This window comes from Diadema antillarum, unplaced genomic scaffold (genome assembly GCF_040938485.1).
Source record: "Diadema antillarum isolate AM-2024a unplaced genomic scaffold, OU_Dant_1.0 seq00000124_RagTag, whole genome shotgun sequence".
Lineage (NCBI taxonomy): Eukaryota > Metazoa > Echinodermata > Echinoidea > Diadematoida > Diadematidae > Diadema > Diadema antillarum.
In genome coordinates, this window is record NW_027271204.1 from 865,955 (window position 1) to 938,043 (window position 72,089).

The 72,089-nt window shown below is 38.5% G+C and overlaps 1 protein-coding gene across 1 annotated transcript; it reads right to left on the minus strand.

Moving 5' to 3' along the window:
* Nucleotides 1-4,376: 4,376 nt before the first annotated feature.
* On the minus strand, nucleotides 4,377-41,126 carry LOC139727282 (oncoprotein-induced transcript 3 protein-like). Its single transcript, XM_071638237.1, has 10 exons — nucleotides 40,996-41,126; nucleotides 12,210-12,419; nucleotides 10,018-10,227; nucleotides 9,544-9,576; nucleotides 8,312-8,490; nucleotides 7,540-7,728; nucleotides 6,833-7,050; nucleotides 6,160-6,262; nucleotides 5,164-5,350; nucleotides 4,377-4,546 (listed from the first exon to the last, which is right to left on the minus strand). The coding sequence occupies exons 5-10, from the start codon at nucleotides 8,459-8,461 to the stop codon at nucleotides 4,377-4,379; spliced, it is 1,017 nt and encodes a 338-aa protein (XP_071494338.1). The 5' UTR covers nucleotides 8,462-8,490; nucleotides 9,544-9,576; nucleotides 10,018-10,227; nucleotides 12,210-12,419; nucleotides 40,996-41,126.
* Nucleotides 41,127-72,089: the final 30,963 nt, after the last annotated feature.

Consider the following 72,089-nt stretch of genomic DNA (forward strand, 5'->3'; position numbering starts at 1 on the left):
GATTAATAAAATATTTACGTTTCTCACACCGTATTACTTGCGTGAGAACATTCTTATATGAAGTATATTTATGATGAGATTGCTGGGTGCGTTTAATTTTATCAACATAATACAAGTTATTCTTACGGTTAATCGATCGCAACAAAGATTTAGATATCCAAGGCAACCTAGGATATCTTTTGTAATTGTTACATTTTTTTCTAATAATGGGAACATGCTTATCCAAAATAGAAATTAACGTTTGCATGAACAAATCATAAGCTACAGTGGGATCCTCATTATCATATACATCGGTCCAGTCCACTCTGTTTAACTCGTCTTGTAACCTAACTATATTGTCAGGTGTCATTTTCCGGAAACTTACCATAGGAGGCTTTAAAGAAATTCTACGGTTAATGGGAATACAAGAAAAGATGGGATAATGGTCAGATAAATCTGATAAAATAATTCCGGAGGCAGGTAAAGGGCTGATGTTACAGAATATATTGTCGATAAGTGTTGCAGAATGATTGGTAACACGAGTTGGTTTTGTTATAAGCGGTAAAAAAGACGAAGAAGTCATTATATCCAAAAAAATTTTGGGCAGTGTTTAAAGTCTGAAACTTTAACAAATCAACATTAAAATCTCCCATAATAAAACAATCTTTATTATTAAAAGTTCGGTTTGATAATAAGGATTGTACATATTCAAAAAAAATCATAAATATTAGAATTAGGAGGTCTATATAATACTGACACAATTATATTCTTTGAATAAGGGACCTTAATTTCAATAACAAGTGATTCAACAATTTCACTCATACAATTCAATTCATCGTGAATAACATAATCCAGATTTTGTTTTACATAAAAAGCAACGCCTCCGCCCATTCTCTGATTTCTGCTATTATGTATGAAATCATAACCTGGGAGTGAGAACATAGAAGTGGAACCCTGAGTGGTCCATGTTTCACTAAGACCTATTACATTGTAAAAGGATCCATGAGTGCCATCCATAAATAAGCGAAAATTATCAAAATTATGATTCAAACTCCTTATATTCAGATGCATTAAAGACAAATTATTGTCACAATCATTACCTTCAACGAAAGATTTGATATTGTTAATAGTGAAATATTCTGAACTTGGATATTGTTCATTGTTATTCTGACAAAAATTAACACTATCCTCATAAAAATTAAAAGGTAACTGATAATCTTTACTAGAGGGGTCATTATTTGCCTGTGTTTCCGTGTTATTACTGAACATTTCAAAGAACTCATCACTGTTTAATGAATGAAAGGCAAAGTCTTCGACTCGCATCATCTAGGAGTCAGAAAGAAATAGGACGTACTCGGTGCCATCGAGCGCCAATGTGCGTTCGAGCAATGCATGGCAGAGACCCCAGGAGGATGAGATAAGAGAGAGCATAAAAGAATGTAAGGGGACGAGAAGGAGGAGGAAGGAACAGAAAAAGTGGTAGAAGTAGAAATAAGAAAGAAAACGTAAATACCGGAGAACACAAGAGAGTAAAGGACAAACAGTAGACAAAAACAAGACAAACACCACAAAAAACACATACCTATCGAATCATGACTAAGGTACATTTCCGAAAGGCTAAACCCTGCCCCCCCCCCCCCTCCCCGAGAAAAGTATGTCAAAACTGGTCAGGCAAGATAGACTCCGAATAATGCATTTACAATTCTTTTTGTGAGTACAGTAAGTAAGAGCACTGGATGAAAGTTGCCAGTGAACCCATGATACACTTGTTCGTATGGGATAGGCTGAGAGCCTCGTCGCTCCTCCGTCACCCAACACACAAACTTGAAACATAAAAGAATGTAAGGGGACGAGAAGGAGGAGGAAGGAACAGAAAAAGTGGTAGAAGTAGAAATAAGAAAGAAAACGTAAATACAGGAGAATTACAAGAGAGCAAAGGACAAACAGTAGACAAAAACAAGACAAACACCACAAAAAACACATACCTATCGAATCATGACTAAGGTACATTTCCGAAAGGCTAAACCCTGCCCCCCCCCCCCCCCCCCTCCCCGAGAAAAGTATGTCAAAACTGGTCAGGCAAGATAGACTCCGAATAATGCATTTACAATTCTTTTTGTGAGTACAGTAAGTAAGAGCACTGGATGAAAGTTGCCAGTGAACCCATGATACACTTCTTTGTATGGGATAGGCTGAGAGCCTCGTCGCTCCTCCGTCACCCAACACATAAACTTGACGAGAATGCGTTCACTGGTGCATGTATTGTAAACCTTCGGTATGTGACAGTTATTGTTCCATCTCAAACTGAACGACATCAGAGCGATTGTTACCATATCGTTATATTACAGTGCATCTGTGCAGGGGTTTACCGAACCACGCCCCTCTGTCATTTAAATGTCAGTTCACACATCAAATTAACAAAGTCTCATTACGAACACACACTATACAGAGACCTGTCCACTTGTTAATTTCTGAGTTCAATGCCTGTACCAGAGTAACAATGATATACATTTGTATTTCACTTAAAGACTTACTTTTAGAAGCTTTCAGATTTACCCCACATGGTTGCAAACTATTTCTATAAAATATTCTTGTTCCATTCCCGCTTTTGAACTACAGTGAAAAAAAAAAAGATAAACCCGAAATGTACAGACAATTACAATATGGTTGTGCCAGTGATTAAAATCGCACTGAAATTGTTCATGCGAGTTGGTTTTTTTTTTTTTTTTTTATTTCAACATTTATTTCAACTGATTGACAAACATTGCACAACATTGACTTAAATAAGCACTGAATTCATCAGTGTGGTAGTGGAGGACATGGCGAAAGAAATCAAAGGGATACACACTCTGGCAGGATTTCAATCTAGTCATGTTTGCAAAAGCATGCCCGATTCTGAAACGAATGAATGAAAGGTAGTAACTGCATGGGTCCCTTTTATTCAGTTTATTCGTCACGTACAGTGTGTTCAATTTTGTGAATGTAATGATTTTATAATGAATAATGTTGTAAATGATGTAAATTATCATTTTTTTTAATAGTGATGGATGATTTGGAAATTGTAAATACTTTCTTTTTTAATCAAAGTTGTATTGTAGTAATATGTCCTTGTCAACAAATGTTGCAATTTAGCATTTTGGCTGCGAGAACATTAACCTCTAATAAACCATATCATACCATACGATTCTTTTATACCCTTTTTCACCTTCTGCTCCCCGGCAACTGATGAAGAGAGCGGTTTTGGGACTAACCTGTTTCAATTTCAGTTTTTTTGGCTAACTCCTGACGGAGTGTTTTGGCCAATGTTTTGGTATTTCACATAATAATACTCACACGTGTATATCATCCTTCAATAGAACAAAAAAAAAAAAAAGGTGTGTGAATGTACCGTAAGTGTGAAACAAAATGCATGTATATCTTTACTATAAAATGTGGGATTGTCTATAATGTGATGGTCCCCGTTCTTGTTTTTGATTTTGCTTTGATGTGGTATTTTTCTGGGCCCTTAAGGGGCAAGTCTCATAATTTATCATAGGAAAGGCAATTCTGCCTTTTTTAGTCTGAACCTTCTATGGTTTGTGTCCCTTTGTTACGTCAAATTACACTTTTACTTTTAGTATCGGATTCATAACATATAGAAATTTATCTCTGTGATCACTCTCGAGCAAGCTTGCCTCCCTCCCGTCTCTCTTCTCTCTCCCTGTCTCTCTCTCTCTCTCTCTCTCCGTCTATATTTGCCTGATTTCGCCAAACTTTCAGAGAAAAGATAATCGTCAGGGTCTGAAGAGTCGTTCATTAGTCATTTCATTTTATTGCATTTCATTTATTTCCACTTTTCACATTAAACATGACACAAACTATACGGCTAAGCAATTAAAAAGTATTACATTAGATACAATTCAAACAAGGGGAACGTCTCGGTGAGAAATCATTGAGTGAGTATTATTTGTGATGTTGCGTTATGAAGGATGAAGGAAAGAGAGAGAGAGAGGAAGATATCAAGACGTATATTGTCTGTTTCATAGCTATCATTAATGTTTATTGGGATAAAACCTTTTAGGAGCCTACGAGTTATTCTGTCCCTCAGGAGAAAAACAGACCTGAAATATCATGCCATTCAAAACAAGATTAGACAATGATTTTAGATCGGCATCAGGGTATCACACGTTTTGGCTTTCATCAAGACCGTTAGTCATGTCGCATTTGAGTTTCTATATAGTTATCACTTATGTTATTAGCTTCGCTGTATCATCGTTTAGGCTTACATTTGCTGCTTTTCATGTTGGTGAATCATCAAACGTAAATCAAAACAAAGAATTTAGATTTAATACGTCCGCGAGCAGGAACGTTTGGTGAATATTCACCAAAGTTCTGAAACGTTGTCAATAATGATCGGACTACTCGAGGCTTGTAGGCTCAAATGCCACCTGCCGATAACCCAGGGATCCTGGACGATTACGGAATCCCCTGTTGACCACCACTACCAGGAGGGCAATAAAGGCGATGACGATACCGACTGATCCAATCGTTGCGACAGTCGCAGTGCTTGGATATCGTCCGACAGCTTCTGCGGATTAAAAGCAGACAATTCCACTTGGGACATTTTTTCCATACACCTATTTAGGCAGCATAAAATTACTTATTTTTCTTGGAGGTGGGTTCAGTGGTCTTGGTGTTGTTGAATAATGACAACATACATTTATCATATTTGCTTAGTTTCGGATATGAAAGGTTAATTAATATACAGATAGAACGACACAAGAATGAAAAAAAAGAAGAGGAGAGTATCAAATTGAAAATAAATGATCACGAATATTTCAGTAAAAGATTAAAATTCAAGCGACTGAGGGCAGCATCAGAGCGACATTGTGTGCTACGTGACGCAATACACGTTCACAGCTTATGTCGTGTCTCCGTTTGTAATCGTTGATTTTTCATTTCTAGACCTTCGTTCGCTCATTGCATTTATTGTTAGTGCTGATTTTATATGAATTTATTTATGGCATTTCCTCTCTTCTCTGTTTATATACTATACATTGTAATACTTATCTTGTTCATGGAAATGCTTGTCGTCGCCATCACATTGTTGGCATTGTTAAGTTTGCCCAATAAAGATTCTTTATTTCACTGTCCTATTTTTTATACGTTATTATCATAACATAAATCTTCAATACACCAGCATACCTGCAGCATTATTGTCGGCATGATTCGGACTGTGATCCTCGTAAAACGGCCCCAGAGAAATGGTATGAGGCGTCGACTGGGAACCTGTCCCGCCAAGTCCACGCCTTCTCCTCGACAGACAGCCCTGCAGACACCTCGAGCCCGAGTCCTCGGCGTCGCACACCAAGACGGAGCAGTGAACGAACACCTGTCCGGAAGAACGAGAAAAAAAAAGAGAAAAAAATGAGGAGAAGAAGAACGACGAGGAGGAGGAGGAGGAGGAGGAAGAGAAGGAGATAACACAATAGACACAGACTAACATTGAGACACCTATATAATGATAATGATAATAAATACATCATTTGTAATGCGCCATCGATCTAATGGTCTATTCTGAGGCACAGAAGGACATAATCATATGAGGGACAAGCAGGCGAGCAATCTACAGTTAAAGACATAAAGCCTTAGTAACAGTTCTGCCAGTTTCATTTACATTTGATTTGTTTTTGTCTGTATGGAATGTCGTCTGTTCTTCATGTTGTAATGCAGAAGTGCACAATAGACCATCAAATCAATCAATTTCGCAAGACTAATCAATGGCTCTCTGTCACTCAACAGAGAGAGAGAGAGAGAGAGAGAGAGAGAGAACCAAGAATGGTATTCTTTGCTATCCCATGATTCAATAAACAGCTTTAAAAAAAAGAATACCCGGTAGCTGTCATCATGTCATGATAACAACAGATCTGCCCTGACACACGTTTGTCAAAATATCATTGATACTTTAAAACGTGACATCAATAAATTGGTCTACTGGACTTGCCGCGTTCTGCAGATAGAGGGCAGTGTCAGGGATTGTATCATCTGCTCATTATTCATTGCTTTTTTTAAGATTTCGCTTTCTGTGTCTTGTCTTTCGATGGCTGCGGATACATTTGATGGCTACATCCCATTAAATAGATCTATGGTCCTTGGTGGTGATCGCCTGTTCTGGCACATTGCGTCGCACATTGCGCTTACCTGAGAGTAATCACCCAAGAAGGCGAAAGCATCAACTTGAAATCCTTTCAAAGTGAGGGAGCCAAGATTGTTGTAGAAACGAACTGTCTGATCCTTTGCACATCTAAGGAGGAGGAACATAAGAACGAGTATCCAAATCACCATTCAATGCGTATTAACAAGTCATGCAAAAATATGACAATTTTTGCTTCATCTACCAAAGCAATGATAATCAAGACAACCTGTTTTCATGATCGACTTCTCTTATCTTTTAAATATTATTTTGGATGTTTCGGAATATTGTCACAGTTTCGAAGATTCTTTTAACCTATTTGTATGATAATTGGTGAATTGGTTAACAAGTACAAAGGAAACACAAATTAGATACGAACTTGTGAACTCTACTCCGTCAATTCATATCCTGCATTGATTTTACACTTTTTACATTTTTTTTTTCTGGAAGTTGCATTATAGATTACACATAAATCCTCATGAAGGTCGCAAATGAAAAACGCACACAAAACAGAAGTGATCTTTATTAATGATAGTTTCTTTGTGAAAATGCGTGCAAATCCCCATGGCGTGTGCCTAGTAAGATGGCGGCGCGGCGGCTTAAATCAAAATCTCTGTTCGTACAACGTAAATGGACCGGTCCCCCCCCCCCCCCCTCCCCAAGAGAGAACAGTGATCTTACCCTTCTTCAAAGAGAACATATTTCAGGGTGTCTAGCGGGTCTGTTGAGGGCGTGGCCCAGCAGGAATCAATAAAGAGCGTCAGGCCAGAGACAGATGTGAGCTCCACACCGAAGAAGATTTCGGTACCCAGAGGTATCAGGGCCGAGTCGTTGGCCACGATGTCGAACTTTTCATCCTCATAGCGCTGCAGAGTCAACGTGAACTCTCCGAAGCCAACCTATCAATATAAATTATTAAGTATGCTAACATGACTATTTCAACGACACTGTTACATCTAATAAACAGTTAAGAAAATTCTTATTTCGCGCAAGTCGGTTTTTGGTAACAAGAGGTAACATGGCTTCAGACACATTCTGATTTACACAACGTTTCGATGGTATTACTTTTAGTGTAAGATAGATATTATATGGATATATTTTATGCAGATGCGTTCAATATTTTCTTATAACTGAGTACATAGTTATATAATTTTCCTCGATAGAAAATGAAGCAATTGTTGGCAAAGGTAGATTGTAGAGACACATTGTGGCCTTTCATGTAGGAAAAGGGGGCAACAACAATATTTTCTGTACACGAGCACTAGCCTTTTTCAAGGCCCTCTGGCTGTATGGTGAAGAGAACCCAGCCGAGTGGGGTTGCGCTCGGCTGGGCTCGCTTCGCTCGCCTGTACAACAAAATATATAAAATCTGAACTATAGAAATGCACCTCTTCAAAAGTGACCTCTCCAAGCTGCGGCGTGAACATCTCACTCAGAAGTTGTTTGCGTTCCAGAATGCACTTGACTGGAATACGTAGAAAGTGTTCCCGGGTGATCACCTGTTTAGCGTCATCGGCCTCTGGGCGTGGCCGGTAGTAAGTCACAACGTTGGAATATACCATGTCTTCGTCAAGTTGCTACAAAGTTCACAGAGGGAGAGAAAGTACGCAGGTGTCAATGATGATTATCCTCATCATTACCAGTGTAAAACGAAATTAATCCTAATGATAGTGATGTGAATGTAACTATCATAACTGAAGAAAGGAACTATCACACGGTCTCCGCACCTGTACCCGTTATGGTGATAGGGCTTTTTCAGTTGTTTCTCCATCTCTTAGAAACAAACTCCCTCTTTATATCCGAAATGCTGACAGTTTTGATAAATTTGAATCATTGCTGAAAACTTGTCCATTTTCTCAGTCCTAATTTTTTGTTAGCATAAATATATGCTGCATTTGAATTCAATATTTTTTTTGTATTGATGCGTTCAGCGCTATATAAGTGTTATCTATCATTATTATTATCATAATTAGACTCATAAAAAAAGAATGGTAAGCGACAAAAGAGTTCACAGTTCTAGTTTAAATTATTACCTGCGAATTCCTCATAGGAAAAAATCATAGTTATACCATAGTTCGAGTTCAATTTCACACTTTATTTCTTTAAATGATTGCAAAAGTCATTTAAAATGACGGTGTAAAACTTAGAATGAATACTAACCTCTTGCTTGGTACTACAAAGATCGTAGCGGGTCGTGATTGCCACATGCTCGGAATCGTGATTGTATCCCACGCACGAGTCGTCAATGAAGTGGACGTCCGTGCCGTCTTCGTCGGGGGCGAGAAGATGTCGCGACAAAATCAGCGTCATTGTTGTGCTGTCACACAGAACCTCGGCGTCTTTGAAACAAGAATGAGATGGAATTATTGACAAAGTTTGATTGTAAGTCACTTGGAAACGACAGTGTTTTACAGGCTTCTTCATTTCGATACTTTTACAGACTAATATTCACTACATAATACGCTTGTTTGACTGTGGGTTTTTCTTCTTGAATAAGCAGCAGTTGTGGATGTTATTGTGCTTAAAACAACTAAACGGAAAGTAATATGCATTGTATCATACTACCAGTTTGAGTCAAACAAATAACACAAAATTAAAACTTTTCATATCGCCCTTTTTGATATTTTCTTTTGTCTGTGAACTTTCTCAGTCGTCCAGGTAGAGTAAGGAAAAAAGAAAAAGAAAATAGATCATGGACTACATCGGTAAAGCTAGTCGACTTGACTTAATTGTGTTTTTGATGTTACGACGTTTCACGTCCTCTCCGGGACTCTTCATCAGGCCAACTAGACTGGTGGCAATTGGTTGTTGACCTGTGACAGGATCAGTTCATTTCGCAAAGCGTCGGGGATGATTTACCACGATAGTTCATAATCTTTGCCTCCTCTTTTTATTTCTTCTCTCCAAGATGTTACAGTATTTTTTATATTTTCCCTACATCTTAAATGGATCAAGCTTAACTTGAAAAAAAAGAGATGGGCCCAAGTCGCATTCCATATCTCCTCCTCTCTGCATAATACTTTATTTCCGGTCAACTCCATCGTCATAACGAGATCACTCTGGAATAAGCCTAGGCTAGAATTTAATAATAGTTGTGCGGTTGAGGAGAAATGGGAAGCAAGTGGGGGGGGGGGGGGGGGGGGGGGGGGGCTTGTTCCTTTGCGCCAGTGGGCTTCATTGTCGTGTACCGCCAACCCCTTACACCCAATTTTCTCCAAGAGTGCTTGGTCTTTGTGAAGGGCAACACTAATCCAATCTAGAGACAAGTAGTCTAAATCTATATCAATTTTAAGGAATTGACAACACAAGGATAATCGAATATTACACCATTTTATCTCATTATCCTTTTCTGAATCGTTGCAATTACTACAACGTGAATAAATGATGCTAACCTGAACTGGGGATTTCCGTGGTTGTTGAAGGCACTTCCGTTGGATTGCGTTGGGGAATCAGATAAAAAGAGAACACAACCCATGTGTTATCAAGATGATTGCGAGTAATAAATACTATAAGTCATAATGAGTAACAAATGCATATACAAATCAACGGATGATCACTGCATTGGCTAAATAAGGTGGTAGTCCAGACTTATTAAATTACATTTGATTATGGGACATTACTTCTGACTTGAACAGAGCGTGTCAAAACCTTTCTGTTTGCGGATATATGGATAGCCAATCGCAAGAAGGAAAAGTCAAGACGGACATGCATGTTCATTCATTAATTTTGCACAAAAGTTTTCCTGGACTTTAAAACTGTTATGATTCTGCAAGATTCCATTGAATAAACGTAAATCCGATACAACGTTTTGTCTTGGTGAATGCAAATGGTGCCAGTAAGGAACTTTGAAGTCATTAATCCCTCACCTCCGCATGATGGAGTAGGGTGCGGAGTCCACACGCCGTCCTGACACTCCGTGTCGCAGTTTTCCGCGCCACAGTACACGTCATCGTCTGCATTCTCACACGAAAACTGAATGACGGTTCCGTCCAGATAATATGGGATGCCGCTGTAATCGGCGTTCGGCCCGGGCTGAAATTGCACGCCGTTGTCTATGAACGGAGGCGGGCAGTAAACTGATACACGAAGAAGGGAAGAAATGTATAGAATATAAATAAAAAGCAAACGGCAGGCAAAAAGTATTAGGTGTATTCGTCAAGTTCAACACACCTAATAAACCTATTATGTTTGGAAAACTACGATTGCCTGCAGAAGAGACAAACAAGGGCTGTAACGAAAATAATTATACGATCGCTTTTGTTAACTTTATTAATGCTACATTTCAAACCAACATACAGTAAACCTCGGATAAGTCGACGTCGAGTGAGTCGAAAATCACTTAACTCGAAGCAAAATAAAAAGTCCCGATTTTCCCCTATGTATTTTCCCTAAGAAACATTTGGATAAGCCGAAGTACGAGAGTCGAATTTCGGCTGTGTCGAAGTAAAACATTCAGTCCCTTTTGTACAAAATACACGTAGTATACATCACTTGAGCCGAAGAAGATTTGTCTGGCATTCTCATGACATCTAGAGGAGAACAAAAAAATCGGCATGTTGCAGAACCCCGTCCCTGACCTGCTGCAGGTAAGCATGCACACTCACCGTACCGCTCCGCCGCACGCATGTCGAATACATACACATGTATAGTATACACACAGCACATCGATCCATTTATCCATAAACACAGCACATCCATACTTTATCCATGTCAAGCCAGAACTCCTTGGTCAACCAATCGCTGCTTTAATATTTTAGTGACAGGCCAAGTGGGCGGAGCTTGTTTGTGCGTGCCCGGCTGGCTGTATAGTTTTGTTCAATGGAGGTGGGATGGGCCTGGGAGAGTGTTTGTCTCAAGGGTAGGTTGACAGAGATGGCTACCTATATTGCACCATAGACATAACACATGCACATTGCCACATTAGCGCAGACATTCTCAAAACTACGTTTAACTACTAGTATTGATACAAATTCCATGTTCAATTAAGAACAAAATAAGAACATTATCTTCAAGAACAGACAAATTTGAATGCAAACACACACACGCACGCACGCACGCACACACACACATGCATGCAAATGTACTATAATACATGTACATAACTGTGAGTCGAAAAAAAATCGACTCTCGCGAGAGTCGAAGTTCACTTAAGTCGACGCATTTTTGTCAGTCCCGAGAGCTTCGACTCATGCGAGGTTTACTGTACTAATCTTCCCACCATCGTAATCAATATTCTTATGAATCACCTCACAATGAAATATTTATAACCTTCATGCTGTTTTTATTTTGCCTACAGTTATTTCATCTAAAGAAATGAACGAAATATGAATCAACAGATTTACAATCAAATGTTATTGTGAAAGAAAACACGAAATGAACAAACAACGCTACTGTGAATCAGCATTTTTCTTACCCTCAGTCAAACCATCTACAATCACATGTATCAATAATGTACATGTAAAATAATTGAAGCGATAACGGCAGTGCCCATCAGTCGATGAGATTTTCTGCTACAGCTATTCTCCATTATGTTCGTCTTACCAACATAACTTTACTGCTATACAGTCATTGGACCAGATCATAGCACCAACTTCACAACCGTTGAAAGGACATTGTCTTCATTCAGTCGCTTTACCTTATTGGTTATTATTTGAAGAGTTTGTTTGCAAAAAACCGATAAGTCCATTTTTGAAGATTTTGAAGTACGGTCTCTGTCATAAAGTACAAAATAATTCCTTTTAAATGATATATTGGTCACTACATATAACGGTACATTTTTCAAGTTATGGTCAAAAGAAGCAAAAATTTTCTTATTATTCTCTTTATTTTTCTTGACCTTTAATCACAAATATCTCCATTTGGCAAATATAGACTTATCGGTTTTTGCAAACAAACTCTTCATTTGAATATTATCATTATCAACCCTATTGTGTGCAACGTTTAAATCCTGTCCATAGACATTTGTGTAAAATGTGTGCACATTTGACTCAAAGAAAGGCTTACAGGACACGGTGTATGTGAATGTGTCGCATTTGTATTCTTTGAATCGCCCATTTACCTGCGCAGGACTGCGAAGTGTCGTCAAACGTCCCGTTTGAACAAGACGAATACGGATTTCCGAGAAATTCTCCAGGAATGCCGCAGGCCAGAGGGACTGTCTCACCATGGTTGAAATTCCCAGCATCATTAAAGCTCTGTTGTCGCCTTCCCGTGTCGTTGACAAGAAAGACAATGATGTCGTCGTCAAAGTCGGACCCACTGCATTGTGCTGTTGGAGAGATCGTACAGAACCAACGTTGAAAGTGGGGTTTAACTACGGAAGCCCATTCGTGCCACGCAGGATAAAACTTTCAAAGCTAACTGGCGGCCGCCAGATAATTATCGATATCAATATCGCTAAACGATAATTATCTGGCGGCCGCCACTTTATCTGGCGGCCGCCAGATAATTATCGTTTAGCGATATAGATATCGATAATTATCGTTTCGCGATATCCATATCGATAATTATCTGGCGGCCGCCAGCAAATTTTCTAGCGGCCGCCACTTAATTACGGTATCTGGCGGCCGCCAGTTAGTTCCACTGAAAATTTTATCCTGCGTGGCACGGACGGGCTTCTGTATTTAACAGTCCCATTCATAACCAATTATGTGGTGTTTCACTGATTGCGATCATAAAGCCTTCGTATTGTGTCTTGTCGCTTTATTGTATTACATGTATGTGGTACTGGATTTTTGGACTACACAGAAAATAATGTGTTTTCCTTTACCTTTTTTCGAAGTTAAGAGGTTGGAAACTGTCACTGAAGGGTTGACGCATTTATAATAATCAAAAGAAGGGTGCTGCTATGAACGTAGGGATATCACAGTATGATAAGTATGAACGATAAACCGTTATTGAAAATTGCAATACATCTCAAAAACGAGAAACGTTATGCTTTGGTTTAATTATTCTGCGATGGTTATCTTTAAATCTTAACTCCCAATAGATCTGATATGTATTTGAATGAACATGCATTATCTAGAAACAGGTACAGTGTACCTAGCTATGAAAAAAAAAAATGCAGCGGCCGCAACCAATGATCCATGGTATATTCTCTTGATCATAGTATTATAGCCTGGTCACGATAGCTGTTCCTTTCAACGTAGAAAAGTGGTACTTTTTAGTTACGTGTAAATTTCCGAAGTGTGTACGTTCAGCAAAAAGGCAGGGCGTCTTTAACGCCTTGAATTTGCACCATGTGTCCTTTTTCGTGCCAGAGCCGAACTTTCCCTTTCTTCATTCGGTTGAGTGTCTATAGAATCTCAGAATAATTGTTATAGTAAGAGAGACAGGGGCACGTAATTTTTGAAGAATTCAGAATTTAGGCACGAAATTATTTTGTCTTTAAGTATAAGACGACTACTAATGTTGGTCAGGTTGACTAGACCAGGCCCTATTTCCAAGTAGGTCCTATTATACATGTTTGAATTTATAAGGCACTCCAGAATCGTGGCTTGTACTGACAGAGAAAGAAAATGTGTTTCTTTCATCTCCTTGTATTTCAAAACGCTTTCTTTCGCCATAAATAGCTAATTTTAATTGTCACCCCGAGCAAAAAAAAAAAAAAAGGAAAAACAGATGGATAGCTCTTTGGGATCTTCAGCAAAAGCGTTTGGGGACTGGCTGTTAGTGCTTTTAGAGCGGGGACGAGATGTCCTTAAGAAATGAGCATGTATAGTAGTGCCATGTGGATTTCTATGTCATAATGTCATAATATCCACTCACAGTGCCTATATGTTATAGGTTTCTGCCCAGACCTACGCAGATTAGGGACCGCTTACCTAATGATGAAAAGACACATTGTGCAGCTATGCGGCTGCAAGTTCCAGGCATTGTACTGGGATTACGTCCGGTCAGCCGACTGGGCGGATGCAATACCTATTGTTTGTTTTAACTATGCCGAAATCAATCACTCTTTTAAATTATAACACTATTCACAGTGCAGTGATTACGATCGATCGTGGTTTTAACTCGAATTTGGGCAATGAACAAATTAAGAGGAACATAATTATCACCGCCGACCAATCAGCTTTCAGCAGTTGCCGGTGGTGGAGCTTGTGAAGTTGCAGTGCGCAACCCCAGAGCGGCTCGTGGGCCCTTTGACTTGGCGGGTCCCGGTTCTTTTAAACTTGAGGTTTGAAGATTCCAAAATCATCGGTAGGCTTTTTGCCCGTGCGGGATGAATATAGACTATACAGCTTTATCGTTAGTGTGCCTATAAAGAACTCATGCACAAGTTAATAGGCATCACAAAAGACAATTTGCTGTAATAAGAGCTTAATTTTCAAGTTCGATTGAAAAAGAGTTGTCTCCACGACTGTAACACCAATTGGTAGGGCGTGTCTTTTGTTGAGAAATAGCGCCTCTCTTGAGCACAAACTCTCACTTTTTGGAGTGTAACTAGCAAGAGCTATTGCTTGCGACAGTATGCGTTTCTGAATTAACAGCAACATTAAAGCCTATATGGTATTCTCGTTTATCCCCTCTCCCCAAGAAAAAAAAAACACATTAAAAAATACAATCCCATGGCAAAGTGAGAGAAGCAAGAAACCTTTTGCAAAGTGCGATTTTTATGGAGAGTGAAATTAATGTTTTAAGTCTCTATATCAGTGCTGAAAAAGAAAACACCAAAACGCATGTACATTATACACGGACAATATTTCTCTCTGAAATGGACTAAAGCTTACATGTTGATAGTTATTCAGAACTGCATTATGTGGGTTCTTTTAATGCAATTGTGGGTGTGGTGGGAGGTATGAGATTAATTTTGTTCTGTTTGATTTCTTTTCGGTATCATGTTGCACATATATAGAATATATATATATATATTCTTTGTTTTCTCGATTCGATCTTGATATGGATAAAGAAGACGATGGAGTTTGTAAAAGTTGTGTGGATGAGCTTTGACCAGGAATGAAAACGATCCGAAACCTGCGTTTTCTTCCCCATTAAAAATTTTTTGAGAGAGGGGGAATTTTCGTGCCTCGTATTAGATCATTGTATCATAACATTATGACATCAATTTATGTTTCAATGAATTGGTTCATCTAGCGATCTACAGCATTGAAGGGCAAAGTGAAAATGATTAGGGGGATGGTAGAAACATAGGAAGTACGACATTAAAACATTAGAGTGGGATATAACTAAAATATTATATTGATAAAGAAGTCATCAAAGAGTTTCTTTTTTACTGCATTTCTACAATAAAACGTTTAATCGATTTTGATATCAAATGTAATTGTAGTTTTTGTGTTCGTAAAAGACACTCACGCATAGCTTAGGTGGGATCACGTGGCGCTCTGGTATTGCAAGACGCCAATTTCGAGCAAGGCACTGTATCAATACAAAACTAGCGATTGTCGTTTTCTGGTTGTGGCAAACGTTTGGAATTGGATACAAAATTTGACAGAGGATGAAGAAATTAGATGAAAATGAAGAGCATGAAAATATAGCTCTGTGGTAATTTACTCCTTCCATGACTTACGGGATTTTCATAAATTTAAAATATGCGATTGTTCCATTGCGTTTCAAAGACGATAGAAGTCAGAATATTAATAGATCAAAATGATATTGAAAGAAGGAAGAAAAAAATAGCCACAAGTTACACTACCATCAGTATGACCCCATTGAGAACCCAGTGAGGAAAAGCTCTACTGTGGAGTTGAATGGCAATGAATCTTGTAAGAATTTCAGATCATAGCTGTTTCATAAGCAGCACGGTCATCGTAACCATCATTATCACAAATTATTCTTTCCCAGACCCAAAGGATTTGTTCGAAATGCATCGTATAGTTTGTTTGTCTGTTTACCTTTCATTTCATACTCACTTGGATAGAAAGGAATAGATAGAGCAACATAAAAATGGAATAAAAGCGTGAAAGAATTAGAAAGAATGGTTGATTTTCGAATACCTGGTAGACATCGGAGACAAAATGACAGATAATGAGAAAGATAATGCTCATCGAGCATTCAAGGAAAATCGTAGAAACATTTTGATACTGACGTGCCTTTAAAGAGACGATAGATATCAAAATAGGTAATTAAGAAAATATTTTATATTTACAGAGATGTTTACACATCAAGACGTATGTTAAAGACGGCTTGGAAGACTTGAGGACATTAAAAGAAGATTGAAGAGAGAAAACGATTCAGTCTCGTTTTGCACAGAAAATGGGATATTCATAAACAAAATATAAGAAGTGATTGGCAGGAAAGAAACATTCCCATGTTTCACATGATTATTTAAGAGCAATGCTACAAATTTGCAATATCAAAGCCTTTGAATATGACGTGTCTGATGTAAAGAGTTTAACTTAAGATGCGTTTCAGTTTTCCCGCCGTATGAACACTGATGAATAACGACATGTGTGGGTATAACTTCATGGCTTAATGATGAATAACAGACCTGAGCTATTGTTTGTACCTGCTGAAACGCTGCCCGGGCAGCCGGGACACTTCGCACGGGTATTGAAATCGGGACATCACTAATTTTGACAATACACGCAGGGCCGCTTTGTGTTTCGTCTCTTTAGAAATCCGTGGATCCGCCGCTCATAATGGGTCAATTGTGATGAAAGAAGCTATCTATCCACCAAACTGTCACTCAACGCAATCATCGTCCAGCCGGAACTTGACTTCCTTGGCTACGTCCATTCGGAGAAGTCTCAGATTGATCCTTTAATTGGTCTTGATGCTAAGTGTCGCAGAGCTTGATCTTTTGTCTGAAGAAATAGGCTATGAATTCTGCCAATCCAAGAGCTCTTTTAACAGACACAACAAAGCCAAGAAAAATACTTTGATTTCATTCTTATGAAAACGAGCAAATGCACCCATAAGGGAAACAACTGAGATAACAATAATCACAATGCAAGAAAAAAAAAGAATGCCTGCTCATCCCTTGCATTGTCCACAATGTCACTGGCATCTTAAAAAAATCCGTTTCTGCTAACAATCATTTAAGCCTATAAAACAGAATCTGACTATATAAAAAAAAGGTTTAAAAAAATGCTGACACATTCCTTCTTTATACACCAGCGATTGCTGAAGGAGATTTCTGTTTTGAAAAGTATACAATTATGTTGAGAAAAAAGGGATTGTCTTGATAAATTATTATAAAGCATGTTGCAACTACCACTCAGCGAAAATATGCGCCAATCCCGGGACTCTTGCAAATCTATATTTAACCATAAGATAACGGGGGAGTATGAACGAATACACGGGGGAAAGTGCTAATAATTATTACCATCTCGGATTAATGAAACAGATTTTGTTTGAAATTCTGTTGTATTCATAGAATTATTTTCTTTCTTTCATTCTGTCATTCTCTCTTTCTTTCGTTCTTTTTATTTTTTTTTTCGTTTTTAATCTTATTTCTTCTGTTATTACTATTTTATCAATGCTCGTCAGAATTTCTAATGCTTGGAGAAGGAATGAGAAACATAATATCCCACCTGACGCAATGATGCTTTGATGCAAAATAGCTGCTCTTCCAGTATGAATATTGCTGTTTTGAATGTTGCAAAATTAATGACATGATGACGTCAACAGAAATGACATTCTATATAGGCCTATTATTACAGGAGTTTGCTAAAGATTCCTGTTGGAGGAAGCTGACTGCCTCATGCGTTGGACTACGCTGGGGTTAGCAAGCTATTGAAGCTATCAAAAGCTTCAATCGTGAAATGTTCAATAGGCCTTTCGCGCGTGCCTGGTGAACACCAACAATAGCTGTTATTGCGTGACTGTACTGCTATGGAGCAGAACTTCGTCTTGTCGCCATAGCAAGAGATACGGCCAAGTAAAAAAAGAAAGTAGTTTCTCGTCCGGGTTTTTTGAGCAAGGCGATGAGGGAGGTCCTTACTATTTGATATCTTACTATTTTTTCGAGGATTGTCAAAATGAAAGTAATATGTGTTTATATGTGTGATATAAACCACTTATCATTTGAGTGATGCACCAAATCTGCGTATATTGCTGTTTATGCATGACAAGTATACCAATTTAACTACACTGTGACTGTATATTCATTCAGTCATATCAAGGGTATGGAAAAAAACACGTTTTTTCAACATAAAATATACACATTTATGCATCACTTGTTGAACCTACGAATCCAACCATTATCTCTGGAAATGCATAGCATTATTTTTGCCTTTCAACACAACACAAACTTACTGAGTTAGATCTTTTCTCATATGAAAACTTATTCGCTCAAGGATTTAAAATGCCGCAGACAGTGCTGCCAATTGTCAACCCTGTGAAACAACCACCTGATTTCCTTTTTACTGAAAGACAATACGAACCAGTTGAATACTATAATCACTATTTAAAGCCGTTCGCTGCGCACACGTGCGCTTGAGATCGGTTCTCTCCATCACTCCACGATTTTTTTTCCAGCTCCAGAAAGCATGCTATGCTGGCTGGCTGGTCCCCTCTACTATGTACAGGGAAACCCCGTTATAACGAGTTCGGTTATAACGAGGAACCGCTTATAACGAGGTGATCGCGTCGGTCCCGTTTTCCTTTGCGTGTAATGGCAGAACGAATCGGTTATAACGTGTTCGGTCATAACGAGATTCCGGTTATAACGAGGACAATTTCGCTAAATCATGATAAAGAAAAACATAAACAATTTGATCGGATATAACGAGGTCCCATTTCTTGACCAAATTGCCGCTTTCAAACACGCGACAAATGAAACATTGGAAACCGAAATCTCGCTATCCACGTCTTTTCCCGTTTTGCAGAGAACCGTTCCTTCCATGTTTTCTTCTTAATCACGCGATAAGACACAGGAACACCTTCCGATGTTCCTACTAATTATTAAACAATCATTCGGTTTTCTTTTTCGCGAGAAACGCGTGCGTGATATGAGGTCAGAGCACAGCGCAACGAGAAAAGAAAACGAGAAAAAGATAACGCATTCAAAAACTTTTCATGTAGCGACAATAAAATTTGACCAAAAATGGACAATTGGAATGCGTGTGCAACTCATCATTATATCCTTTCCAATTTTAGTTCCGACTTCCAGTTCTTTTGCTGGTTTTGAGCAAATATGAGTTTGGATGATTAAAGCCGAAATAATAAAATCATCGCCCCGATCCCGCCGGGTGACAGTAGCGTTAAAATAGTTGAGTAATGCATGTTAACCTATACTTAATCGGTGTTCAGAAAAAGAAGCAAACGCATTTATTAGTTTGAAGAGATCTGAATTTGTTCATTATCATTTAACAAATGATAATTTAAATATGAGTGTGTATGATCAAAGCAGAAATAATTAGTGAAATCATCGCGATCCTGCCAGGTGACAGTAGAGTAAAAATAGTTGAATAACGCATGTTAACCTACTTAATCGGTGCTCGGAAAAAGAAACAAACGCATGTATTAGTTTGAATAGATCTGGATGTGTTCATCATCATTTAACGAATGATAATTTAAATATGAGTGTGTATGATTAAAGCCGAAATAATGAATGAAATCATTGCGATCTCGCCGGGTGACATAGTAGCGTAAAAATTGTTGAATAACGCATGTTAACTTACTTAATCGGTGCTCGGAAATAGAAACAAACGCATTCAACAGTTCAAGAACGGATGTACAAAACGCGAAGAGATTTTCGGAAGAAAATAAAGAACGCATTTTTAATCCCTTCGAGCGCAACGATCATACAATATATAACATTACAGCCAAATGATTCATTAAAATTATCGAATTCCCGCTGGGCACCAACAGCGTAAAATACCTCGCAAGTTAGCGGTAAACAACGCGCGTATGTTACTCTGAAATCATCGCGATCTCGCCAGGTGACAGTAGCGTAAAAAAAAAAGTTGAATGACGGATGTTAACCTAAATCAGAAAAAGAAACAAACGCATTTATTAGTTTGAATAGATCTGGTACAGATTTGCTTAAACAACCTCCCACATTCAATCCTGTCACATATTTTCAAGAACGGTCGTACAAAACGCGAAGAGATTTTCGGAAGAAAATAAAGAACGCATTTTTAATCCATTTGGGCGCAACGATCATACATTGTACATGTACAGTACCAGATACAGCCGAAATGATTCATGAAATCGTCGCATTCCCGCCGGGCACCAACAGCGTAAAAATACCTAGCAAGTTACGGTAAACAAGGCCTGTATGTTACTCTACAGTATATGTTTGCCCCCATATTTGCGCTGGTGTTTAGAAAAAGCTTAACAAACAAGAATTACAATAAAGAATTAACTTATCATTTCAGCCTCTATTTCTTCATCTAATTCACAAATAATCTCCCTTTATTCTCTCAATAATAACGCTCAATAATTGTGTAATAATAACGCAAAGGATATGTTTAAGTTTCATGGATGGGTATATGACGTCATGCTTATGTTTGTTTTTGTTTGTTTGTTTGTTTGTTTGTTTGTTTGTTTGTTTTTAAATGAGTATGGTTATAACGAGGTACCGGTTATAACGAGGTAATATCGCCGGTCCCACGGATCTCGTAATAACGGGGTTTGTGGTTACATTGCGCAATCAATCTAGCAGCACACGAAGCGGGCAACAGCACGAGAGAAATGTACAGAAGGTGCTCAACGTCCTGTCTACATCACGACGTACCGAGTGCGCTGTACATCACAGCCCAGGCCCGCCGCCCATCCACCTACAGTTCAACTGCCTTGTGGGTCATTCCTTCTTGCCGAGCTCGCAGTGTGAAATGCATGCGTTGTTACATACGCACTACAGAAGCTACAGCTGTACTACAGCTAAGTAGAGGACGCAAGGCATAATTAGAAATAAGACATCACGATTGGTAGGTGAATTGTTGATTTTTTTTTTTCGGCGGCCGAAAAAATAGTAAATATCAAAAAAGTCGATGCGGCAACTGAAAATCGATGCGGGCGGGGAGCGGGCTGGGACGAGAATTATGAATTTCTTGGTATTTTCAGCGCCATTTTGAAAATAGTAAATAGTAAAAAAATCGATGCGGCGGCCAAAATCGATGCGCGCGAGGACGAGAAACTGGTTTCTTTTTTTACTTGGCCTAATCTGTACGCCCCATCAGTTGAGAGAGATCAAAAGTTCCGTCCAGACAGCTCTCGCAAGCCCAATAGATTAGTAGACGACCTATAATGCGCGTGCGTAAGCGGTCGTTTTATTGTTGTTTATTATGTGTTTTGTCCTTATCGTTGGTGTTGGCGTCGTTGGAGACAGACAAAAGCCGCTCCCGTCTTAATTACCCATCCTATCTCATTTCAAAGAGAATCCTTTTATTCACTTGCCTGAAGTGGTCAAATGTACCCTCACCAACTTTAAAGCCGCCAGAGAGCCTTTTCTTCTATACATGGCGTGGGAAGCATGGATGCAAAGAGTCACTACATAAAGATGTAAATGGGCATAAGGAGACAAGGTTTTGTGACTTCATGGTAGAATGGTTTATTCAAACTACTAAAACTACCACCCATTGAAGCAGGGCCCACTTTAAGATCTGCAGATGGTGTAGCCCCTGAATGTAAAGTAATTCACAAGATGAACCGACAAATTGCTGATAATGCCGTAACAAGGGCGGATCCAGGAATTCCGTAAAGGGGAGGCGCTTTTGCAAAATTAGTTGGGGGAGGGGGGGGGGGAGCTCACCCCCCATTTTTTTTTTTTCTTTTTAGTCGTGTTGTTTTAACCAGAAATAAAGAGGGGCGCGCGTCCGGTGCGTCCCCTCTGGATCCTCCACTGCTTAATGCGTTGTATTTCGTTCCGTGTATTCCCAAGAAGCAAATTTGTCATAACTGTTTGCTTAGCTCGAAGGTTTGAATTGTTTTGCTAAGACTTACAAAGAATCATCCAAATTCATTTACTTTGATATGTAACCATTCATTGTATTTGTCTATCGGTACTGATATCGTGCATGCGCTTTTGTATTACACGTACCAATATAACGCACTTCGATACCTTCAGGTACAAGATTGAAAATTATCGAATTCTCTTCCTCGATATACATCAGCATCTAAAGAAAAAAAAATCCATTGAAATATCTTATTATTCCCATAGATTTCCTGGACAGATAATTTTTGCAAGCAAATTGATAGACTAGTTCTTTGCTTTAAATTCAGGATTTACATCATTTGCCATTTTGTACAGTAAGCCAAGAAACCCCCAAAATGATCAGTCAGAATTGCCCCGTATCAGGTGTGAAATTGTAAAAATAAAAGAAACACACGTTTACATGAAAGCCTATCAAGATGAGATATGATTCATCCAAAAATACACGACAAGTTACAAGCGTAAGGATCCACATCTCAACTTTGACGAAATTACAATCACAAACACTTTTCGTTACGGCAATGTGTATGCAGTATGTATTGCTTGATCAAATTTTTAAGATGATTATTCCCCGAAGCGTTTGGGCAATAGCGAATCATTTAAAAGCTCATGGAGCGCAAACTAATAGTCCTTTAAGTTATTATGATGGACTTGGGATGTAGGGTTCGTGCATATTTTACTGATGGAGAATGTACCTCTTTTGCGGCAATTACGGGCCAATATCACAATAGTGCATGGTACAATTTTAGTGTACCGCTGGCTGTAAACGGGAATTATAGGAAACTAAACCACGCTCTCTCATTGGAGCGGTTTAATTCTTTATTGTAGGTACCGGCTGACTGACGAGAATTGCCGAAGTAAAAAGATTGAATAAGATACAATAGACAGGATGTGGGACCTGAATAGGGTGTACGCGCGAAGCTTTGATCTCAGCGGGCCTATTGTGCTACCAAGGAGGTACTCGAGCCTCACCTCGTACCTCATTGGTGCCACTCGGAGAGCCAATTACAGTGTGCTAATTATATCGTCTGCTTCACTTCCTGTTCTGATGGTATATATAACGAGGGCCTTAGAGGAGCAGAACAAACTAGTTTTTATCTACCCACGACATCTACACACGATATCTTCGAATTCTTCGCCTTCAACGATGGATAATTGGCCCCCAGCCATCCGAGAACTTCTCAAGACCCGTCCGAAAGTGGACCTCAGCTGGCTTGACGTGGAACCCAAGCCGAGGAAGAGACGTCAGCCTCGAGAAGTTCGCCGCTCTCGACCCGGGCGACCCCCTGTCCATGAAGAATTTCCCGAGCTGGTGCCTACTGCAGAGAAGTTCATCGACAGCTACTGCCACAAAGAGCATCGTCGTCAAGAAGAGGGAGGCTGCTGGTGCTTGCCGTCCGTGCCCATGATCAGGGACCACCTGCTAACGTCTGTCCCTGGTCTTCGCGATAAGTTTCCCAAGCTTGGTGAGATGCGATCATAGACGTATTTGTACTCACAGCATTATTCTGTTTAATACATTGCGTGTGTGGGTTTTTTTTTTTTTCAGGATGATTAACTAAATAAGACGCCGATATTGCATCGCATTCAAATTTTGCTTAGTCAGAAGAAATCGTAAAGCAATTTAGTTAAAATTTGAGCAAGGGAAAAACGCCAAGTTCCAAAATCTGTTTGACAGAATGGCCTGGGTACGGGGTAAAGGGAAGGTACCGGAGGGGGTGACAAAATGTTTGGTGTACCTGATACTACTTTATGGTGTTTTAGTGCTACAGTGACTAAAGCTAATTTTGATTATGTTCCATTCTATTTCCAGATACCAGCACCATTGCCAGGATGATGCTACCCCCGAACAGAGGCGTTCGAGCAGCAGCGAGGTACAAGTCCCTCATCAAGGCACGCATTTCGCGCAAGGCCGCCGATGAGTCGAGAAGATTCAGTCAGTGCGAGCGCCTACCCCAGTTTGCCCACAAGGAACCCGGAAGCTGCCGTGATCTTGGATCGCCGGAGGAGAGGCTGCATCGAGTTTGAATCGATGATGATATCACAAACCCAACGGCTCTTTTCAGAGCCACCACAAATTCAAGAAAGAATACCCCGTATGTAACAAAAGACATGAAAGCAAACGCATTTGAACATAAGTGTGTACAAAATGATATTATACAGGACACCAAAAATAACATCTCAACACTCAAACATGAATATGTACATTCCCCTGTCCTTGCTTTTGATCCCCGCTATTGTCTTAGTTGATAAATAAGAATGTTAATACATAATGTGAATGGAAATAGTATAGGTACAAACGCGATAAACGAAATGCCGCAAATGAGAGAGAAAAAAGCTTTCTTTCGATGTACAAAAACATTTTGCAATAATATACAATGAGATTTTCGTTTCAATAACCATGATATTAGTATTTTCAAAAATCACTTCAAAACTTAGTTCTTTTTCTTGACAGCATTTTAGATGTGTTTCAAAATTGACTTGGGCTAGCCTTACAAAGAGACCTTATTGAATTCTAGCTTTAATTTTGCATTTTCCAATAGAGTTTTAACTTGCTTATCTCTCTTTTAACTGTTTAATGAAATAAATGAAAAGAAAGTAGACAGAACGAATGAACATTGAATGGAAGGAAGAAGAATGTGGGACGCAATGGGCTCCATTTACTCAGAAAAAAAACCTGTAACCCAATCAGGACAATTAGCCCCACTGTGGAGCTGAGTGATGATATATCTTGTAATCCACTTTCTTCTATCCAAGGATTTGTTTAAAAGACAAATGTGCGTGTTCTTTTGATATCTATTTAAGTAAAAGGAAGAAAGAAAGAGATGTGAGCTGAATGAATTAAAAGTAAGGAATTTTTCAGATTGAATATGCACAAATTGAGAGAAAGAAAATGCACCTCGAACTTTTTTGTCAAAACAGTGCAACATGTGGTCTGTGAAAGGGAAGATAGACATATATCATATAGTAGGCACGATCCAAAAATTCTCTCCTGTTTATTGATTCATCAAGACGTATACTAAGCATTCGGGAGACGGTTGGAAATTTGATTACAAAAAGGAGATAGGAGATAGAAAATAAGTTATTCTCATTTTGAACAGGAAATAAGGAATTTTTATGAGAAATGATTGACAGGTAAAAATCAATAGCAATGATTTCAATAATTATTCCATAGCAATGCTAGCAAGTTACAATTTATCAGCCAAAGTCTCCGTAAACATGTGTCGGATGTATATAGAGAATTATCTTGACTGCAATGGGATCCATTTCTGTTTTCCAGCTTCGTGGGTAACAACTATAGGTATATATTTTCAGGTCTAGCTGTTGTGGTTACACCTGCCGCAATGCTGATTAGAAGACTTCGCACGGGCATTGAAACGAAACATCACTCAAACAATAGACCAGTTCGTAATCCCACTTTGCGCATAAGCAGAAAAAGATCAATTGCACCAACAGGCATTTTTGTTTGTAAATTCACTGAGATAAGCATATGTGATACGATGATTATTCATATGATCCTTATCTAAATGGTATTTCGCAATATAAACGAAAATAGGCTGCTATTGCATTCAATACAAAACAATGAAATGGATGCCTGCTAAATTGTCAACTGATAGAGTATTCTGATTACCTGCACTAAACGCAAGCTCATTCTTTGTTTGAACATAAATTCCACAAATTGTAACGGCGGGCAAGCTTATGCATTATGCCGCTTTGAAAACGAGTAAAGTGCCAAACCAACTGAGAAAAAGGAAACGTCATTTCTACCAACGTGCACATGAGGTAATTACGAACTGGCTTTGACTCTTGTATTTTGTCTCACTAGGCGTTTTCACATCAGCCCGATGTTTCGAAATAGCGCGCTTTTTTCTAACTTGGGAAATTTTCCCGATAGCGAAATAGCGCCCTATTTGATAATGTGAACACAAATTAGCGCGCTAATTGTATCGCTCTGATCGAGAAAATTTCTCGACTCTAACTCGGGAAATTTCTGAAATAGCGGGATAGTAGCGAGCTATGAGGGGTTTTCACATCAGCCCGATAAAAATCCAAGCTCAAGATATTTTCATATTTCCCAAGTCAGAAAATAGCGCGCTATTTCGAAACATCGGGCTGATGTGAAAACGCCTATATATGAAAACGACTCGAGAAATTAGCGCGATGAATCCCATCATGCCTAGCGTGTGTGACCCGATCGATGGAGGCAAACTGCACACAAATCATGAGGAATTTTTGAGAGGGCACACACATTACTGATGCTGTTTGCACATACTCAGCTGTCGAATTAGCTATTTTAAGATTTTTAACTATTCGGGCTACCCCCTCTTCGGGCTGATGTGAATAAGAAATGAAATAGCGCTCTAATTCGCAATCGCGGAAAATATTTCGAGCTTGGATTTTTATCGGGCTGATGTGAAAACGCCTTATGATAGAAATCGATGGATAAGCCACGTATAATGGTACAAGCGTGATAAAAGAAACTCTCTTCACCGAACTGACATTCAGTGCCATCATCGTCCGGCCGGAATTTGACTTCCCAGTAACTTCCCATTCGGAGAAGTGTAAAAATGACCTTTAGAGCTCAAGCTGTCTTTGCATGGCCTGAATAAATTGAATTCTGCCAAACTAACGACTCTTTTCACAGCCACCACTAAGCTAAGAAAGAGTATTGTGATTCTATTTTTATGAGAACAGGAATTTAACAGACACAACAACAGCAACATACACACAATGCAGCTAATATTAAGAGAGAAATACACGTCCATCCTTACACTTCCTTTCATCTTCTTGGTATTCCATCCCCTTCCATTCGTTCTTATAATAATTCAATTGTAAAGAAACATAATCAGAATGAATAAACGAGGAAAATGCTACAATTCTTTAGCTTTATACACAAGCGACTGATGGAACAGAAAGTGTTTGAAAATGTGAAAAAAAATGATTGATATAAAACAAACTCAAAGGGATGGTACAGTATTGGTGGAGATGAGAATTGGGCTTTTAACTTTTTGCGAGATACTGAGAAAACACTTATGATATAAAACAGAGCATACCATTTTAAGAGGAATTCAAAGTTTATTTGATAAAAATCGGGTTTGGAATCACTGAAACATCAAAAAAAAAGAGTAAAACAAAGCGATCGTAATAAAGTGTGGGTCCCACACTTTATTAGAACCGCTCTCTTTTGGATATCTCAGCCATTTCAAAACTACTTTTCATCAAATAAATGAATTCCTCATAGAATTACATGCTCTTTCATATTTCATAAGAGGTTTCTCATTATCTCACCAAAAATGTTAGAAACCTGAAATTAGGTCTCAACCAAAACTATACGATCCCTTTAAGAAAGTAACACTTCGTGGAAAAAAAAAAGTACACACTCATCCTTTGCAAATGGAGCCATAAGGGGGAAATTGCAATGAATTGGCGGGGAAAATTCTAAAATACACTCTCCTTTATAGCCCTGCATCCGTGATTAATGGAACAGAATTTTTGTTTGGAGTGTTGTTGTCTTTGTTAAAACTAGGTTCGATTTTCTTTTCTTTCTTTCATCCCTTCTTCCTTTCGACACTTGTTATCATTTTGTTTAATGTAGGAATGGTCGTCAGAGACTTCTAATGCTATGAGAAGCAATGCACCGACAAAAATTAGTTTACAAAATAAGAACCTATATATCCCATCTGCTAAAAAATATGAAGCGCGCTTTGATGAAGAATAACATATAACCTAATAAGATCAGTACTGGTGTGGATAATGATTGACACAATGTTGTCCCCATGAATAAGATTCTACTGGACTATTATAACAAGAGTTTGTTAACATTCCAGTCGGAGGAAGCTGACTGCCCCACGCGTCGTACTACGCTGGGGTTAGCAAGTTATTGAAGCTATCAAAAGCTTCAAGTATGTTCAATGGGCTTTTCGCGCGTGCCAGGCGAACAGCAACAAAAGCTGCTATTGTTGTGTTACTGAATTGACACGGAGCAGAATTTCGTCTTGCATCTAATTGGTATATCAATACATAATTTGTATGCACCATCAGTATTTGAAAGAGATCAAAAGTTCCATCCAGAAAGCTCCCACAAGCCCAGGAGATTAGTGGAAGTGCGTGCGTGTGCGGTTCTTTCATTGTATTCTGGTCGTATTGTTCCTGCCGCGTTGTTGCGTTGGTCTTGCAAGCCCAATAGATTAGTGGAGAGCCCATGCTGCGCGTGCGTAATAAAGCGGTCTTATTAATATGTGTTTTGTCCCTATTGTTCCTGCCACGTTGTTGCGTTGGTCCTGGCGTTGTTGGAGACAGACATAAAGTCGCTCCCATCTTGTACACTTCTCATGCAGAGAAACGTCTTTTATCCACTTGCCTTCAGTGGTTAAATGTACCCCAACCAACAAAGCGGCCAGAGAGCCTTAGAATTTGGAAGCGTGGATGCAAAGACGCCACTCAATAAATATGTAAAATGGGCATAAACATTGTTTTGTGACACTATACCAGTGCTTTATGACACAATTATTCAGATTACTAAAAACTGCCACATACTGAAGCAGGGTGCTCTTTCAGATGGTGTAGGTCCCGAATGCACTGTGAAACATAAGATGAACCGAAAAGCACTGATAATACTTTATTACGCTGAATATCGTTCCGTGAATTTCCGAAAAAGCAAATTTTCATTCCTGCTAACTCGGCTCGGAGGGTTGAATCTCTTTTCTCTGACTTATAGCAAAACAAATCATGTGAATGAATTCACCTTAATATGTAACAATTCTTTGTATTTGTCTATCAGTACTGGAATCGTGTGTGCGGTTTATTTATTTATTTATTTTTTCTGCTATCAATATTATGCGGTTTGATACCTTCACTTATAAGATTGAAATCTATCGAGTTCTTTTCCTTAATAGACACCAGCATCTTAAGAAAAATATCTATTCATATATTTTGTACTCCAATAAATTGCATGAACAGGGGATTAAAGGTAAAAACAAATTGAAGGAAATTAACAGAATCGGTTTCCGTTTGAAATTATGGTAATTTACATCATTTTTTTTTTTCATTGAGTACACTCGGCCATCTACTTCCAATAAAAACACAAAGATTATCAGTCGGAATTGCCCCGTTTCAGCTGTGAAATTGTAAAAAGACATACCGTGTTACACGAAAATTTATCAAGACGAGATATGAAATAATTAAAGAATACATGACAAGTTATAAGAGTACTGATCTACTTCTCAACTTTGATGAAGTTACAATCACAAATACATTTTGCTGCGGCAATGATTATGTATACAATAATATGTATTGCTTGATCAAGTTTTTAACAGGAAAGGTAAATTCAGTTTAGAGAAGATGATTATTCCCTGAAGCATTTGGTCCTAACGCATCACTTAGGAGCTCATGGGGCACAATGTATGGAGCCTGCAAGTTAAATGTAATTGACTTGGGGTAAAGGTTCATGCAAATTTTACTGATGGAGAATGTATCTCTTTTGTAACAATTACTGGCCAATATCACAATAGCGCATGGTACATCACCGCTGGTCGCAAAAGGTTATTCTAGAGAAGCAAACCAAGTCTCTCATTGGAGCGGTTTGACTCTTTAATGTAGGTAGATAACCGCTGACCGACAGGAATTGTCGAACTAAAAAGATTGAATGAGATACAATAGACAGGATGTTGGACCTGTATAGAGTGCACGCACGAAGCTTTGATCTCAGCGGGCCTATTGTGCTACCACGGAGGTACTCGAGCCTCACCTCGTACCTCCTTGGTGCTACTAGGAGAGCGAATCATAGTGTGCTAATTACACCGTCTGCTTCACTTCCTGTTCTGATGGTATATATAACGAGGATCTTAGAGGAGCAGAACAAACTAGTTTTTATCTACCCATCTATACGACATCTTCGAATTCTTCGCCTTCAACGATCATGGATGACTGGCCACCAGCCATACGAGAATATCTCAAGACCCTTCCGAAAGTGGACCTCAGCTGGCTTGATGTGGAACCCAAGCCGAGGAAGCCTCGTCAGCATCGGGAAGTTCGCCGCTCTCGACCCGGGAGACCTCCTGTCCACGAAGAATTCCCCGACCTGGTGCCTACTGTGGAGAAGTTCATCAACAGCTACTGCCATAACGCAGCGCATCGTCGTCAAGAAGAAGAGGGCTGCTCGTGCGTGCCGTCCGTGCCCATGATCAGGGACCACCTGCTGGCGTCTGTACCCGGTCTTCGGAACAAGTTTCCGAAGCTTGGTAAGATTCGACCATTGACGTATTTGTACTCAAAATATTTTCCTCGTTAATAAGTTGCATTTTTTCCAGGATGATTAACAATAATAAAGTCGCTGATATTATTTAACATTCAAATGTTCTGAAAAAATAACAAAGTAATGAAGTAAAAATCCGAGCAAGGAAAAAATGTCATGTTCCAAAATATATCAGACGTAATGGCCGGGGTTGGGAATAAAGTAAGAGTCCCAGAAGGGGAAGACGAAATTATAGGTATAATTGATACTTTTTATGGTGTTTCAGTGTCATAATGATTAAAGCTCAATTTAATTCTGCCCTCTTCTCTTTCCAGATACCTGCACCATCGCCAGAATGATGCTACCTCCGAACAGAGGCGTGAGAGCTGCAGCGAGCTACAAGTCCCTCATCAAGGCACGCATTTCCCGCAAGGCCGCGGGCGAGGCGAGAAAATTCAGACAGTGCGAGCGCCTACCCCAGTTTGTCCCCAAAGAACCCGGAAGCTGCCGTGATCTTGGATTGCCGGAGGAGAGGCTCCATCGAGTTTGAATCGATGATGAAATGACAACCCCAACGGCTCTTTTCAGAGCCACCACAAATTCAAGAAAGAATACCCCGTATGTAACAAAAGACATGAAAGCAAACGCACCTGAACATAAGTGTGTACAAAATGATATTATACAGGACACCACAAATAAAAACTCAACACTCAAACATGAATAAGTATATTCCCCTGTCCTTGCTTTTGATCCCCCCTTTTGGGGGGATCAAAACATTTTAAGAATGTTATTACATAATGTGAATGGAAATAGAGACAAACGCGATGAACGAAATGCCGCATATGAGAGAGAAAAAAGGCTTTCCTTCGATGTACAAAAACATTTGCAATAATATAAAATGAGATTTTCGTTTTCGTTCAATAATCCTGATAAAAGCACTTTCAAAAATCACTTCAAAAGTTAGTTCTTTTTCTTGATAGCATTTTAGATGTGTTTCAAAATTGACTTGGGCTAGCCTTACATGGTGACCTTATTGAATTCTAGCTTTAATTTTGCATTTTCCTATAGAGTTTTAACTCATCTCTTTTTTAATTGTTTAATGAAATAAATGAAAAGAAAGTAGACAGAGCGAATGAACATTGAATGGAAGGAAGAAGAATGTGGGACGCAATAGGCTCCATTTACTCAGAAAAAAAAACCCTGTAACCCAATCAGGACAATTAGCTCCACTGTGGAGCTGAGTGATGATGTATCTTGTCATACGTTTAGATTCTGTTTCACGAGGAGCATGAAAAGAGAAATTAATTGTTATCTTGTAATCCATTTTCTTCAATCCAAGGGATTTGTTTAAAATGCAAAATATGCGTGTTCTTCTTTTGATATCTATTCAGATAAAATGAAGAAAGAAAGAGATGGAAGCTGAATGAATTAACCCTTAAAATGTGCCATGATCGCATACCCGACTCAGTCGACGGCGTGCGAACTTCGCATATTCCGCTCAAATACGTAAATCCGCCCAAAACCGATCGATAAATCGCCAAATGCCACGTCACAATGAAAGCGTTTTTGGGTTTGTTTGTTTGGGGTTTTTTTTTTTTTTGCGATTCCGTATCTCCCATAATAGCTTGCGTTTTATGGGGCTATTAAAAATAAGGGGTTTTTCAGATTGAATATGGACAAAATGACAAATTGAGAGAAAGAAAATGCACCATTCTTGTCAAAACAATACAAGTGGTCTGTGAAAGGGAAGGTAGACATACATAATAGGCACGATCCAGAAATTCTCTCCTATTTATTTAACTGACTCATCAAGACGTAAACTAAGCATTCGGGAGACTGTGTTAGAAACTTGATTATAAAAGGGAAATAGGAGATTGAAAATAATTTAGTCTCATTTTGAACGGGAAACATGGAATCTATATGAGAAATGATTGACAGGTAAAAATCAATAGCCATGATTTCAATAATTATTCCATAGCAATGCTAGCAAGTTGCAATTGAGAATCTGAATATAAGAACGACCCAAGTCCATGGAAGAGCATTTCGAGTAAACTTTAAAAAAGAAAAAATCGTATCTTTTTTATTTGTCCAAAAGTAACATTCTATTTAACTGTGATGGGAAGGCAACAATTGTATATACAAATTAGAACATATATCATTATGACAATCAAATTTACATTAATTGTGGAGAGGCCATTTTGTGTGATGGACTTGGGTCGTTCTTTGAATCATATACACGATATTCTGCTATTGAGATGAGAGACGGATGAGAGAGGGCGCTACAATATGAATGTAAAAATGACCCAAGTCCTTCATTCTTACATTCATATGAGATTTGACTCATTCATTTCAGGTACTTCAGGGGGGAATTAGGATTTATCTGTTATACACAAGATGAGTCCATGCATAAGCTACAATTCCCATGTCAAACTGAATTTGGCCAAAAATTGGACTTGGGTCGTTCTTATATTCATGTCTTCAATCAGCCAAAGTCTACGTTAACATGTGTCGGATGTATAAAGAGAATTATCTTGACTGCAATGGGATCCATTTCTATTTTCCAGCTTCGTGGGTAACAACTACAGGTATATTTTCAGGTATAGTTGTTGTGGTTATACCTGCCGCAATGCTGATTAGAAGACTACGCACTGGCATTGAAACGAAACATCACTCAAACAATAGACCAGTTCGTAATTTCACTTTGCGCATGAGCAGAAAAAGATCAATTGCACCAACAGGCATTTTGGTTTGTAAATTCACTGAGATAAGCATCTGTGATACGATGATTATTCATATGATCCTTATCTAAATGGTATTTCGCAATATAAAATATAATAGGCTGTTATTGCATTCATTACAAAACAATGAAATGAATGCCTGCTAAATTGTCAACTGATACTGAGTATTCTGATCACCTGCTCTAAACGCAAGCTCATTCTTTGTTTGAACAATTCCACAAATAGTTACGGCGGGCAAGCTTATGCATTATGCCGCTTTGAAAACGAGTAAAGTTCCTAACCAACTGAGAAAAAAGAAAGGTAATTTCTACCAACGTGCACATGAGGTAATTACGAACTGGCTTTGACTCTTGTATTTTGTCTCTATGCAGTGGCGTACCGTGGGTCAAGACATGGGGGGGGGGGGGCACCTCATGGCAGCAACATCAGGTACAATTAAATGCGAGCGAGCGAGCTTGAAAATTTTGACATTTTACAGTCTCCAAACTGCCGTTTGTAGCTATGTTTTTTCACTTTGGAAATTAAGGGGAGGGTGCGCACCGGGCGCAACTATTGGCAATTACTGACAGCAACATCAGGAGAATGGCATAACGATTAAATGTGAGCGAGCGAAGCGAGCGAACTTGAAAATTTTGACATTTTACAGTCCCCCAACTGCCGTTTGTAGCTATGTTTTTTCACTTTGGAAATTAAGGGGAGGGTGCGCACCGGGCGCAACTATTGGCAATTACTGACAGCAACATCAGGAGAATGGCATAACGATTAAATGTGAGCGAGCGAAGCGAGCGAACTTGAAAATTTTGACATTTTACAGTCCCCCAACTGCCGTTTGTAGCTATATTTTTTCGCTTTGGAAATTAAGGGGAGGGGTGCACCGGGCGCAACTGCTGGCAATTACTGACAACAACATCAGGAGAATGGCATATAACACTTAAATGCGAGCGAGCGAAGCGAGTGAGCTTGAAAATTTTGACATTTTACAGTCCCCAAACTGCCGTTTGTAGCTATATATTTTTTTTTGCTTTGGAAATTAAGGGGAGGGGGCGCACCGGGCGCAACTGCTGGCAATTACTGACAGCAACATCAGGAGAATGGCATAACGATTAATGCGAGAGAGAGAAGCGAGCGAGCTTGAAAATGTTGACATTTTACAGTCCCAAAACTGCCGTTTGTAACTATATTTTTTCGCTTTGGAAATTTAGGGGAGGGGGCGCACCGGGCGTAACTGCTGGCAATTGCTGGCAGTAACATCAGGAGAATGGCATTACGATAAAATGCGAGCGAGCGAAGCGAGCGAGCTTGAAAATGTTGACATTTTACAGTCCAAAAACTGTCGTTTGTAGCTACATGTATCGCTTTGGAGGGAGGGGGCGCCCGGTGCGCCCCCTGGATCCGCCACTGGCAGTCAAGGGCGTCGGTTTATGTTCATGATTGGGGAGGTATGACCAGCGAGAGGGCGTCGAAGTGACCAAGCGGGAGAAGGATGTCCAAAATCCGCACTTTATAATAGAGCATCCCCTAATTGTTTGTGTTTGTGAGTGTGTGTTTCATATATATGGAAAAGTTAAGAAATAGCCAAGGTCAAGTCTTATTATTGGCAATGCAAGGTATTTTAATAATCTATAGACTAATTTGTAAAGCAACACTGCAAAATCAATGATCTAGCTTTGATAGCATTTAATGTGTACAACCTAGTCAACCTACATCACATTGCGCAACATTGCAGCGACTCTTTTAGCCGTTCCGATGTTCTGAGTACACTGCGCACATCCTGCTTATATTCAAAATGCCAACCAGGAATCAAGCTGAATCACAATCTTTTGTCGTCTCCGGGCTTTTTGAACAATGTTTCACTATTATATATACCTCTTTAATTATGGTTAAAATAAATTTTAGAAAAATATCGTTTTTCTTGATCACCCTTTCATGTCGATCTCAAAAGCAGTTTACTAACCCTTGAATTACCATTTTGGCAGTTTTTTTTTCTTCTTCTTTTTTTTTTTAAACCAGCGGACTGGGGGAGTGGGGGGGGGGGGCACGTGCCCCCCCCCCCCCCCCCCCCCCCTGTAGTTACGCCACTGTCTCTATGATAGAAATCGACGGATAAGCCACGTATAATGGTACAAGCATGATAAAAGAAACGTTCTTCACCAAACTGACATTCAGTGCCATCATCGTCCGGCCGGAATTTGACTTCCCAGTAACTTCCCATTCGGAGAAGCGTAAGAATGACCTTTAGATTACTCTTAAGCTGTTGTTGCATGGCCTGAATAAATTGAATTCTGCCAAACTAATGACTCTTTTCACCGCCACCACTAAGCTAAGAAAGAGTATTGTGATTGTATTTTTATGAGAACAGGAATTTAACAGACACAACTACAACAACAGCGACATACACACAATGCAGCTAATATTAAGAGAGAAATACACGTCCATCCTTACACTTCCTTTCATCTTCTTGGTATTTCATCCCCTTCCATTCGTTCTGATAATAATTCAGTAGTAAAGAAACATAATCAGAATGAATAAACGAGGAAAATGCTACAATTCTTTAGCTTTATACACAAGCGACTGATGGAACAGAAAGTGTTTGAAAATGTGAAAAAAATGATTGATATAAAACAAACTTAAAGGGATGGTGCAGTATTGGTGGAGATGAGAATTGGGCTTTTAACTTTTTGCGAGATACTGAGAAAACACTTATGATATAGTACAGAGCATACCATTTTAAGAGGAATTCAAAGTTTATTTGATAAAAATCGGGTTTGGAATCACTGAAACATAAAAAAAAACAAAGTAAAACAAAGCGATCGTAATAAAGTGTGGGTCCCACACTTTATTAGAATCGCTCTCTTTTGGATATCTCAGCCATTTCAAAACAAACTACTTTTCATCCAATAAATGATGAATTCCAAATAGAATTACATGCTCTTTCATATTCCATAAGAGGTTCCTCATTATAAAACCAAAAATGTTAGAAATCTGAAATTAGGTCTCAACCATACGATCCCTTTAAGCAAGTAATACTTCGTGAAAAAAGAAATACACACTCATCCTTTGCAAATGGAGCCATAAGGGGGAAATTGCAATGAATTGGCGGGGAAAATTCTAAAATACACTTTCCTTTATAGCCCTGCATCCGTGATTAATAAAACAGAATTTTTGTTTGAAGTGTTTTTGTCTTTGTTAAATTAGGTTGTTTTTTTTTCTTTCTTTCATTCTTTCTTCCTTTCGACACTTGAAGTTATCATTTTGTTTAATGTAGGAATGGTTGTCAGAGACTTCTAATGCTATGAGAAGCACTGCACCGACAAAAATTAGTTTACAAAATAGGAACCTATATATCCCATCTGCTAAAAAATATGAAGCACGCTTTGATGAAGAATAAGATATAACCTAATATGATCAGTACTGGTGTGGATAATGATAGACACAATGTTGTCCCCATGAATAAGATTCTACTGGACTATTATAACAAGAGTTTGTTAACATTCCAGTCGGAGGACGCTGACTGCCCCACGCGTCGTACTACGCTGGGGTTAGCAAGTTACAGAAACATGTATTGAAGCTATCAAAAGCTTCAAGTATGTTCAATGGGCTATTCGCGCGTGCCAGGTGAACAGGAACAAAAGCTGCTATTGTTCTGTTACTGAATTGCAGAGCAGAATTTCGACTTGCATCTAATCGGTATAGCAATACATAATTTGTATGCCCCATCAGTATTTGAAAGAGATCAAAAGTTCCGTCCAGAAAGCTCGCACAAGCTCAGGAGATTAGTGGAAATCCCAAGTGGGTGCGTGTGCGGCGGTTCTTTCATTGTGTTCTGGTCGTATTGTTCCTGCCGCGTTGTTGCGTTGGTCTTGCAAGCCCAATAGATTAGTGGAGAGCCCATGCTGCGCGTGCGTAATAAAGCGGTCTTATTAATATGTGTTTTGTCCCTATTGTTCATGCCGCGTTGTTACGTTGGTCTTGGCGTTGTTGGAGACAGACATAAAGTCGCTCCCATCTTATACACTTCTCATGCAGAGAAACGTCTTTTATCCACTTGCCTTAAGTGGTTAGGTACCCCAACCAACAAAGCGGCCAGAGAGCCTTAGAACTTGGAAGCGTGGATGCAAAGGACGCCACTCCATAAAGATGTAAAATGGGCATAGACATTGTTTTGCGACACTATACCAGTGCTTTATGATATAATTATTCAGATTACTAAAAATTGCCACATACTGAAGCAGGGTGCTCTTTTAGATGGTGTAGGTCCCGAATGCACTGTGAAACATAAGATGAACCGAAAAGCACTGATAATGCTTCATTACGCTGAATATCGTTCCGTGTATTCCGAAAAAGCACATTTCCATTCCTGCTAACTCGGCTCGGAGGGTTGAATCTCTTTTCTCTGACTTAAAGCAAAACAAATCATGTGAATGAATTCATCTTAATATGTAATAATTCTTTGTATTTGTCTATCAGTACTGGTATCCTGTGTGCGGTTTATCTATTCATTTATTTTTTCTGTTATCAATATTATGCGGTTTGATACCTTCACTTATAAGATTGAAATCTATCGAGTTCTTTTCCTTAATAGACACCAGCATCTTAAGAAAATTATATATTCATATATTTTGTACTCCAATAAATTGCATGAACAGGGGATTAAAGGTAAAAACAAATTGAAGGAAATTAACAGAATCGGTTTCCGTTGGAAATTATGGTAATTTACATCATTTATTTTTCATTGAGTACACTCGGCCATCTACTTCCAATAAAAACACAAAGATTATCACTCGGAATCGCCCCGTTTCAGCTGTGAAATTGTAAAAAGACATACCGTGTTACATGAAAACATAATCAAGACGAGATATGAAATAATTAAAGAATACATGACAAGTTATATGAGTACGGATCTACTTCTTAACTTTGATGAAGTTACAATCACAAATGCATTTTGCTGCGGCAATAATTATATAATTTAATAAATATTGCTTGATCAAGTTTTTAACGGGAAAGGTAAATTCAGTTTACAGAAGATGATTATTCCCTGAAATATTTGGGCAATAACGAATCACTTAGGAGCTCATGGGGCACAAAGTATGGAGCCTGCAAGTTAAATGTAATTGACTTGGGGTAAAGGTTCATGCAAATTTTACTGATGGGGAATGTATCTCTTTTGTAACAATTACTGGCCAATATCACAATAGCGCATGGTACATCACCGCTGGTCGCGAAAGGTTATTCTAGAGAAGCAAGCCATCGTCTCTCATTGGAGCAGTTTGACTCTTTAATGTAGGTAGGTAACCGCTGACCGACAGGAATTGTCGAACTAAAAAGATTGAATGAGATACAATAGACAGGATGTTGGACCTGTATAGAGTGTACGCGCGAAGCTTAGATCTCAGCGGGCCTATTGTGCTACCAAGGAGGTACTCGAGCCTCACCTCGTACCTCCTTGGCGCTACTAGGAGAGCCAATCATAGAGTGCTGATTACACCGTCTGCTTCACTTCCTAGCTGTTCTGGTGGTATATATAACGAGGACCTTAGAGGAGCAGAACAAACTAGTTTTTATCTACCCATCTACACGACATCTTCGAATTCTTCGCCTTCAACGATCATGGATGACTGGCCACCAGCCATACGACAATATCTCAAGACCCTTCCGAAAGTGGACCTCAGCTGGCTTGATGTGGAACCCAAGCCGAGGAAGCCTCGTCAGCCTCAGGAAGTTCGCCGCTCTCGACCCGGGAGACCCCCTGTCCACGAAGAATTCCCCGACCTGGTGCCTACTGTGGAGAAGTTCATCAACAGCTACTGCCACAACACAGCGCATCGTCGTCAAGAAGAGGGAGGCTGCTCGTGCCTGCCGTCCGTGCCCATGATCAGGGACCACCTGCTGATGTCTGTTCCTGGTCTTCGGGACAAGTTTCCGAAGCTTGGTAAGATGCGATCATTGACGCATTTGTACTCAAAATATTTTCCTCGTTAATAAGTTGCTTTTTTTCCCCAGGATTATTAACAATAATAAAGTCGTTGATATTATTTAGCATTCAAATGTTCAGAAAAAAATAACAAAGTAATGAAGTAAAAATCCGAGCAAGGAAAAAATGTCATGTTCCAAAATATATTAGACGTAATGGCCGGGGTTGGGAATAAAGGAATTAAGAGTACCAGAGGGGTGACGAAATTTTAGGTATAATTGATACTTTTTTACGGAGTTTCAGTGTCATAATAATTCTGTCCCCTTCTCTTTCCAGATACCTGCACCATTGCCAGAATGATGCTACCTCCGAACAGAGGCGTGAGAGCTGCAGCGAGCTACAAGTCCCTCATCAAGGCACGCATTTCCCGCAAGGCCGCCGACGAGGTGAGAAGATTCAGTCAGTGCGAGCGCCTACCCCAGTTTGCCCCCAAGGAACCCGGAAGCTGCCGTGACCTTGGATTGCCGGAGGAGAGGTTGCATCGAGCTTAAATCGATGATGATATCACAAACCCTAACGGCTCTTTTCAGAGCCACCACAAATTCAAGAAAGAATAAACCTTAATGGAACACCAGACATGAAAGCAAACACACATGAACATGAATATGTACAAATATTGTATATAGGACACCAAAAATATTAACATTAAACATTGAGGTGATGAATGAGAATGTTATAACATGATGTGAATGGAAATAGGGAGACACGGAATAAAAGAATAGCCACAACAGAGAGAGAGAGAGAAAAAAAAAGTTGCTCTTTTGATGTTCAAAAACATCTTCAATAATGCACAATAAGGTTGTCGCTCAATATCAGCACTTTCAAAATTCACTTCAAAAGGTCAGTTCTTATTCTTGGGAGCATTTCATATGCAATGAGATTCACAACAGAGTTGAGTTAATCTTACATAATGACTCATTGAATTCCAGTTTTTTTATGTCATATTCTCTTTAGAGTTTTAAATTGCTTATCCCTCTTTTGCCTGTAATGTTTGATTATCATCAACACTCCACGTGACTGTTGCAATTTCACCAGAGTGTACCAATTCTGACTTGATATTCTACTGATCTTCTGATAGAGATATCGCCCATATGTACGATGCTCCGGATCCAGCCGAGGAAACTTAAATAGCAGCACGTTTGATCAGTCGGAAACTGCAGTTCGTTGTTCCCTGCGAGTTTTGCATATGTGAATTTCCGCGTTCTACTATTTAAAATGCGGACAAGCGAACAAATAGCGCACGTATCGGCGACCAAATCCCTATAGATGTAGAGTTTTTCACTTCAGCAGACATCCACCTCAGATGTAATGGACCAGGATAATTCGTATAATTCAATTAATATTCTTAACTGCAGACAAATCCTACCTAACTAGAAGGAAAGCACAGTTCATTATTTTCAGGCTTAGGATTACATTTACAAGGCAAGTACTGTCAAAACAATAGAACATAGTGGCAGCTTCTTATTAACTTGACAAAAGAAAGAAAGTTAACTCATTCGTCAGCGACTTTGGGAAAATTAAACATTTTTTTTTAAACGAAACACACACAAAAAAAGGGCCACAACTTTGTAAGTTTTAGAAAGTTGGCAAGCAGTGATAGTATCCGCTAATTGAAGTGAAACTTGAGTCATTACTACACTCCTATCTCTTAACAGCAGCAGCAACAACAACGACAAACATTGATATCATTTTGTACACATACTACTCCTCAGAAGTAAAAACAAACAAACAAACAAACAAACAAACAAATTTTGCTGCCCAGATGCTGTAACACTCGTGTGAAGCACCTATTTGCAGTTCAATAGCACGACTTTGATAAATATCATTATTGTTTGATATTAGTTTTGACTTTTAAACTTTGAATGCCCATGACAGACTTTCTTTTTTTTCTATCTCTCTTCTTGAAGAAGGGGGGGGGGGGGGGGGACTAGAGTCGGTTTGGGGATGGCATTGGTGAAGATTCTTCTCGTATGCTTGTTAGATCTGCTCTACATAGTGAAGCTATATGAAAGACAGGAAAGAGGGGGTGATCTTTACAGTGACCAATGAACCTTTTAATTTTACCGAGGCAGTAGAAGTCTGTCCAGTCGGGATGCCACTGGTTGTCCGGATTGCACTGGTACTCGTCCTCTCCGAAGGCAGTGGTCCCCTCGGCGCACGTCAGGCGGACGACGTCGTACTGGTTGCTGTACACGTCTTGGTCGGGGACGAGGATGACTGCGTACGGATCGTTTAGTGGCGGTCGTGCGCAGCCTGATATCGAGAATACGGGAGATAAAAGAATTCAAGTTTCAAGTTTCAAGTTTGTATAACATTTATTTTCCATCTTTTTTTTTTCATGTAGGGAATCACATGCATGAAATTATTGTACAGGAAGGCAGAACCTCAAAAAAATTCCAGTGTTCATAAGCTGTAATTGCTGCTGCTGCTTTTTGAATCTCGTGGTTCTTGTCTTTATTCTAGATTTATCAGGAGTATATATCGCCGAATACTTTATACAATACATAATCTTATAAAATAAAACACACATACATACACACACAACGTGAAGTTGGCTTGGCCACGTACGTGATGGGTGCTACTTTGGATACAAGTCGTCGTGACGAAAGAAGAGCTAGCGGACATTGCAGTAGATCGCTTATGTAATCACTTAGGGGAGGGACTACAGTGTGGGAGGGGGTGGTTCGAATAATTAAAGTAAAATCTCTTTTCATCATTTAATGAAACATGCTATTCCAAATGAGAGTATTTACACATGATATCACATAACCTATATTTTTCATTACGCTATTTGGTAAAGTCGAAAATCACGTTCAACATCACTTTCAAATACCTGTGATAGTTAGTACACGAACGTTTTCCACAAACTAAAGAAATAAACATATATAAATTATAATTTATACTTTCCATAAAAGACACCAACAAAAAAACAATCGCTAGACAAGAATATAAAAGGAAGGAGTCACAAAAGATTTGTCACCGGCATCATACGGGCTCAGTTCGGAGAGAGAAAAAAAATGTTGTCTGATATTGGAGATAGATTGTGTGAAATGTTGTGATAATACTCCAAATGCAACAAGTGCAGCTGATAATTAAGAGAATTAACAAAGACCAAAAGACTGGCGGCATCTCGACAGGTTTGAATTAAAGTGTTTGTACAATGTATAATGCAAGGTGAAATCTGAAGGAAAACAAAATTCAAAGTTTAAATCAAAGATTTGTGCAGCCCAACACGTGACGTCATATTCATCGCAATGAACCGCATAGCCCGATTATTCACACTCAGAAGTCATCATCGTCAGTGAGCTCTCTTGAAATGCTAAAACATCGACTTGCATCACTTGTGAAAACATGACATGCTCATTGGTCACCAGCGGCGTGGTCATTTCAAGGCGATTCTTGTCACTTTTCATACGTTGTACACTTCATAAACTTAACATTAACCACGTAACATCTCATTAAAAGTCGCCGGTGTTGGCGCTCTCCATATGATTTGCCTGGAGTAGGTTTTCACCATTGTACGTTTCATGACCTCCTTCCATTGCTTTTTGATAAAGTCAGAGTAATGACAGAGCACCGGCTTCCTCTGTCTTCACTTTTCTCGATAGGCGCCAGAGAACGTTTTATAGTGCATAGCACACATCTATTGTAGCTATCCATGAGTGACATTTGCCGGCATCCGCCTTGATTCACCTAATTATTTCTGTACATGGGACAAGAAAGAGAGATAAAAAGAGGTATATGTGAACAATCAAGATAGTAGTAACAGTGGACTAATAGTTGGCACACCTTTTAAGTTATCTGAGAAATTTTGTAATTTTTGTCCGAAAAGCGTAAGTGTTGCATCATCAACCACTACAAATCACTGCTGTTGATTCAACACTTCTTTCCGTGTAGCACATTAGGAGATGATAGGCCTCCTGCAAACACAACCTACAAGCTGTTCAGTTCTGCATTCATCTACTTACCCCTATTAGTGACCCAAGGCTTGAACAATTGTATACATACAATAATAATACGTGTGCACTTGTACATTTCTCTGTATGTCTCAGCACGTTTTGTCCCCAATCTCCACTGCAAATTATCCATATTTCCTGGAGATTAAATGATAGGATGGATGGAATCTAATTAGCCTCTCTGAAAAGGCAAGTCCTAATATGAAGAAAAAAATGAGCTCGTGTGTCATTATATATTGGAATATCATGGAAGAGCTGTTATTATCAGTATGGACTAGGACAGGTTTTTGTATGCTGCTGAAAAAGTCAATGACTTAACATGGTAAATTAATCAAAATGTTCCTCTTTTGCAAACAAGCCGTCTTTGTCGTATAAAGCACACTAACTCTACAGGCATTAGAGTACACTGCAGTGATGCAGCGACCTAAATTTTCGTGTCCGATAAGCACCGCGCCACCTATCCTAATTACTCCTGCCTGAATTCCTATTACTGCCCAAAATATAAACTCTATATTATAGAAATTGAATAAGTTATTGTATACACGTATGGTTTATTGGCTCCACCGCGATCACGTCGAGCTCACCCCCTCCCTGCCACGAGATACGGAAGACTACAAATGTCTTATATCTTCCCATCAATGCATGTGGCATTAAAACAGCTGAAATCCGACTGAAGAGTCGACATTATTTTATTGATCTTATGTATTGTGCTATTCATATACATCCGCACGATTTGCATTTAGTTATAAAACTCATTCTTTTCTTTCCTTTTTACTATGCACAACCATAAGATTAATATCAAACGCGAGATCAAGCAAACTTACCGTCATAAATTTACTGATGTCCAACGTCAGTCGAGTATTTGCCAAATCAGTTGCATTTGCTATTAAGCTCATCCGCGGTCTTGAAATAATGTATACATACATATACAAACATATATTGTTTAGTTATTATTTACATAATTGTAATTGTCACAACTTTTAAGAAACGGAAGTTTGCTACCCATGACAATGTTTCAATGGACGAGAAATTATGTCTTTATTTTACTCCTCAATCAAAAAAAAACCTTTAAAAATGATGAGCAAGGCATGTGAAAACATAAAGGAGAGACAGAGAGAGTGAGAGAGTTAATTGTAAATAAACGTGCGGCCCAAACGCTAAGTTCAGACCAGGTGCCAGTATAGTAGATATCTGATATTTATGCATATTAGTGATATCAATATACATTGATACATACTGGAGAATGTGTTAAAATGAGAAATAATTTTATCATACACCTTTCAGAAGTACATGTTTTAATTTTTGTCATCACTATCTTCAGCTGTAAGAGAGAAGAGGAACACTGTTTTTTTTTAAACAAAACAAACAACTCACATAAAAATATGTTTACAAACATCAATTAGAAGTAGAACATAAGGGGGCTATGTACATGCAAACAACTTATTCTACATAGTTAAGGAATGATAGATCCGCACTTATACAGACTCCATATACGATATAAAAAGCAATTTACTCAGCCAAAATTATATTATACACGGTATCAGGCAAACTTTACAATCTTTACAATGTCAAAAACCGCTATGACCATATACTTAAAGTCAATTCCTGTTTTAGAAAATCCATGGGCTCACACAAAACGTGATACGAAAAAAAAAAGAAGTCAATGAAAGACAGTGTAATTTACGTATTTACAGGCATAAACATGATAAAGCACACATTGAAGCTAGAGAACGTGTAGATACAATCATGAAATCCAATAAATATTTGATATTTTCAAGGCGCAGTTGGGCTTTATGAAATCCGTTAAACCTACCTACAGTTCCACGACATTCAAGTCAAACATTTACCCCCCAAAAATCATAAAAGATAAACATATATCGAAGTGAAAATTTAGTAACTTCACCTTTTTACTACGTTTCAAAAGCAAAATATGTATATGATACATATGCTTCTAACATACACACTATCACGCCAAATACATTGACATTCTGCCGCGCATACATAACATATATATAAGGAATGTACAAGTTTAAACAGAAATATTACTAGTCAAATGTGGAGAAAGAGAGAGAGGAAACTCGCCTCTCCATACCTATGGTAGAGCAGCAGTCCATTACAATGAACTGAAAAAAGAAGCCTATTCAAATCGACTGGTATTCAAGAACTTATTTACACCATTCTGGGGTTTAGTGATGCACGCTTGTACAGCACTCATAAGATCTCTCATACGCACCTGTTGTAGGGATTTTAGTTGGCAGGTCAGCAATGGTTGTTGAAACTGGAGGTACAGCTGTCGAATCTATGGAGGCAAATATGACTTATGCACTGATGATAACTGCCGTAAGTTTTTCCTGCTTTCTTCAATGATAATTCTCAATAATCACAGCCGACCAACAAGGGAGCTTTTGAAATTGACATAACAGAAATAATTCTAAAAGCATGCATATATATATATATATAACATGATTCAAAACTAGGGGAAAGTAACACATGGATTGGTTCAATCAAAATTAATGCCAAGTAATATACACATTGCCAGAGTCAAGATGCAAGCATGAGAATGGAACGATCTGGACGATTTCTTTACATCTTCATCTATGTTGTTGTTTTTTTTTTTTCAGGACATTCACGCCTCTTTTTCCTTTTATAGAAACGTGTTGATGCTCCACGCTGAATTCAGAAGAGATTCAAATGGGTTATTTTTGTCCAAGTAATTGGATTCTAATTCTAAGTAATGCTTCTGGGTAGACATTTTGAATCAGAGCTTGAAACTAAAATTGCTTTTGTTTAGATACTATTTTCAAAAAGGCACTGATGAAGTGATGACCGCATACAGTGATTCTTTGGCACAATTCGATTTGCGCAAACAGCACACATTGTATGTAGATCGTACCCTGACAAGTAGGAATCTCTGAGCTCCAACTCCCATCCATGCATTCACTGGTGCAGCTCTGAATAGAACAGTTGATTGCCTCATATCCATTACCGCACGAAAAGGTGATTGTGTCCCCGTCTTCGTAGTAAAAGACGTCGCTCACGTTGACTTCTGGAGGAGGCTGGATGACCAAACCTTCTCCTTTTGGTGTCTGGCAATAAGCTAGAAGATGTAAGAGTGCACAGGGGCTAGTATATTTTACTCCAGAGCAACTACTATTCCAATCTTCTCTTTGGTCTGTTTCACATGACTTCATTGCAAGATATAGCACAAAATAGAAGGTAATGTTCGGGTTTGGGTTACGCTTGGTTTGGTCTGCATGGTCTGTGTCAGTTTCAAATTCTAATTGTGACGCTATTATCATTGTGATTTTCATTATCATCATCATCACCATCTGACAGGTTGTGGCCTATGTGACATCGCCAGCTGTGTCGCAGAGACATTCCTATCTCAATTTTAGTGAAACTTTCATTCTGAATCCCATTGTTTGCTTTAGTAAATTCACTTGAGTTTGAAGCTTGTGTTGAATATGCGTAATAATAACTGTTCGTGATAAAAATTTGTTGCATCAGTTAGATGTGGAGGGGGTAATTCGGGACCGATTTATCTTCTTCATAGCATACCCGCACAATATTGTGATGTTGGGTCCCCAAGTGTTCCGTTTGAGCAAACTGCGCTGTTTTCTCCGATGAAATTACCAGGAACACTGCAGGACAGATAAACCGTCGTGCCATCGTCGATAGCTTGATTTCCGTTTATGCTGTACGCGTTTGTTATGTCGATATCGTCGTCGACGTTGGATGGGAAACATTGCGCTGTACAATTAAAAAAAATATTAATGTGATTAAGAATTTTCCACTGAAAATCACAAATCAATACATGGTTATTCTTTTGTGTCAGTGTGACTATGCAATTAAAAGGAAAGAAAATTATATTACCAAGACAATTCGTTCTATGACAATTGCCACTGACAAAGCAGTGACAGAGCCAGTGATCACTTAGATAATTTCACAAAACCGTGGTAGCAGGATATACTCGACCAATTGGTATGCTGTTACTGTTTCATATTTAACTTCACATGTACTTTACAAAAAAGAAACAAAAATACAAACAAGCAATTAGCAAAATACAAGATATGGTATAAAGTTGGTAATGACAAGACTGTGTGTCAGCATATATATATATATATATACCGGGTGTCCCAAAAAAAGCGGAACGGTGGATTTTCAGTACCTTGCGTTCTAAAAGTGATATATTTTTTGACATCATTAGAAAGAGCATCTTCCGCAAAAGACCATGACACCAAAATCATTAAATAGGGTTGAACACTTTTTATTCTACGCCAATTTCTGTAAATGCAGTCATTTTCAATTTTTTGCGACTTATGAGATAATAATTTGGGTGCGACACGCGTTCCATACGGTGAGTTGTGTAAGCTCGTTGATCCATGTCAACAAAAGATAACGCTTTCATATTGGGAGCGCGCGCGCACACACACACACACACACACACACACACTGTTTTTTTTTCCTGGCCCGTACCCAATGTGAAAGCTGTATCTTTTGTTGACATGGATCACCGAGCTTACACAATATTCACCGTATGGATCGCGTGTCGCACTCAAATCATTATCTCATAAGTCGCAAAAATCCGGCGAAATTTAACAATGACTGCATTTTCAGAAATTGGCGTAGAATAAAAAGTACTGAACCAAATTAGATTATTTTGGTATCATAGTCTTCTGCGGGAGATGCTCTTTCTAATGATGTCAAAAGATATATAACTTTTAGACCGCAAGGTACTGAAAATCCACCGTTCCGCTTTTTTTGGGACACCCGGTATATAGAGTTTGTTTGCAAAAACCGATAAGTCCATATTTGCAAAATGGAGATATTTGCGATTACAGGTCAAGAAAAATAAAGAGAATAATACGAAATTTTTTGCTTCTTTTGATCATAACTTCAAAAATGTACCTTTATATGTAGTGACCAATATATCATTTAAAAGGTATCATTTTGTACTTTATGACAGAGACCGTACTTGAAAATCTTCAAAAATGGACTTATCGGTTTTATGTACACAAAAGACAATTCTCTATACATGTGAAACACGAAGGAACCGCAAAAGCAAAGCTTGTGACCGCGTGTTCCAGGGAAAAAAAATATAAATGTAAAGTGGTTTTGCAATAGAGATCAGGAGATAGGACACAAAGTACTAATGACGAAACTATTATGAAAGCTAAAATAGCAACGTACAAAGATGAGAAGAAGTAAAAGAACAGAGAAAAAAAAAAGGAAAAAAGAGAGAAAAGAAAGAGAATAATAAACACTGATTAATAAAATAAAATACTATAAAAATACACAGGTATGGATGAAATGAAAGGTCGACACATCAGGATCCCATGTATAATTAGGTGTCGTGCAGTAAGTGTAAGAAGGTCCCGATGGTGTGGTGCCATCCGTACATGTCAAGTCGATCCTTGACCAGGGTGAGTAGCTTGCTTGATCTGGGGCTATTATGACCCCGAATGAGTTCTGTGGGATCGGACGTTGGCAAACTGCAATGAAATAATGGGTGATATGCCAGGGCTTCACGTCTTCTTCTTTTTTTTTTTCAATTCACAATTTATTCAGAGCTTTCTTTATTGAAAATAACTACGGTTTACGTGTACAATAGACTAAAAAAATGAACAAAGATGTTTAATGCAGGTTATTAAGAACGATAGAATACATAGTGATGTGACTGAATTATGGTAGAACGTATTGTGAGATTGTAAGGCACAAAGTTTTGAATGCTTAATGTACCCTATTTTCGACAGAAACTACTTTTTCTTATTTTCTAATGCGTTTCCTCATTTCATACAAAACATAACAAAAACTAAGTATACACAAGTTTATACAGTCACGGGCAAGGCCAAAATAAAAAAATAAATAAATGCAGAGTAGCAAAAGCAAACAATATCATTCTATTTTTGCTTTCCGTCTTCAAATTCCATCTCGAAGATATGATTGATAATTGATGACATACCTGAAGTTGATGAATCCGCCACTGACCCTTTAGCGAAAAAAAAAGATAAGAATAAATGGAAGTGAAGTATAGTCCCTTCAAAACAAAGCAAATAAAGATGAAACAAATAATCAATGTGCATGGGAAAACATGTGATATAATATGATGAAGTTATGTTACCCCTCTAAACTAAACTGTTTCCTGTACGGAACACATTATATCCTCATTAAATCCTCATATTTTGTTCTGCATTATTGGGCTTTATAATCTACAAAGTAATCAGCCTATGAGGAGGAATTAAGTCGGGGTCATCCCACTAGACCGACACCCACGAGTCATACGGTCCACGAGTTTGACATTGAAAACAGGTCCATGAGTCATACAGCTCATGAGTCATACAGCCCATGAGCTCGACGCTAGGTAAAAACAGTCCACGAGTTCGACAGATACAACACTGGGGGCTTTAATGTGTCGGTCTCGTGGTTCTTGTTAGCTTAGTGCCGAACCATTAGGCTGTATGACTCGTGAGCTGTATAACTCATGGGCTGTATGACTCGTGAGCTGTATAACTCATGGGCTGTACGACTCGTGAGCTGTATAACTCATGGGCTGTATGACTTGTGAGCTGGATGACTCGTGGTTGTCGGTCTCGTTTCGTGCACTCATTGAGTCTAGGGGTGGAGGTATTTTATAAAGCCCAAGGCTCACGTATAAATGGTGAAAATGTGGCATTAAATATACGCAAGATCTTAATTAAACTACTACTTAATCAACGGAGTCATGCGAAAGTGACTGCAGAATAAAATCCCCCCCCCAAAAAAAAAAAAAAAAATCTGACTGCTCATTATAGTCAGATGTGCGTGTCGCTTAGTTTTATTAATCAGTACGTGTGCTTACCTTACTTATATTCTCGATTGCCATAAGAATATCATACAAAAATAAATGAAGAATCTGATTTCAAAACGGGTTAAGCACCACTTGTAATCATTTTAAAGTAAGTACATCATCAAAATAGAGGAAAGCAACATTTCTATAGTAATGTTTCACTCGTTACAAAACAAAGAATGATATTAAAGTCGTGAAATAGCAATCAAACTCTTCAAATCATTTCACATAGACAGACGACATTGTTAATCAAATGCTACTATAACTAATTGCTGTAATATCTTTGAACATCGCTCTTAAGCTACAGCAATTTTGTTCATGGTAAGTTGTTTTTTGTTGTTGTTGTTGTTGTTTTTTTTTTTGGGGGGGGGGGAGGGTTTCTAAAACAAGCTTTTGGAACAAATCAGTCTGTATCATTTAATACATCAATGTAAGAATGTGCATGGAAGTAATTTATACTGCTGATGCAACCAATAAAAACATAATGATACAAAAAGACCCACGTCTACTTTCAAGGTAATAGAGATCCACTATCAAGGGAAGAAAGAAAAAGACAGTCCAGTCAGCAAAACCCTATTTGCATGTATGTGTGGGGTCATCCCTTCTGTGTTACTACGAAAATATCACCGAAATTGAACTTAAATAATACTTCTATATGAGTCAGAATAGTTGTCGAAATAGAAGTTGGGGAAAAAAGAACATTGTGCATCAGCGGGTCTATGTGAAAGATGTCACTTTCATCTTGAAAGGAACGAACTTGAGCCAGTTTTTGTCCACAAAGTGATTTGCGTCCAACGTAAAGAAAATCATTACAATCTATGTCATTTGTTGCTTGCATCGCAACGGCGTGACAACTGTGGAATAGTTTTCTGAGCTGTTTTGCGGTTCCTGTTGCCTCCTATTTTTTTTTTCAAGTTCAATGAGACTTGGCCGTTTTCTTTCATTTGCGTTTTTACCTTTTTCGTATCCGTAGCATTAATATTTGAATTTCTTACTTTCCCCCTTTTTACGATTACGTGACGTCATTGTGGCATATGAATTGAAACCCTGCAGTACTTGGACCACATCATGCCAATTACGGTAAATTCTTACAAAAAAAGAAAAAAAAAGAAAGAAAGAAAATAGTGATAATCTTTGTAATAAAAGTATAAGAATATATATATATATATATATATATATATATATATATAAAACCCGAAAAATCCCTGAAAAACCAAGAAAGTAAAGAATGTAGTAAAATAATCGTTCATCGATAGCCAGATATACAAGCTGAAAACTAAAACCACTAAAGAACAAAACAAAAGAGAATGGTGGTGGTGTGTGTGTGTGTGTGTGTGTGTGTGTGTGTGTGTTTGTGTGTATGTTTGTGTGCGTGTATGACTGAAAAAAGCACGGGGGGGGGGGGGCAGGGGAGAAAAAATACCTGAATCAAATATCAAACACTTTTCCAAGTGTTCACCATCTGGACTACTCAGACAAGGTAAAATAATGGTATCGCTTTTTTGATGATTGAAAAGTAAAACATGAAACCGTAATAACAACAACATTGACAACTGGCAGAAAAGCCAAAGCTTTTGGATGACATGATTTTATCCCTCAATTGATTCCGGCAGGAAATCAATACAGCAATTGAAATGTTTGTCTAAAGATTATTGTAATGACATGACTAACAGTTGACTTAATTGTCAGCTGCATCCACATCAGCTCTGTCAATATTGACGCATAACATACCCTACAAAAATGAAAATCAATCAAACAAACAAAAACGATGCGGACGTGACATTTCCAGGGCGCTTAATAAAGCCTACTTATGTCATATTTTACTGCAAGATTCTGAGATATGACACGAATAATGACGGGTAAAATACCCAACGACCGTGAAAATAATGATTATTAATGATATAATGCAGGCTTTGCAATGTGTGCCACGTAATGAATAGAGAATGGTGAAGAAAGCAACTGTCCAAATAAAGAGATGAAGGTAAATTTGTATTCGCAACATTTAATTTTAGGTTATAAACAAAATAATATCAAGTGGCATATTCACCCGATTCTATCAGTCTTGTACAACTATAATTATTCAAATTAACGCCTAGACGGTAGTATAAAAGTTGAAACCAAAAGACCAACTTTGAAAACATCATTCTTTAGTTCTGTAGATAGAGTAAGGGAGGTGTAGTCTATGTAGTAGGAACAGTGATTGACGTAGATGTACGGAGCTTTCAGCTTTCGAAAGTGCCTTGCCATCAGACCGCTCTTGAGTTGATAAAACAAAAATAGCAATTTTGAACATCCAGTAAAAGTATACGGTTGCTCACGAGTGATGAGACTCGACACTCGTCAACTATCTTGACTTTAAGAAAGGAAACTAGACGGGTCTGGCGATCGGAGAATGCAGATCCGCACGAAATGTATAATGTCCAAGAAAGCAGCATGAATGTTGCGTCAATGATGTCCCATTTCGAGAAGCCATTCGAATAAAAAATGATGTCAAACCGCGACCGATTGCAATCTGCAGCGCGTGCACGACGTCGCCGAGTTGTACAGGTGCAACGCGGAATCATACTTAAGGGAAATTTCTCGACACAATTACCCCTTCCTCTCAGCAGAACACATATTTCTGTCATGTCCGTGTTTGCGCTAGATACTAGTGAGCGTGTGAAAATTTGAGTGTTTCATAACTTCACGATAAGTATACGGCATGGTTTCTTTTTTTTCTCGTCTTTTCCGTGACGTCTAAAATTTGTACCAAGAATTGAAAAATGAAAGCAAAATCATATGTCAACAATTAAAGCAAATTGAACTGTGATTGAGGCTGAAGTAATACGACACATAGTTTTTTTGTTTGGTTGTTTTGTGCAAAAATCAGAAGTTTTTTATATCCTAAAAAAAAACCTAAAATATATTTCAAAGCTTTCGTTTTGTGGAGTAATGTATTCTTGAGTTGCTGAATCTTTTGATACTTTCCCTGCTTGCTTGACGTAATATTTGATATATAGTGATGATTGTGTTTGTCGACGGGTGTGTGTTTTTGAGTGAAATCATATATAATGGATACTCCCATGTTATTTGGAAATGGAAATATATAACAATTTAAAAAGAAATGTCACATTCAAAAGAGAAAAAAATGAAGATTGTGCGCAGACTTTAACCTTCCTCTTCCTAGAACTTTGCCAGAGAGTGGAATTTGTTGTATATGTAACGATTATAAAGATGACAATGATGATTATTCTATAAAAAGGTAACGAAAATCACTATTTTGAAAGTCTTTTTTTATTTTTACATTTACTGTTTTTCAATAGATTCGAACTCAGAATGATACTTATAAACAGCTATAACATTGACAAAAGTTTGACATTGCAAAAGTATTTTCAAAAGGTATCATGGATGAATAAGTAGTATTCCTGACATATTCACTCATTTTCTCCTTGATATCCGAAGGAATAAAATAAAAATGAAATAATGATGATGACAATCTTTGCTGTCTGTTTGGTGTTCCTACTGTCAGTTGCATGCAGTCACGACAGTCATGATAAGAAAATGTTGAAGAGTTTGTGCAAAAATCATTATAATAATTGCAGTTATTCGTTATATTTCCCCTTGTAATTAATGTTTCTTTATTATTATCTGTGTATCTCAAAAGATTCAAGGAGACACACACACAAAAAAAAAACTGGCGATACTTTCTGTTAATACTTGCATGAGAAGCGCAACCATTTCAAATGTCAGGAAATGGACTTTTTGCGCGCTTAAATCCATAAATGACGAGTTGTTCGAATGTTTGTATACTTCATCTTATCTTTATACGTTGTCTTTATTTTTGCACTGAGAGTCATATGAAAAAACAAAATGATTCAAATCCAATGAAAATCACGACCACAGTCAGAGATTCACCGACATAGGTACACATTCTCCGTCACTTCGCTTTCGTGGTGTTCGTGGTGTAAGATCACTCAACACGTCAATTGAAATGACATAATCATGACAAACATCGATATTCTTATTATTTCCAACATTCATCACTTCTTTATTTTTCTTTGAAACAGAACACGGTCGTGAGTACCGTGGAACAGCACGTTTACCTTTGTTGAATGTAACGCAATAACAACCAGTTTTTGGCGTAGGGCATAGGAAACGTTTCACCCACATATTTTTCAAATGCAAGTACCCCTCGAAAAAGGCACACTTCTCATGCATGGACGATATGAATATCAAATGCAAATATCTACCTATTATCGAAAGATTCCTTTTGTTTTGAAAACCCAAACCAAACAAATGTTTCTTTGAAACAGAACACGGTCGTGAGTGCAGTGGTAGAGCACGTTTACCTTTGTTGAATATAACGCAATACTAACAGCCAGTTTTTGGCGTAGGGCATAGAAAACGTTTCCCCTACATATTTTTCAAATGCAAGTACCCCTCGAAAAAGGCACACTTCTCATGCATGGACGATATGAATATCAAATGCAAATATCTACCTATTATCGAAAGATTCCTTTTGTTTTGAAAACCCAAACCAAACAAATGTTTCTTTGAAACAGAACACGGTCGTGAGTGCAGTGGTAGAGCACGTTTACCTTTGTTGAATATAACGCAATACTAACAGCCAGTTTTTGGCGTAGGGCATAGAAAACGTTTCCCCTACATATTTTTCAAATGCAAGTACCCCCTCGGAAAAGGCACACCTCTCATGCATGGACGATATAAATATCAATTGCAAGTATTTACCTATTATCGAAATGACAAAAGCATGTCACACTCACTATAAGACAGACAAGCAAAACTCAAACCAACAATATCTCGCAAACACTGTATTTAAAAAACAATATAGAAATATTAAAGTCTGTACTCATGTCTTTTACAATATCGTGTTAAAATGCTTTGCTACTGCGTAGAAAACCCCCTATCGACTGACATACGAACAACAATTCATTCGACATACTCATAAATTATGGTGGACTCACAACAATTGGACACATTTCATTGCTTTTCGATATTAAAAACGAGGGCAACAGATTCAGACAACCAGCATTAATTGGCCTATTTTTGCAATATGTGCCACCATTTACAGATCCAAACTTGAAGTGTTGTGATGTCTCTTATCTATTCTTGTGATATTGTACGGAAAAATGGTCTTTATTTATTATGAAATATTTTGATATCCTTCAAAGCTGCTTTAATCAATATTGAACATTCCATTGAATATTCAGTAATGGCCATCAGAACGTGAAAAAAATTTTTCAATCCTCTCCTTGCATTCTTTATTAATTGCAGTATCATGATTCGCATTTTTTTCTTTTTTTTTTCAGTGGACGGGGTGGAAAGGTAAGTGTGCTTTTTTTTTAATGTTTAGAACTATACGTAGGTTCTAAGCCTGGATCATCTATCAATACAAACTTTACCACTACAGAAAAAAAGAAGATTACTCGAAACGTAAATCAAACCTGCTGCTTCACCATCAGGAAGGAGCGCACTGCTAAGGAGTGAAATGAAGGAAATCTTCAGAAGGATCGCGATGCTGTACATATTGCAGCTATGATGTTCTCGACGCGGAGATGAAAGACTTGAACTGATAATCTACTCTCTTGCCAAACAGATAGAATGAGAGAGAACTTGCTTCTCTGCAATTCGCTGGCTCTTCTCTTTACCACGACATCCGATGGAGTGAGGCTTAACATTCTGCTTCCACTCCATTTCAAGAGAAAATTCCGAATAATGTTGAGGAAAATTGACATTAAGACACACAAAAAAAGAAAAGTTCGAAAAAAAAACATTTTTTCTCGACTTTGACTCAGAAGTGGGACTCAAAATTAGGGGTGAGATGAGAGGGAGAATAGAAGAAAGACAGAGGTTGGTGGAAGGGTATAAAAGTCGATAAGTGAATCACAAAAATCAACACTCACAAATACTTCGACACTCTCACATCCACACACGAAAACGAATTTTATTAGACTCATATAGAAACCCAGATGTTACACCCCTGGAAAATAAACACAGACACACATAGACATTAAACAATAGCACTGCGTAACTCACTCATGTCGACATTTTGTCCCTTTTATCTTTCTGATGAGGATGACTAAAATAACTACTCTTCACTGTCATAGCCAGATCAAATGTTTAGTCACGCTGGTCGATATTTAGTGCAGTATGCTCAGCTGTTGTCACTTCAACTTCAACGTATATAGCGCCACCATGTGGCCGTGGAGTATGTAAACCTAGTTTTAATCTTTTGTTTCTGATGAGATTCTTCAAAATATCAGCATTTTTTTTTACAGACTTTATTACGTTCCCTGAGGCAAAGTGTTAGAGAGACTGCCTCAAAATGTCAACAACAATGAAAGAAATCTGGGAATTATGTTAGTCTGTTTACAATGGTTCATTGTATAGAATATTACTTTTCTTTTGAGTTTTTTATTTCATTTTTTTCATTTCATTTCATTTATTAGGTTTCCACACAAATCATACAGTGTTGCGTTTACAACATCCATCCATGACAATGTAAAGTACCACACAAATTATTTAAAAAAGTTATAAGCTCATGATGCCATACATGAGAACAGGCTAGTGGACCAGATGAGATACCTCCTAGGCTATTTCAACTTATAGCCCATGAGATTGCACCAGCCTTGCCCTTCCTTTACCAACAAAGCTATGACAGTGGTGTGATTCCTCCTCAATGGAAGCAAGCATTTGTCACGCCAATCCACAAATCTGGTGACAGAAGTGATCCCTCCAACTATCGTCCAATTTCCTTAACCTGTATATCCTGCAAAGTCATGGAACATATCATGCTGAGTCACTTATCCAAGCTCATAGCAGTAAACAACATCGTTGCAGACTCTCAGCATGGTTTTAGACAAGGCTTATCAACTACAACACTCACTTCTGCTGTCAATGACTGGTCTCAGACACTCCAAAATCGCAGCCAATCTGATGTCATCTTTCTAGACTTCCAGAAAGCCTTTGACAGGGTGCCACATGAGCGACTTTCTATCAAGCTACGCTATTATGGCATTACTGGAGAGTCTCTCAACTGGATATGTGCTTTCTTGGCTGATAGGTCACAAGCTGTAGTCGTTGATGGAACCAAATCATCGTGGAAGGAGGTCTCATCAGGAGTTCCGCAGGGTTCTGTTATTGGCCCTACCCTCTTTCTACTGTTCATCAACGACATCCAGGATGGCATGTCGTCACCCATCCGTCTGTATGCTGATGACCGTGTGACTTATCGGGAAATTAGGTCAGAAGATGACTACAACACTCTACAACAAGATCTCCAGACATTATCATTATGGTCATCCAAGTGGCTCATGAATTTCAACATCAAGAAGTGCGGAGTAATGTCAATCACTCGAAAACGCAATCCTAAAATCTACAACTACCACCTTCAGAATGGTGTCATTCCAAGAGTTATATGGAGTATAAATACCTTGGAGTAACTGTAACACCTGACCTACGCTGGAATACACACTGTCAAAACATCAGGTGCAGGGCCAGCAAGACCCTGGGACTTATACGCCGAACATTGCCATCATGCTCAAAGGAAGTGAAGTGTAGAGCCTACACAGCATTGGTTAGGCCTAAACTGGAGTATGCCTCTGAGGTTTGGAACCCTCACACCTTGACGTCCATTAACAGCCTCGAACAAGTGCAGAAGGCAGCAGCCCGGTTTGTTGCTGGTGACTACAGATGGTCTACATCATCTACCCGTCTGGTGTCGGCACACGGATGGAACACGTCACACCACCGGCGACTCCTGGACCAATGTTCACTTTTTTACAAAATCCACTATGGAGTGGTAAGCCTACCATTGCCCTCAGTGGTTACCCCTGCAACCTACTATGGAAGGAACGATCATGACCTCAAGTTCAACATACCCAAGACAACTATTGATGCATTCAAGTACTCATTCTTTCCAAGGACAATTTGGATCTGGAACCGCCTACCTAGTCAAGTTGTACATGCCACCACCTTAACAACATTCAGAGAAGCTGCTCTCCCATGTATTACAACCTTGCAGCCTTCTTCTGGATCACTCATCCTTTAAAGGAGGAGGCATTCAGATTTTACTCGCACAGTGCACACTTTTATTGTAAATAGAGATCATCACCATGGCACCTCCCAATGGCACACATGTGTAGTTTCATCCCAGTATAGCTTCTTGGAGCTGCGAGAGGGATTACAGTATCAAGTATCAAGTATCAAGTATCAAGTATCAAGTATCAAGTATATGAAAGAAATGTACTGCCTACATGCAGTCATAGGAGATTTGTATGATTAATATTTCCTTGGAGGTTGACTCACAATAAAGCTATCTTGTGATATACTTATGTGTGTGTGCGTATGTGTTTGTGTGTGTTATGTATATGTGTGTGCTTTGTTTCCTTTTTTAATAAATAATATGCGTCATCAGCAAACTGGACTGTTCAAATTAGTTATTTGCCATAAGGCGAGCTTTATTTTATGTCATAAAACCATGCGCTCCAGCCGTGACATGATAAGCACATCGCTATAAAAGTAAAATTGATAGTCAAGCTGATTTTCTATCGGTTATGATCGTAACGATATACGATATGATTAGACTGTGTGAGTAGTATTCACTATTATATTCCCACTTCCTCCTCCTTACCCCTCCCCCCTCCCCCCCACCCCCCCCCCCGTCTTGGCGTTCATTTATGTTGTCCTGCTGTATGCATCAGTAAGCCTACAAAAGGAAATATGCCAAAACACACACACACACACATTCTATTATGCCTACATACGTATTTTTTAATAGTGCACCATTCCCTCGTGCACTTAATTCTAATATAGGCCTATGTCAGAAGATAACGTATCCTCCTTGTATCTCGTTTGAAACTGATGCGGCAAGTGATGTCCAAAAGACTGTGTGATCCTATTCAAGATAAGTTGCAATTTTCATAGTTAAGATGGGGAAAGGATGTCTTGAAAACTCTTTCTAATGAATTATTAATTATAGCTTGATTAAAGGTAATATACGTGGAACTTATCTCGCTATTTCTTAAGTTTCTGCTAAAAAAAAAAAGATATCGTGTCACTGGATAATTGAATCGGGAATTGTGACCTTGTGCAGGAGACGTATGATTTCTCTGATTATATTCATACAATTACAGAAACAGATAATATATTACCAACCTTTCATGATATCAGGTTTGCGTTCTTACTTCATTACCTTTGCAATTCTTCGAGGTGATGTACTCAAGTTTACCAAACCCTGACATAAAACAGTGATCACCTGGTATCTAACATAAGTATCTGAAGGATTGCTTTCCAAAATGTTTAAAAGTGTAATTCGTCAAAATGGACGTTTTGGCAGTATAGGACCTAATGCCTTGACTATTTAGTCTTATTAGGACACTTTAAAGGCGTCAGAAGTCTTGTGAGAAAATGGAGAATGGGTTGCAGCGTGCACCTGTAATACATTTACTTCGGAGGCAGGGGTGATATGGCTCGAGCAGTCGGTAGTGCATTTTTCTCTTTACCATCAGAAGTGGAATTTTGGAAAGGCACTCTTCACATCTAATCTACTGACGTCAGAATGATTTCATCAATAACGATTGAATAATCATCTTCCATGCATTATAAAAATAATTGCTAAAATATCAGCATCCACGGAACTCGGAACAAGAATCTACTGTCATGGAACTTGTAGATAATAACCAGATATCCTTTCATTCTAGGTATGCAACATTTATATTTGAGAATGTCCTAAATGTAATTTTCTTTCTTGAGAGACAAAGTTATGCATCCTTGCTTCCCTTTCTAGTTTCTCCTTTGAAATGCAAGCCCATAGATATAACGTCTAAAATGTTCTTTCATTTCTTTAATACCAGAAACCAGTAAATTGTGAAGTAGTTCAGGCTTGGAATTTCCAGTTAAATGTTTGAACGGTCAGAAGGAAAGAGGAAGAGGAAGAAGAATAAAAGAACCACATACTTTATCAGCACATGAGATAAAGCGAACATTTCGTCTGCAATTGCTAAATTTGTATTTTTGATTCTACATGACTTATGTCAGAGGCAAAGTCTACAGGTGTAACAGGTTTCAAACCATCAAATTTTAATCCATGTTGACTAGTATGGCGTGTACTACGTGTCTATTGTCTCCCTCATAATTTCCCGTTAGCGCAATATTGGTAGCACCGCGATTGCCTGTTTGCGATATCACATTAAAATGCTGATACGTGGTTAGGAGAGGCCATTCAGTTTCAGGTGACAAGAAATCGCATGCTATGAGCGATGTTTGTTTAACAACATTCTTCGCAGATGTCACAATGACCCCTAATTGCAGGTGGGTTCTAATATGCTGCCGAAAAAATAAAATTCTTGTGGGAATTCCTACCAAACAGTTTTGAATTGCAGCACTTATAATACATTTGAAAGAAGATTGTGTTTAAAGTCATAGGGTGTACAATTCCACATCATGTAAGCATTTACTGTTGCATCGAGAATAATCAGACAAGCAAGTTTAAGTCGAATACCACACTGCCAATTTAAAACGTGACAATGTCACATCTCTAGGAAGAAGCTGACCTCCAAGGCATGAAGGTATATAGAGGGTACTTGGAATTCTGTGAAAAAGTTTTAGCAGGTAATAGAATGATAAAAAGTTCAAACGGTATCAAAATCTATACACATAATATATATTATATATACATATATATATATATATATATATATATATATATAATTCTCATTTCGTAGATATTTTTATAGATATATTTCATATGTTTTAAAAGAACGTTTTATAAGTTGCAACGGCTGTGATCTACACACAAATCTCTCAGTGACAGGTACACGGATTGTTATTGTAATTAAAGAAAGAAGGAGATGGGAAAACGACGGCACGGAAATGAAATTAGATTAAACGAAGAAATACTTCCATTTTATGTAGAACGCAGGGAGTCATTTCAAACTTGTAAAGAACACAGAATGAATGCGGTACTTGGAAGTCTTTCCCTCAGTCCCTACTACACGAAGCTGCTCATTTGGGGAAACCAATAATATAGCACCACGTAACTATGCCTTGATTGTATACCAAACAGAAGATATACTTTCAGTGCACTTCACAAAAAAAAAGAAGGAGAAGTAAATGTCTATAGGTTTTATTATCCAGCCATGTACTACATGGAATGCTCATTTCACCTATGGGTAGCTTTTAGAGGTACAAAGGTATGCAAGCAGATAAACAGCAGCAGAATTACGATCCCAACATGCACATAACAATGACACGCAAATAACACAAAGATAAAGTGTGAAAAAAAAAAACTTGCAGTTAAAAAGATCCCCACTATATTAGGGTAAAAATGGTATAAAATTTCATGTGATTAGGCATGTGAATAGGACATGTACACACAGATCAGCAGTCTTTCGATTACACATCATTGTCTCTATGTGTGAATGTATGCGTTTAGGCTTATCTGTCCTCGTGTTGTCTGTATTTATGGAGGTATGTTGAAACAACTGAAGTAATTGAGAGCGTGTTATGCAAGCATGGATTAGAAATGCAGCTAGGTAACTACTGAAAGCGTTTTAAAGGTCCTGTTTACCTTTGGTAACAGTGATTTAGAAAATGTTCAAGATATTATATTTGATGCATCTGTGTAGGTCTGTTGTATCACAAAACATCCTATCATATGATTTTTTTTTTTTTGCAATAAAGCCTAAAATATAAGGAGATATCAGTATTTTTCTCACTAAACCATAACTGTAGACGGTTCAGTCTGGCAACATTTTTACTATAACTATTGTTCACATTTTGTGTATTTAACAACACTTAACATTGATTATACGGATTCACACTTTTACAGTGGTTGTTTCTATCCTAAACTTACATTTTGGAACTATTCTAAAACACGAATGCTGGGTTTTTGTTTCATCTGCAAATGGTAAATTATGCCTTTAAAATCCACAGTACGGCATTAAGTCAGCAGGATAGGAGATAAGATATATTGCATATGGATGTGCTATGAATCTGTAATGAGCCTCATCGGGTGTGAAAACACCTTTTGGCTAAGATCAAGTCAATAGAGGAACCAAGCGACATAAAATCATTTACCCTTATGCTCATAAAACAGTCAACTTAATGACCTGTTGCAATATACACATACAAATACACTTCGGATCATTTTCAATTCGTCAAGTTATGAACACCTGGCGCTATTAATCGTTGAGGTGGATGTGGGCTATTATAGCACTTAATCTCCCATCGAGTTAAGCGATAGGCCTATCATTTCCCAAACTCTGTGTTGAACGTCCATCAAATATTACTTGAAAAGATCAATTGTGACCCTGCACCTCAAAACAAACAAAAAGTCGCCAGACATGAATTTTTAGTTAAGACCATATTCTGAAAGAGCAGACTTTAAGCTTTAAAATGATGTATAACTCAAATCAAATGGACTCTCCTAACCTATCTTAATATTGGAAAGAAAGCACACACTCAGGAAAAGTGTGAACTGAGAAAAGAGGCTCTGAAGTACAGTGTCTATTCAAGCGTTTAATCTTTACCAAACCGTGCTGGCTGTGCGATGAATGGGACAAAAAACAGGAAGTAAGCCACCAGAGTAACAACAATGAAGGAATTATCAGATTAATTTGAAATTAAGCATGCCTCATTAACACATTCTGTCCATAACCAATGCCAACTTTCAAAGCAGTAGCACTATCTTTTCAAAAGTTATTAGAGTTGAAAGTGAAGAGTGTGGACAAGGTTTTTTCAGAAATGAAAAAGGGATTCTAAAGACACACCTAATCATACTATTCTGCCAAAAATGTTCGAGATAAAATGCTAAAAAAACACACTTTCCTGCCCGTTTTATGATACCAAATTTTAGCATAATGTAAAAGAAGACCCGCTCTTTCAGAAAATATGAAAAAGTCAAGTTCGGCTAGGTTGACCCATTTCACTTATTTTCAGTCCTCACGCAAAATCAGTGTGTGCGACTTTATGTTCGTTTTGAGGTGCACGGTCACAATTGTCAACATTTTGCTTGGATTTGCACCACGTCATACTTGGGCAACAGTTTCTTCAAGACGGCCGTTTCAGTCTGGACAACCGTCGGATCGCATAGTCGTCTGGTTCTCGCACAAACAACACAACTTCCTGCTTAGCTGATTTCGTAGGGGAAATGGCTCCAAGAACGTTACTGCTATACTCCTGTGCCTTCTTGTGCCTTGGATGTTTGACGAACTTAACCAGCGCAGGTAATTTATCATCGAGTAATGAATTGCTTAAGGAATCAAGTTTGCAAAGTGTGTAAGTATAAAAACAAACAACAACAACAACAAAATCTTCAGATGCTCCAGAAATACATCTTATCTTTATAAAACTACATTTCCTCTATCAACAATTGACTCTGAGTGTTAAATGATTGCACGTGTATATTTAGCATGAAAATGCAACAGTGTGCTAACCTAAACAATGATTCTGAAAGTATAAAACACCTAATAAAAGGATATTACTTTCAATTTTAGCACACAGAAGATTAGATTTTGACATCTCTGTCTTAGTTTACAGATAACCAATGAATATATAGGCAATTATTGATTCTAAATCTTCCCTCATGACTTCATGCCTAATATATATAGGCTTTCTTAGTCAATTTCCAACTCTTATTGATCATATCTGCTCGTAAGACGACTAATTGGATGTAACGATACCAGTCGTTTCGTGACTATCAAGTTTTCAATCTTACACAAACGCACACACACACACACACACACACACACCAAACATACACATACGCACACACACACACACAACGGAATTTAGCTTTAGAGCTCAATGTAAGATAAGGTTTGCTCCATCCAATATTTTTGGAAGAATAACATTTTTGTGATTTTGAATTGTCGAGAATCAGCTCGTCTGTAACAAGTCGAAGAAATGTACACTTTATTCAAAATGTACAATTTTGTGAAACTCTCTTTTTATCTTCCCTATATCCATGTACGCATGTGACATCATACATTGTAGTAGTCTCCTCATCCAGCAGTCACTGCGCAGATACTTAAAAATTCATACCTTTTGAACGGATTGTCCGATTTTCCTCAAACTTTCAATGATGTGTTCTACTAATATTGCTGCATTCTCTCAATCCTTATGTTTATGAAGGTGGACTTGTCCTTTAAGCATGTGAAGAAACCCTGAACTTCACAGCCACTTTTCCCTAGAGTGCACACTTTCTTTCAACTCTGTGGAAGGGTTCTGAGAGTTTGTTTGTGTTGAGTTATACTTCATTTCTCTTTTAGAATCTGCCCTACATCCGAAAATCCATGTGTGGCCACTTTTGGTTTTGTGATGCAGGGTCGCATCAATTTTGTTCTCTCAGTGAATTAATACTTGACATGACAGAATGACTTCCAGTCAGTAATTTGTTTGCTTGTACATGTGTATCTCCATTTGATGTGATTCTTTCTGTCTCCATGTTACCTTTATTAGGTTATTATGATGATGTTGGATAACAAGAGAAAACAAAAGTTCTCACCATTGTGATCATGATGTTTGCCATCAAGACATCATAATGTTTTAAGGGTGGGTGGTTTTTTTTTTTTTGCAAATCAAATACTCTCTTTTTTTCGTTGTTTCAAAAAGTTTGCCAACCTCCGGTCTTCGACAACCCATTTGGAGTCATTATAGTCCCAGATCAAGAGAACTATACAGAGTGGACGAGGATTGACTTGACTTGTATGGACGGCACCACACCATCGGTTCCTGATTATACTTACTGCAACAGCTTTCCAAGTTACATATGGAATCCGGATGTGTCTACCTTTACATGTCTAGGTAAGTTATGATATCTTTATCATGGACAATTCACCACAATCCAGAGGCACTTGAAAAGTTTATGCCAAGTCATCTTTTTGTACTGGTAGTGCATTGATCAGTGGGTGCGTTTATCAACTCTTTTTCTCGGCAAAAACAGGTTTTCCAAACAGCTTTCAAGGAATTTTTACGAGTTGATAAACGCAAAGCTGTTTTGCAAGACCTTTCGGAAAGCCTTTTCGAAAGCCGCAAATTTGTGGCTTTCCAAACAGGTTTCTTAAACAGGTTTTCAGAAACCTGTTTGTAAAAGCCTTTTGAAGTTGATAAACGCAAAGCTGTTTTGAAACGGCTTTGTAGTATTGTACTGCAGTTACGAACAATGCACGCCTTATATGACCTCTTCTCCTCGGGTCGAACTGCGCAATGCAGCTGTGCAGTGACAGGCCAGTTATTGTGTTCGCGAAGAGTCGATAAACGCAACTATTTTGGAAGCCGTTTCTTAAGGGCTTTGGAAACGGCTTTTGAAAGCCGTTTAAACAGGGGAAAGATGATAAACGCAGCCTAAGACGCTGTAATGACACTGTGCTGAGAGGAGAGGTGAATTTCGCTGAACGTGGCAGTGCATGGACAATACCACAACATCGGGACCTGATTACTCTTACAGCACGACGTCAAGAGGCGCGTGGGATCCCGATGTGTCAACATTTACACGTCGCATAGGTGAGTTTAAAATCATTGTGCAAATGTCTACAGTGCAGTAGTCATAAACTGGATACGTGCTCTCTCTCTTATAGACTCTGGTAGTTCAAGTAGTCTTTTTATTGATCCTTGCAAATATATTTTTCTATTTTTTCATTGTTTTATGTCTGCCTCTTCATTGTTCTAACTCCGAGACTCTGAGGCTTTCTTTTTGTCAAATTCTACCCTAGCCAGCGAGGTTAATTACCCCGACATTACCTCGACATAACGCCGACACTACGACAACTCGTCTGTTTTTGCATTTTTCTAAATAATTTCATATCCGGATTTAACACAATGTAAAAGTTCTATAACTCAGAACTCGTATCAAGCTCGAATGGCATGACTTCACTCTCCCACCCTCTTTCTCTCTCTCCCTTCAACTCAGTTTCCCATTCTTTTTTGTTGTCTTGTAATTCATTCCTATTTTCATATTTTGCTCTCCTTTCGAGTCTTCCTTTTCTTCAGCCCTCGCCCTCTACTTGTTCTTCCATGATTCCTTTCTCTCCCCTTTTCTCAATCTCTCTATCTTTCTCTTTAACTTCATTCTCACTCCCGCTCGATATTTTCGATACTTCCCTTCCTCTTGATCTTTTACCTATCTTAACGTTAATTGGAAGATTGTACTCTTGTGAACTGGTACGGATAACTCATATTCTGCAAACAGGTTGGCATTATTTCCTCACATTATCCATTTTTTTTTTGATCGCTAGATGCTTATGAATTGATTTTTTTTTTTATTATCCGTAGGTCCCATAATTTGTATTATCCGTATACATGTATTGACAAATTTGTTCTTTTTCTGTAGTATAGATCCACTCTTTGTACCTGTATCACTGTTAAACCGAAGTCAGCCGTTGAGTTACGAATTTTGATAATAGATAAACCTATTCGAGTTAATTCAATTCAATAAAGCGCTCTTACGGTAACATTATAATATTATTTTTGTTGAATACACACTCAACATTCATGCGCAATAGTCCAAATGGAATGACGCGCCACTCGCCGATGACGTGCATGGATTGTAACCACACACTCTTCGCTCATCAACGAGTTCGTAGTTATGCATTGGCGGATCCTCTTTTTGTTAGAACAAAAGAAATAAAAAGAAGAACCTACCAGGAGAGGGTTTATGGTGTGTCTATTAAATTAGTGTACCCCTTGCGCTGTCCTGATGTTTATTACCCGAAGTGATGAATCCTCTTTCGAATGTTATGTTACCGCGAGAAGAGTTGACGTGGTAATGTCGGGGGAATTATCCTAGATGGCACGGAAGAACTTGACAATAGTTATCGTAACAACGTCTAAGTAACAATTTTTGGGGGATGGTTTTAACAGGCAAGATAAATAAAAAAAGAATAACAAGATTGTTTGGACTTTGTCGCGGTAACTCTGGTTTAATTGTCTTTGTTAAAACGGGGCGTAAGACAAGATGCCTGTCCTTTCCATCAAAAATGGATGGCGAGCTGCAATTGGGTAACTGGACTTCGGAAGAACTGTAAAAACTGACCTGCGCCATGTACCCAGAGTAGACAATATAATTGTTGTATAGATGTCAAAGATCGTCCGGTGTAGGGTCGTCCATAGGTAACCACACCTGTCGAAGACAGTCGAATCAGGACAAATGCACTGCGAAAACGACTTTAACTGCGCCAACCATGGTGACACAAATCCATGAAGCCATCGGTGAAGGACCGGACCTTGCCACGTGTCGACATAAACCACAAGAAATCGACTTCATGCTGAAGAAATCGAATCAAGAAAACAGCCCCCTAAAAGAGAGAGAGAGAGAGAGAGAGAGAGAGAGAAAAGAGGAACAGCTCCGACACTCGCACACAGAAAAATAAGACTACAGTGGGCAAAAAAAACCATAAGCCCCTGTCACACTTTGCCGGATAGGCCCATCGTAAAAGAAACGGGCGAGATTTTGCTCATTCGTTGATCAAATCGTCGATCCGGTGGAGAAAGTGTAAATTTTCCGTTTTAGAGGAGCGTATATACGCCGTCTAGCGGCCGAACAAAACGCACCTTGGGCGATTGCTTACTGGACAGTGGAACGCAAGCAAATGCATGAGAAACGAATAAGAACCGCATGCCCATAGGACGGAACGCAAGAAGAACAAATGGGTGACGCATGAGACGTACATCGAACGCCAGAGAACCATGCGTAAGCGTTTAATGTGCTGTACATAGCCGTTCCATCCGTTCCATTTCTGTGCAGCAACGGACTCTACAGGAGGCCTAGCGGATGGAAACAAGTGGAGAACGACAGGGTACAGTACACATTCAGGAGAAAACGTACAACTGTGGGACAAAGGTCAGATCGCGCTACCCGTTTTTGGCGAGAAAGCACCAAGTTTTCTGGCCGCTCTGACGGAAATCAGCGGAAGATAAACGTCCCTCCAAAGAATAAAAAGGACATAAAACGCATTTTGACGAATATCAACGGATGCCAAAAATCGATATTCGTTTTTAATGCGTTTGCCATATCGGGCAAAATGTGACAGGGGCAGTACGGAATGGTCTGAATGGCACCGAATACTGTTCACAGACGAGTCCCGTTTCTGTTTGCAACACAACGATGGCGAACTTCGCGTATAAGGGAGAAGGAAGGATGTTTGTTTCAGGGATACCTTTATATGCCAAGCAGGCACGATGGTATGGGGAGGCATCACGAATGAGGACCTCACAGACACGGTCACCCTGTCAAAGGAAACTTGAAGGCAGAAGGTATACATCACTGACACTTTTCACCCAGTTGTAGTGCCATTCGTAGACAGGAATTCGAACGCTGTCTTCATGGATTGTAACGCAAGTCCTCATCGGGCCAAAGTTGTCACATTGGAAGAATGGAACCTTGGCCAGGCAAATCACCCGAAATGAACCATTTGAGATGATTATGATACCTATCAGACAAGGCTGTAAATTGTGACACCTATAAAGGCTAAGGGGGGCACATTGTGCCCCAATACCAGATTTTCATCTGCCAATCCTTCGCCCTTAATCCAATTTCAACCACTTTTTATGACTCTTCCCAAAATCTTACTGCAATCCTTTTGATATGTAATTAAGCTATAATTGATATTGCTGGTTGCCATGGCTCACCGGAGATTAAACGAAGACTAGCAATGGCCCAGAATGTGGTACAAAGTATGACAAAGCTTTGGAAAAGTAAACTCCCTTCCTCCCTCAAGGTCCGGCTACTAAGATCTACAGCCTTTGCCGTGCCATCATATGGCTCAGAATCCTGGACAATGAAGTCAGCAGACAAGAAGAGACTGGATTCGTTTGAGATGTGGTGCTATCGTAGGATACTGAGGATACCATGGAAAGAAAGAAGAACAAATACATGAGTGCTAGAGGAGCTTGGAGTGGAAAAGAAACTACGGGCTGATATTGTGGCCAGAAAATTGACATATTTTGGCCATGCTACCAGACATCAATCCAGGGAATGGTTGAGGGAAAACGTGAAAGAGGAAAACCTGCAGCAAGCTGGCTTGATGACATCAGGTGACTGGAGCAAGCATTACAGAGACTACCAGAGCTGCCGCTGACCGCAGACAATGGCGTTCTCTCATCCGAACCACACCTGCATTTTGTATGCTACTTGACTATAGAAAGAGAGAGAGAGGTTGCCATGGCACAATGAACTAACCATGTCAGTCAGATTTTGTACATTTTTTCTTCCATTTTCAATCCACAATATCACAATGTATGAAATGGGCATTTCTTGGTTGAAATTTACTGAAGAATAGAAATGTGAAGTCATTATTGCCTTAAAAAATATTTTTCTTACTATTTCCTTTGTTTTTATGTGACAAAGGCATAATAAAACAATAGATAAAATAACGATAATTGAAAACAATGGTATTCCAAAGATTGCCATCTTATTGTGCGTCATTTCGATTCCTTCACCCAAGTTAAGCCTGCAATATCATTTGTTTATGATAATATCAATCTGCAAACGCATTACTATACATGTCCCTACCCAAAACATTTCATCAGAGATCTCATAATGTATTTATTCATGTGTTAAAAATAGCGCCCCCATATTTGATTCTTGATAAATTTCCACCATAACAAATAAGATTCTATTTGCATATCACATGTGGCAAATATAAAACTGATTGGTCTATAATAAGGCATATACTCTGATATTACAAATATATTGTACAGAAACTCATGTTTTCAGGGTCTTTCTTTAGTATATTTCTTTATATTTGAGAAAATGGCGTCATCTATGGGTGATCTTGAGAAATTAAAATGTACAGTCATGTAGAGTATGAGTTGTTCTACCTATGTACCAGATATTACGATGACGCATCAAATTATTTTACCTTTGGCCTGGTAAGGGTCAAAGTAGCTTGGGCCTGGCAAAAAAAAAAATAATAATAATAATAAAAAATACTGAAACGGTACCTAGCTAGAGGAGCTGAGAAACATTCCACGAGAGAGCACGCCGGTAGGTATATCCAGCAAGCACCGTCAGTGTGTATCCCGCTATTTGACAATTTTTTGCTGCAAAATATGATACTGATATTAAAAAGATTAATCTTTTTGTTTAATTTTTGTAAATGTAATGATTGATCCAAAGATGAATCATTTGAGAGATAACTGATACTATAACTTATTTAAAATTTGCTTGCCTCTCTGTTTTTATTTGTTTGTTTGTTTGTTTGTTGTTGGTTTTTTTTTTGGGGGGGGGGGGCAATTTTACGATCTTTGCTTTTGCAAATCAAAACAGATGAAAATGAGTGTGTTCACTCATGATTTTCAACTTGTTACGATTTGTGTTTACTAACCATGTTAAAAGAAAATTGAATTTTCTTTGATTTGATATTTTATTAGTTGCCATTTAAGACTATTCTGGAGGATATGAGCTTAAGAATGTTTTTTTTTTTTCTACTTAGTGTACTAATTCCCTTTTATTGTTTACGTGTCTTATAAAGCGCAATGTTTGCCATCCGACATCGATGATGACATCAAAGTAACGAATTTGTCCACTAATGGATACAGCTACGGGAATCAACCTATTGACGATGGCACAGGGGTCTTTCTCTCCTGCGCCGTTCCTGGAAATTTCATCGGAGAAAACAGCGCAGTTTGTTCAAACGGAACACTTGGGGACCCAACATCACAATATTGTGCAGGTATGCCATGAGACTAATACCAGTGCTGGTGCTGCTTGTAAGCTCCATTTAACTTGTATTTGCTGTTTGTGTGTGTGTGTATGTGTGTGTGTGTGTGTGTGTGTGTGTGTGTGTGTGTGTTTGTTTGCTGCTGTTGTTTTTGCTTTTCTAAACAAAATATATTTGTTATCCACGAGGTACCACGACTTGAAACCATCATCATCGCCTATGACAGGTGCGTAACATGACAACAAGAATATAATAATTTGATGTAGCCCAACAACAAGGATGTTTGTTAAATGATTCTTTACACTGTGTTGGATTCTTCTTCGAAGATCTACATAAATCTTCAAAATCCTGATCTATATTCATCTCTCGAATGACACATCTAAATCTCACTGCTTAACTGCTTAATAAAATGACTTAAAGCAAATCATGACATCGGAAGAATAGCTCCTTTGAGCCGGAAGTGGTGGAATGCTCTTTATTTGTGTACAGGGCACTAGTGGTCCTTGTTTTGGTTCTAGTCAGTAATGTTTATGTCATGTTTTTAATTCTTATTAGTTTTCGTTTGCTTTGAAATACACAGTTCTTGTCTATATATCGTGATTGTGCATCTGTTTTGAACTCCAGATTGCCCTTGAATAGCTCAAATTGATGTCACTGATAAAATTCAAAAGCGACCTTGTCACCTCATCTATTAGGTTCTTGTCACGTTGACTATGTCGATGTCCTACACAGGTTTTCAAATTAAAGAGAAAACACAAACCACAGAAATATTGATGTGATATCATATCTCATGAAAATAGAATATTGATAACGAATGTAACTTATTGTCCCTAGAGAAAACTATACTTCCCAAGCTTCTTGCTTACACTGAATTTCATTGGTTGCAAAAGAACCGGAATCTCAAAGTTTCTTTTTTCAAAACTCATGCAGTTATTGCTGAGCGGCTCTACCCATCCAATATTCCTGCCGTGCTATATAGTCTTCTATTCTTTTTTAATCTACACACAGCGTAATTAGTTTCTTCCTGATTCCTTCTTCTCTTTCTCTCCCTTCTCACTTGTTATAGGGTGGTTAGGTTTCCATGTCGTAGTTTGTTTTTTAAATCCACTCGCTATTTGAAGAGTTCGGTTTCAAAAGGTACTACATCCATAATTTCAAGTTCTGAAAAAAAAAACGTGATTTTTTAATCATCATATTTAGGAAGCTCAGACTGGAATGATATTTCCCCCTATTACACTGCTAGATGATACAAAACTAAAACCACTCTCTAAGAAAATCCAGGTCCATTCATTTATTTTTTATGAATTAAACATTTTTATATTTTTGTGGATGTAGTACCTTTTGAAACCGAAATTTCACATGCTATAGATATATTTAGTGTGATGTTATGACATGTTTCGTGGATTTATTTTTTTCAGCAATGGTGTTGATGGGGATGGGATACGAGGTCAAGGGGGCCTATGTAATTGACAATGCCCTGCCCTATTTAGCATCAAGAATAACAAACCAATGTGCATCGCTAATGCCCCACTTCTCCCTTGCTAATATTCTGAATGAATGACTGTCATTGGTCATAAGCATGGGGGGGGGGGGATCCATTATGCGTGAACGGTTGTAGATGGGGAGGGGTCACAATATCTCGCCAGGTGATTTCTCTCTTCCTTTTCTCCTTTCGTTTTTCTCTCACGAGCTTTATCTCATGATTTGTTATCTTTT

Excerpts from the sequence above, each read along its gene's own strand:
- LOC139727282 (XM_071638237.1), bottom strand. The coding sequence starts at position 8,461 with ATGACGCTGATTTTGTCGCGACATCTTCTCGCCCCCGACGAAGACGGC. Across the intron at positions 7,051-7,539 it reads GAGAGGTCACTTTTGAAGAG|GTTGGCTTCGGAGAGTTCAC; the intron begins GTGCATTTCTAT and ends TTATATTGATAG. Across the intron at positions 5,351-6,159 it reads TCTTGGGTGATTACTCTCAG|GTGTTCGTTCACTGCTCCGT; the intron begins GTAAGCGCAATG and ends TCTTCCGGACAG.